Source organism: Talpa occidentalis, unplaced genomic scaffold (assembly GCF_014898055.3).
Source record: "Talpa occidentalis isolate TD23 unplaced genomic scaffold, MPIMG_talOcc4v2.1 talOcc4.5, whole genome shotgun sequence".
NCBI classification, from domain to species: domain Eukaryota; kingdom Metazoa; phylum Chordata; class Mammalia; order Eulipotyphla; family Talpidae; genus Talpa; species Talpa occidentalis.
Genome location: NW_023604861.1, coordinates 123,014,788 through 123,086,182, shown reverse-complemented (window position 1 = coordinate 123,086,182; position 71,395 = coordinate 123,014,788). Strand labels below are relative to the sequence as shown.

The 71,395-nt window shown below is 46.7% G+C and overlaps 1 protein-coding gene across 2 annotated transcripts; it reads left to right on the top strand.

The window, feature by feature from the left end:
- The first annotated feature begins 24,696 nt into the window (after positions 1-24,696).
- On the top strand, positions 24,697-51,365 carry LBH (LBH regulator of WNT signaling pathway). Of its 2 annotated transcripts, none has more exons than XM_037528277.2 (3): positions 24,697-24,759; positions 31,783-31,885; positions 50,575-51,365. In XM_037528277.2, the coding sequence occupies exons 2-3, from the start codon at positions 31,808-31,810 to the stop codon at positions 50,758-50,760; spliced, it is 264 nt and encodes an 87-aa protein (XP_037384174.1). In that variant the 5' UTR covers positions 24,697-24,759; positions 31,783-31,807; the 3' UTR covers positions 50,761-51,365. The 2 variants fall into 2 exon arrangements, with proteins under 2 accessions (XP_037384174.1, XP_037384173.1); XM_037528276.2 differs by lacking the exon at positions 24,697-24,759 and adding an exon at positions 28,899-29,135.
- The last annotated feature ends 20,030 nt before the right edge of the window (positions 51,366-71,395 follow it).

Here is a 71,395-nt window from a genome sequence, read left to right as displayed (position 1 = left end):
CAAGAATGAACCCTGCTGTAAACTATGGACTCTGGTGATAATATATCAGTACAGGTTCGTGGGTTCTAACAAATGTACTAGTCTGGGGCTGGGTGTTAATATGGGGAAAGTGTGCTTGTGTGGCCATAAAGGACCTGTGGAAACTCTTTGTACTTCATGTTCAATTACGCTACGAACCTAAAACTTCTCTTGATAAACTGAAAAATACCTCCCCCTTGTCTCTCTGGTCACCAACCTGTTTTCCTGTTAGCAGTGGCCATGGGGTGGGATTGTACTAAATGCTAGGTGTAGGGAGGGAGGTACCCAACGGAAAAAGGAGAAATGTTTTTAGCTGGAAAACACAGAAGATGCCTTCCCAGTACCTCGTTTGACGAGGAGTCAGCAGGGGGAGCTGGTCAGCATGAGCACGTGCCTCTGGATGCTTCCTCTGAAATAGGGGTGCAAACCTATTTTTAGTCATCTGCGTATCAAGGTCACCCTGAAATGAAACTATCTGGATACTGGCAGGACATGAGGGTAAAGGGCTGTGGACTGGATGGCAAAAGTGACCCAGAGTTGCAGGAGGGACGATGTCACAGTGGCCCAGTCTTGGGCCAAAACCCCGTGTCTTGCGGGGAGGCAGCTGTGACAGAGCAGAGGTGGCCTCCTCTGTACCCCACCCCATTCCCTTAATGTTTATGGAAATGTGCTAAGGGTGCATTTCATAATTTCCACTCTTAGGAGCTGTGGAACCCTAAATTTCGGTGCCCGCATGTGAAATGCCCTGGATACTGAGCTTGTGGGTAGAAGGAGACAACTCTCACTTTTTGTGATGCAGGCCACCAGGTTTAGCCCTGATGTGCCACTGGCCAAGTCCCTTCCTGTCCTCGCGCTGGCAGACAGAGCTGCTCAGACTTCTGAGCATGGGGGAGAATTTGGGGCAGGATTTACAGGACTAATGGAAAGCAATCATCTGCTGTATATACCAGCCATTATGCCAGTGCCCTAACACACACCAGCCCTTTAACACACACCCCAGTGACTGCATGTGAGAGCTTAAACCATCCATTTCACTGAGGAGCAAAGCAAGGAGCTTGAAAATTAGGTCCCAGAACTGGGACTAAAAGCCACGCCTGGGGGTGTCCATGGTGAAGCAGGCATTGGGGAGCCCCTTCCCTGTCCCCTTAAGCTGACAGGCGATGTAAAATCAAGTGACTGGGCAATTTTAAAGAACAAAATAAAAAAAGTGTTTGTAAATATAGGCTTTTTTTTTTAAAAAGGACTTTCATTTTTTTTCTAATTGACATTTACAACTAAGAAAACAATCCAGTTTTAAATCCTTGCACATTGTCTTTTCAACCAAGATTACAAAAAGTGTTCAGCAACAGGAAATATTTTTACAGCCTCCCCAAACTGTTTACTTACAAGCATCCACAGATTCATTTTTATAGTACTGATGTTGTTTTGAATGTCAAGTGATAGTCTGCAGGGACAGAACATCAAAATAGAGCTTTTGTTAAAAGAAATCATAGGATATCATTTAGCCCTTGTGGAACATTTTCAATAATGATTTAAAAAAAAAAATCCACATGTTTTTTCCCCCTGGTGGCTCTTGAGTATATTCATTCTCTCTCTCTCCTTCTCTCTCTCTCCTTCCCTCTCCACACTCCTCACCTCCCCCGTCTATAAGTCATCATCTAGGTTCACCAATGATCGAAACTCTTCCATATTTTCTTTGTGAAACTCTTCCCCTTTTTTGAGGGGATGAAATATTTTGACACAAATCTCTGGCATCGCGCCATTTCTGTATGCATCTCCAAAATGAGATGCTCACTGTCACACCTCCCCAAATCAGCTGTAATTCCTTGATTATCCAAACCTAGTCTCCAAACTGGTTTCCCAGTTATCTCAGAATGTTTCTTCAGAAATGGTTTATTTGAATCGGGATGTAGACCAGGTCCACACATCACACTGAATATTCTGTCTCTCAGTGCTCTTATAGTCTGTAGTCTACCTCCCTTATCTCCTCCATGCTATCGACTTGCTGTGGAAACTGGGCCTGTTGTCCTGTGGAATAGATGTTCCTGAGTATCAAAGATTAAAAGAGGGTGGACATGCTGTCATGGAGGAAGCCTGGGCTGGGTGGTGTGTCATGGGACCAAATTTAAATTTTAAATCCTTGTGCATAGTCTTTTCAACTATGGATCTGTGTGTGGATCTGTGTGTCTCTGGCCCTTCACTCCATCCCCTGGGATTTGATCCAAGAGGCAGAACCCCTGAGAATTGTATAAAGTCCTTTGGAGGAGAGCCATTGAAACTCATGCAATTGTGGAAGCTGGTTAAGCAGCGTACATAAAGTGGTTTTATTCTGTATTCAGTGTTGGGTCTGTCTTCCTCAGGACCAGTAGCTAGGAAGGACAGATAGACATCAGGTGGGGGAGAAAAGAACAAACTAGAAATACAAGGACAAACTGGATCCTCAAGGGTAAATTGCAGTTATCTCAAATAATGCATGTTTTCAATGATCTTTATTAAATTATTTATTTTTTTATTGAGGTAACATTAGTTTACAGCACTGTACAGGTTGCAAATGTGCATACCACAGCCACCTCCAAATGTCCAGTCACCACCTACCACCAACCTCCACCTGCCCCCTTTCTCTCTTATGAATACTTCCATTGTCAAAGTCTAAGGGTTTGTTTTTATTTGTTCCTTTTCTTTTTTTAATATTCCACAAATGAATGAAATCATACGGTGTTTGCCTTTCTCCTTCTGACTTATTTCACTTATAATCTCAAGTTCCATTCATGTTGTCACAAATGGTGAGATCTCATCTTTTTTATGGCTGAGTAGCATTCCATTGTGTACACATAACACATCTTCTTTATCTAGTTATTCATAGTCCAACAGTTGGGCTGTTCCCATATCTTGGCTGTTATAAAATGCTGCAATGTATAAAGGGGTGAAATATCTTTTTAATTAGTGTTTTCATATTCTTTGAGTAAAAAATACCCTGCAGTGGGATTACTGGATCATATGGCAGTCCTATTTTGAATTTTTTGAGGAACCTCTACATTGTTTTTCAAAGTGTCAGCACCAAATTACATTTCAATCAACAGCGTTTAAGGGTTCCTTTTTCTCCACATCCTTGCCTCTACTTGTTATTTCTTTACTTTTTTATAATCACATTGTAAGGTGAAATTGTAAAGTGAAATTTCATGTGATTTTGATTTGCATTTTCCTAATGACAAGTGATGTAGAACGTCTTTCCATATGTCTGTTGGACATTTGTATGTCTTTGGTGAAATGCCAATTTACATCTTCTCCCCCATTTCTTTTTTAAAGATTTATTTTATTTATACAAGAACCAGGGTACAGGCCAGATGTGCGGGAAGGTGAGAGGATTCACCAGAGACAGAGCAGGGAACAGAACAGGCAGACTGACGAAATACACTGCTGAGGGGAGCAGCGGGCAAGACAGGAGAGGTCTGCTTGCCATGTGGGTTGCTCCGAGGCCGGTGGGGATAGAACTGACACTGCAGAGGCTGTGGAGAGCTTCACAGTGCTGCATGCAACCGCTGTGCCACCAGGGAGGCCCTTCTCCCCTATTTTTAATTGGGCTTTATGTATCAATGGTCCTTTCAATGATGCAGGAGGTCAGATGGTTGATTGGTGGCCGTCAGAGCTATGCACATGGCTGTCCCAGCACTTAGACACAGAAGACTGTGTGGGAGCAGGAGAGGCCTTGGACTCTGCTCTCTTACTTTAAGGAGTTGAGCCAGAAGCCCAGCACAACCTGCATGATGGGATTTAAGGAGTGTTCTTTACACAAATAAAAATCCTCCGAAAAAGTATTTTGCAAGGAATCATGGAAGATACAGGGAAAAAAATAAAAACATAATTAAATAATCCACAGATTGGATACTATTGATTTTAACATGTAGGTTTTTTTCTTTTATGTATTTCCTATTATATGTTATTATATGTACACACACATCTATAAACATACTATATGTAGTTTCATAATTACAGATTTGTTTATACAATTTTGAATCCCACTTTTTCCTCTTAAATGATCCTTGTATATTCCCACTTTAAATCCACCAACATTTTTGGAAAATATCACTTTTCATGTGTTTTATTGTTCATCATAAAGCTATATCATAATTTACTTAACATTTCCCTATTGTTGAACATATATGTTATTTCCTTTTTTTTTACCATGCCAAGTGCCATTATCGTGGACATGTGTCTGTTTTGGTTGTTCATATCCCTGATTATGTCTTCATGAAGGTGGATTTACTGAGTTAAAGTACTGACATTTAAAGTTTTATCCCACAAAGAAACCATAACCCAAAAATATAGAAAAAATCTCTCCTCCCCCCCAACAGGAAGTGTTTACACTCTCAATACTCAAGCCAGTAACGCACCTATTTTGATTGTTTGGCAGGCGCTGAGTCGGAGGTGAAGAGTTGCCCCATAACCCCCGGCTCCGCTTCTTCAGCAATTAAGACCCAAGCCCGGCTATGGATCTGCTGGTCCAGGACACCAGGCCACTCGGGACCTTTCAGCACTGAGGCCCCCCCTCCCTGCCAAGTGCTTGACAAATGGCAAGGGGAAGACATGCAGACCTCTGGAGGGTTCTAGACTTCACTTCCCAGCACCCTCCTCTTCGAAACCTTCCAGGTCGGGAGTGCTGCCAGCGAGCCGAGGAATTGATGTTCCCGAGGCCAGTGCGTCTTGCTCATGGCTGGAATTCAGGGCACAGGAAAGGAAACTGCATCTGGGCCAAGGTGAGCCTGTCACATTGGAGGTCCCGGGCTGCCTGGAGGAGAAGGACACGCAGAGTGAGCCAAGAGCAGTAGTGAAGAATTGGATTCTGCTGTGGAGAGCAAAAATAAGTGGGCTCTGACTCATGCGGGCACGCTGCCTGAGGTGCCCTTCACTTCTGGCATGATGGTTCTGGTCTGAGGTTGGGCAGTCGGCTGGAGGGCCAGTCTCGAACCTCCATGACTTACATCTCAGGGTTAACTCCATCCCTTCCTTTTCAAGGAAAGAAAACTGATATCATTGGGGGATTTACTAAGTGCCGGGCAGTTTACAATGCAAGGGAGTCTTATTAATATTCCCATTTTTTCAAACAAGCAAAGCAAGGCCAAGAAAAACAAAAGGTCTTGCTTAAGGTTACAGGGCCAATTAATTAAGGAGCTGGTTCTAGAGTTGGGTGCTTTCCAGTCCCTGGGTACACAGGCAGGTGCAGAGAGCAAGAGCTCACAGACCTTGGGTTCTCAGCCAAGCTCTGCCTCGTATTCATTCTTTGAACCTCGGGATGGTACACATGCCCTTGGAGCGTCAGTCGTTCTCTTCTGTAAAGTGGGGGACCCCTGACCTTATAGAGCTCCTGGTCAGAGAAACAGGGGTAATGCTTATCAAGGACCCAGCATCCTGTGTGACCCATGGGGAGCTCATTATAGCTAATTATATCACCCCCTCTTCTGCAGCGCTGGCAGGGCAGCCCGTGCAGGCACACTTCATCGACTCTGATCTCTGGAGTCAACCCCCTCTGCCCTCCCTTCTCCCACCCCTGCACTGGCTGCTGGTTTGCTCTGAAGCACCCTGGCTTGTCTCACAGAGAAGCAACTTTCCAGGAGCACCAGAAAGAAATCTCGGAACTGGACGTCACTTTCCTGCTTCCAGACAAACCTGGTCCCCACTTGGAGGAAGGACAGGCACCGACTCAGCACTTCAGGGAGCGGAAGGTAACTGGAGGGTTCCCTGTACGAAGTGTCCTATGCCCAGATGATACTTCATCCTGCTCCTTCCTTAAGGTTTCCAGGGAGCAGAGGGCTCTTGGTGCCCACTCTACGGGTGCCTCTGCCTTTGCACACCCACCTCTGCTTTCCCCAGGGAGTTTGGCTGAGCACCCCCCTCTTGTGATGGTCATTCTTGGGTGCTCTTTAAAGCAACTGCGTTGAGCACAGCCACTTTGAATGGGACCGTGGAGGTCCAGCGGGCACCCAAGAGCCACATCCCAGCTTGCCTGGCAAACATTTCATTTTCTATTTGCAGAATCACAGATGTTGACTTTTGATCTCTTCCTTGGTCCCTCTGGGCCTCAAATCAGCAATGACAGTTATTTCATGTATTTTTTATTTATTTTTTTCTTCTTTTCCCTATAAAGAGAGAAGTCAGGAGGGCTCAGAAAGGTTGTTAAAATATTGAAGAATTGTTACGTACCAGCCACTGGGATGAGAAGGGAAAGCCCCCGCCCTCTCCCCGTGAAGCCATTGGCGACCTGCAGAGGGAGGCTGAGCCAGGGACCCTTTAAGGCCGTATTTCTTAACTTTCTGTGTGCTTCTAAGTCACCCAGGGATCTTGTAGCAATCTAGATTTGGACTGAGTAGGTCTAACGAGCTCCTGGATGAGGTCCACACTGCTGGTGTGAGCCACTTGTCAAGGTTTTTCCAGCCTCTTCCTGCTCCAGCCCTGAAGAGCCAAGATCTTCATCTTCATGTCATTCAGCTGGGTCTATGCAGGAACCACGTGGGCCGTGCAAGCATTTCTCAGCAGACACTGAGTTACAAAAGCTTGCCATCAGATTCTGATTTAATTGGTCTGAGGAGTGACTTCAGCACTATTTTTTTTTTATTTATGCACACAAGAACTGGAGTGTAGGCCAGTGGTACGGGGAATGGGGTGTGTGAGAGGATATACCGTAGACAGAGTGGGGAGTAGAACAGGCGGATTGACTGGAATACACTGCTGAGGGGAGCAGCGGGCGAGACAGGAGAGTTCTGCCGCACCATGTGGTAGCTCCCTGGCTGGGGATTGAACTCAGGCTGCTGATAGCTTCATAGCGCTGAGACTTTAACCCCTGTGCCACCAGGGAGGCCCCATTCAGCAGTAATTTTTCAAAAACACCTGAGATCATTCTAATGTCCATCCAGTTTGAGAAGTGACGAAATGATATCAAGTTTCCAACTTGAGATTATTCCAACAACACGCTCTTCATTTAAATTCAACACATGTTTTTATACCTATGTCATGTGCCAGGCACCGCACCAGGTTCCAGCAATGTGAATACTTTAGTCCTGGTCCCTACCTTCAGGACACCCGCAGTCTCTAGGGCAGATAAGACAAAAAGAATTAATTTCATCTAGGGACTGCACCAACAGGGAAAGAGAGGACTGCTGCCTGTAACGGACAAATAGGAGAGAGGCGGAATAAGGAACCTGTGAACCCCTCTGCATGGTCTCTCTCTCCCTTCCTCCCAGCAGGATTAGAACACGGATTAAATAGGAACACGATGAGCTGCCGGGCAGACACTTGGCTGTCAGAGTTGAGTTCTGGGGCCAATGGGCTCTGGGCGGCTGAGGCTGTAGCTGTCCAGATGGGGTGATTTCTTGACACAGGAATGCAAACCTGCCCACAGGTGCAGAGGCTGAGCGCAAGGCGGTTACTAGCAGCATTTCTGTCCAAACTGTCAAGTAGTTAAATCATCTTCTCCATCCGCCTCCCTCATCTTTTTCTGATCACTTCTTCCACCTCTGGCTTTTGGGGTCCTTCTCAGATGGGCTCTGCTGGTTCCCCCGCTACTGTGCATGTCTTACCCATCCAGTCTTACCCATCCACTTACCTGTCCCCAATTACCTCTCACAGGTCGCAGTTCCAACTCCTGTGCTGTGGGTGTCGTGAGCGGGGCTGGACTTCACCACCAAACACCCACTGGAGAACACTTGGGGTGAAAGGTAGGAGTCTGCTCTTCCAAAGTCACACTGCTATGTGGGAATTCATGAAAAAGATGGTTTAACAACTACACAAATGGGCAGCCCTGAACCTAAATTCACCAGCTGAGTAACACGAATGGATTAGGACGTAGCAGCGCATGGGCCAAGCCTCCCCTGGAGCTTACGACTGGATCTCAGCGAATGTGGCCAAGTCGGGTCACTCCCACAGGGGAGGGCTGGCTCCCAGGCAGAGCTGACCAGAGAGGAAATGAATTACAGCTTGATAGGGTGAGTTTCTATACTGAAAACCTTTTGTGAGATTGTGGGATGAGGTTTGGGGACAGGATTATTTGAATGATGGCTGGGGTGTTAGCTGCGTTTAATGTATCTTGTAGAGAACCTCTAAACTGCTTTGTGGCCTGCCGTTAGCTACCTCCCAATTCTGTGACCCTTTGAATTGAATTTGGGAGCAGAGCAGTGATGACCTAAGAGATGATGTGTTTGAACAAATATTAACTGGAACTCTCCTTGAACCCCCCTTTGTGACACTGCAATATGTCATATTGCTCAACCCCTGTGTTATACCCAATTTACAAGAGCTCAAAGCAGCAGAAAGATTTGCCCCCAATCCCACAAAAGACAAGTGGTTCAAACCAGCTTTCCTGACTTTTAACCTGATGCTTATATTCCGTTCCAACACAGTAAGAACTGAAAAAATCCACAGAGTATTTATCTTCCAGAAAGAAAATGATCTCAGAGGAAAAGGATTGTGCAGAATTGGATGGATGTGAGTTGTGAGCACAATGCTCACAAATTACCAGGAGGGGGCAGAAGCCTGACATCCTTGAAGGCCCCTGTAGATCTGGGAGGACACACAGCAAGGCCCTTTCACTGAGCTCAAACCAAAAGAAAGCGCTGGAAAGTGCCAGAGTGGATTGCTGTGGAGGCTGGTTTTAGGCAGGGTGCAGCTGAGAGCTGGAGGCATAAAAAGAAAAGTCCTTCCCTCTATGGCCGGCACACAGAGGCGGGAGGGCCCCCCAGAGGGCCTCCGGCAGCCCGGCATTTAAAGACAAACAATCCAAGCTTTGGCTCCTCAGCTGTTGTTATGGAGCTTTTGATCACCTTTCCACCTGCATCTGATGCTGCACCCACGAGAGAAGAGAACAATTGCCTTGTGTAAGTCCTGGCCCCATTGGGTAAAGCTCTGTGCAAACTGTACAATGTGTGTGCAGGTTGCACTAGAGCTAGCAGTGATCTCACATTCCCCCCCCCCCCCCCCCCCCCCAGTAGCCTGTGACCTGGTGACCAGGCTCAGTTGTGCCTGTAGGCTGGGGGTATGGGAAGGGAAACTTGTGGCCCTCAGGTGGTAGGCAGAGGGAGAAGGGTCTCCTTCTCTGGGCAGGTCATCCTAGCATGAAGACTTCCCATCCCAGTGTGGCTTTCTTCAAATGGTTATCTGTCCCCTGGGGTCCTGTGCCCTCAGAGGAGAGCCCCAGCCTCGCTGGGTAGCAGCTGAGAGGCCCAAGCTGAGAGGCTCATGTGACCCAGGTACCCTGGCCCCAGGATAAGAGGGCAGATCCCCTGGTGGTCAGAGGGCCCAGTACTGAAATGCAGCTGATGAGGCTGAGCACCAGAAGCCCCTGCCCCATACCTGCCCACCCCCGCACCCAGCACCTCCCAGGGTGACAGCGGTTGATGTTTCTGCATCTTACTGTCAGTACCCCGATTCTGTTCATAGGGCCCACAATCCTGAGATATAGGTAGGATGGACAAGACTTTAACCCCCTACTTTTTAAAGATGAAAAAACTCTCAGCAAGTTTCATTGCTTTGTCCACAGACGTTAAAAAGAAAACAAAACAGCAGCAAAAGTCAGAATCCGGTTTTTGTCCCTGAATACACCACCACACATCATCGTCTCCATCAGCAGAACTTTCATCATCTCCATCTGCTCTCTTTCCTGTAACTTCTGGAGTGCAAATATAAGATCATCGTTCTCAGCACATGATACTCCATCATTCTCAAGCTTGCAAGACCCTCTTGTGTTTTGCTTGCTTTCGTTTTATTTCATCTTCCCTTTCTGTGCCGTTTTATCCCCACTTCTCCACATGCCATCTTGTTCCCCAATGGACGCTCCCTCCATTGTGTTGCTTATTTTTTTAAAAGATTTATTTATTTATGCATACAAGAACTGGGGTACAGGCCAGAGGTGTGGGGGTGAGAGGATTCACCAGACACAGAGTGGGAAACAGAACAGGCAGACTGACTGAAACACACTACTGAGGGGAGCAGTGGGCGAGACAGGAGAGGTCTGCCGCACCATGTGGGTAGCTCCCTGACCAGGGATCAAACTCGAGCTGCAGTGGCTGCAGACAGTTTCATAGGTTGTGTTTTAACCCCTTGCGCCACCAGGGAGGCCCTGTGTTGCTTATTTTGATAGAAGGTTAAGCCAGATATAGTTCTGACCAATTCTGTGTTTCTGATGCTTTCAACAAGCTTTTATCCTAACTGTTGTTCACAACTCATGAACCGAAACCGCTGATCCTTTTTTCTGTATGTTCTTATACTCACCCCCACTCCCGCCCTCCCTAAGTGTATAACTTATTACTTTGACTGTTTCATTCATTTTGTTCTTATTGGCTCCTTGTTTGTTTTGTTTTATTCTGGACTTTAATTCTCACCTTGGAGATGTTTCCCTGTTCGTTTTATATTTTTTGCTAATTAGCTGTGCATGCTTTTGAGTCCTTCATTTAACATGGTGACTGTGTTGTCTGCAATCAACCACCTTAGGTCAACTTAGGTCAGTGCAACCCATCCAAAAGTCAGGTAAACTCCTTACGTGGTTGATGGTAAATCACTGATACTCTTGCTTGGATCCTAATCCTCTTTAATAGTTGAATAATAGAGTAGTGGTGTCCAATAGAACTTTCCATGATAATGGACGTGTTCTATATCTTCATGTTGTCCAGTATGATAGCCACTGCAGAATATGACTACTGAGTAGTTGCAATGGGGCTAGTGTGACTGAGGAGCTAAATTTGAATTTAAATTAACTAAAATTTAAATTTAAATAGCTTCATGTGGGTAGTGGCTACCTATTGCACAGGCAGACACACTGCTTCCCAAGATGTGGTGTCCAGACCATTACCTGGGAGCTTGTTAGCAATGCAGACTCTCAGGGACACCTAGTTCTACTGAATTAGGTTCCATTTGGACAAGATCCCTAGGCAACTTCCATACAGGCTGAAGACACCTCCAGCTTTACTGAGATATCATTGACATAAGTTTAAGGTGTACAACATGTTAATTTGGCGCACTTATATACTACGGAATGATTACCACCATTGTGTTAGCTAATACCTCCATCATCTCATGTAATTACCATCTCTCTTTTGTCATGAGAACATTTAAGTTCTATTATCTTATCATTAACTATATAGTGAATAAACCATTTGACATTAGTCTTGGCAATTTTTTTTTTTTTTTGGATTTGATACTAAAAGCAAAGGCAACAAATGCAAAAATAAGCAAGTGGAACTATAGCAATCTAAAAGGTTTCTGCACAGCTAAGAAAGCCATCAGCAAAATTGAAAACCAACCTACAGAATGGAAGAAAATATTTGCAAATTATATATCTGATAATGGGATCATACAACTCAATAGGTAAAAGCCCAGACATCCATGTATATTAACTATAATCACCATGCTGTACAGTTGATCTCCAGACTTAATAATTCTGTAACTGGAAGCAATACTCTCGGACCAACGTGTCACCACTTTTCTACCCCCTCTACAGTGCCTGGTAATCATCATTTCAGCTTCTATTTATGTGAATATGGCTTACAAAGATTCAAAATATAAGTGATATCATATGGTATTCCTTTCTCTGTTGACTCATTTCACTTAGCATAATGCCCTTGAGATTTATTCATATCATCACATATAATAGGTTTCCCTTCTTCATGACTGCATAATATTCCATTGTTTATGTCTTCTTCATTCATCCATTGATGGACACCTTGATAGTTCCCATGGATTGGCTATTGTGAATAATGCTGCAATGAACTTGGGAGTATAGGTTCTGTTTTCATTTCTTTTGGATATATAGCCAGAAGTAGGTTGGCCAGATCATATATTTCTATTTTTACTTTTGGGGGATCCTGTGTACTTTTTTCCTTAGAGGTTGCAACAATTTACATTACCACCAACAATGCAAAAGGGTTCCTTTTTTTCCCACATCCTTGCCAACACTTGTTATCTCATCTTTTAGACCATAGCCATTCTAACAAGTATGAGGTGATAATCTCACTATAGTTTTGATTTATATTTCCCTGATGATTAGTGATGTTGAGCATCTTTTCACATATCTGTTGGCTGTGGTATGTTTTTTTCTTTTTAGAAAATTGTGTATCCAGTTGCTCTATCCATTTTTAAATTGGATTGTTTGGGTTTTTTCCTATTGATTTGTATGATCCCATTCTCAGGTACATAATTTGCAAATATTTCCTTCCATTCTGTAGGTTGACTTTTCAATTTTGTTGATGGCTTTCTTTGCTGTGCAGAAGCTTTTAGACTGATATAGTTCCACTTGCTTATTTTTGCTTTTGTTGCCTTTGCTCTTGGTATCAAATCCAAAAAAAATCATTGCCAAGACCAATGTCAAGTGGTTTATTACCTATAGTTCCTTCCAGTTTCAGGTCTTATATTCAAATCTTTAATCCATTTTAAGTTTATTTTTGTGTGTGGTGTAAGATAGAAGGCTTCCCCAAGACCCTCTTTTTTTTTTAATTTGATGTCATTATTTCATTTTCTCAACATCTCCATTTTTTTTTTGCTCCTACTCCTCTATGCCCTTTCTTGCCCCCCACATGGTACCCTTTCTAACTTGTTCTAGAGACCTGTACAACAATATGCCTATAGTTCACAATGCTGTGATATACACTTAAAAATGGTTGAGGGAAAATTTATCTTTTGAGTCCTTTTACAGTTCTATGCATAAGTTTCTTTGTGGCATCTACTCAGGTGTGGGATTTCTGGGTCTTAGGGTACACACGTAAAGGATTACCAGCATACTTACTAAAATGGAAATACAACGCTCCATTCCTAGCAGTAGTACGTTGGTTTTTGTTTCCCTATACACTGGCCAACATTTTTGTTAGCTGACTTTCTTTTTTGACAATTGAATGGGAATACAGAGGTGTCTGATTTTGCTGATCATTGATGAGGTTGAATAACTCTTCATTCACTTATTAGCCATTAGGTTTCCTCTGGCTAATTCATTTAATTTACTTAATAGATCGTCTTTTTTAAAAATTGATTTGCAAGAGATCCTTGTGTAAACTATGTGTATATCTCCTGTTGGTTGCAAATGTAGGCTTCCAAACTATTATTCCTCTGTCTTCTAATTTTATTATATGGGAAAAACATAGTTTTGATGCATTTAAATCCATCCAATCTCTGCCATGTCTTGGTGCTTTCCTACACTAAGGTCAAGGAGATGTTCCACATTCTCATCCAGAATTTACCTTTGATTATGATGTAAGGTAGAGATATGACTTTATTTTTTCCAGGGAATAAAACCCAATGGGGGAACCAGTGGTGGAAATGTCAGGTCCCTCACAGCCCAGTAGTGAGAAGAGGGGAAGGAGATGTTCCAAGACCCTAAAACAGCCCCTTTAGGCAGTAGAGAACATTAAAAAACACTCAGTTTCCAAAGCATGGCCATTCTGTGTAGGAGACTCTCTCCTGCACCCAGGTTATCAGCTTTCCACAAATACCCCTCACTTTCAGCCCCTCCCAGCAACCTTTGAGTCATGCTATTTTTTACCACCTCCGAGTTATTTTTTTAGGTTGGTCTGATGTCCTTTCAACATTCTTGTCTTCCTGGCTTTTATTTGTAAAAGTCTTTTCTATAGCTTTATTTTTGAGAGGTTTTTAGCATGAGGTGAGACGTTAGATTGGATTATCTTGGGCACCATCCAACTCTGTACTCATTGATTCTAAGAAATTTACAACATGGTTAACACTGAACTAGCACCACTGAGGATCACTAATGATTAAACTGTGGACTCTGGATAGCACCCTTCTGCTTAATGAGAACATGTAATGTTAACCAGCAAGTTCTTTGGTGTTAAGATGAGTGAGCTACTCTGACATTATCTGGTTGAAACATTCAAACTAGCCACATTCCTAGTGTGCTATGGAAATTTTATCTTAGTAATGACAATAATAGGTGACACAAGTTAGAACAAACCCTGCTCCAAGTACTTTACATACATTGACTTATTTGTTTCTCATAATAATGCTATCAGATAATTCATATTTTCAAGAAAAACTTGAGCTATGGAGAGGTTAAGTAATCTGCTCAAGATGTACGCCAGTAAATGATGGAGCTAAAGTTCAAACTCATCCCACCTCCTGAAGCTCAGAAAAGATTAGTGTCTTCCATATGTAATTAATGTTGTCATAGCTCCTCACAGGAGACTCAGAATGTTCTCCCTTACCACCTTATCATCCTAATGTGTGTCTGCATTTTACCATTTGCACATTGGAGAGAGAAGAATCAGACCTTTGCAAAAGATAAGTACTATAAGTAAAGACACTGGAGCTACAATAAGAAATAGGAAATAAGCAAAGCAAGATGTGGTGGAGAGGGGAGCAGAGGAAGGAGTGAGGGGCCTATGGAGGTCTTGGAAATCATAAGCACATGCCATACAAAAGAAAATGAATAAATAAACAGTCAAACTCATAAAGATATGAAATTCATCTACAGAATCTCCATTGAAGTCCAACAGGATTTTTTTGTTTTGTTCTGTTCTGTTTTGTTTGGAACTAGACAATCTGATCCAAAATTGATTAGGAAGAGCAGAAAGCCAAGAATTACTGAGAAGCAAATTTGAAAAAGTACAAGGTGGAAGAACCTGTTCTACCAGACATCAAGATTTCTTTTGAAAATATTCAGTAATGAAGCCCATAGGGTTTGGGGCACAATGTTCAGCCAATGGAGCAGAATACAGAGCCCAGCCACTGGCCCACCCAAATTTGGAGACAAAGCAAGGCAGAGATGGTGTGTTGAAGGGTGGTATATTTAATCAAGGAGTCCTAGCAACAGCTTGTATCTACAGGGAAAATAGATTACTACCTTAGATCAAGCGCAAGTGGGTTAAAGAACAACAACAACTAAAGCAAAACCTTAAAACACAAGATGAAAATATGGAAATATTCTTCATGACTTTAAGATAAAGGACTTCTCTTTAAAAAACACAAAAAAGAAACCACAAAATTTGTTATTTTTGACTACGTTAAAATTTACTTCTGCACAACAAATGGCCAGCATCATGAAATGAAAAACAAGTCATAGCCTGGGAGAAGGTATTTACAACGATGATCGCTTATAAGGAAATCTCTCAAATTACTTAGAAAAAGGTAAACACCACATGGAGGGAAATGGCGAAGAATAGAAACTATCAATTCATAGAAGAGAAACCTCAGAAGATCATCACAAATACAAAAAGATGCTTCCTCTCCCCGTTAGACAAAAGTAAAGATCAATAATGAAATACCATTCACACCTACAAGAGCACGAAAATTTCACAGCAGCCAGTGTCAAGCATTGGCAAAGAGCTGTCAAATCCCAGAGCTTCATTCACTGCTGGTGGGTTGGTAAGTTGATGCAAGTACTCAGGAAAGCAATTGGGCAATAACTAGTAAAGCGGAAGGTGAACATGTCCAGAAGTTCCACTTCTAGGCTTATAGTCCGGGATGCGCACAAGGAGACAGTTGCTGCAGCACAGAAACAACCTAAATGCCCATCACTAAGAGAATGGAAGACTGCATTGCATTGTAGTTATATAATGTGATACCAAAAGGCATGTGTCAGTATAGAAAAAAATCTGACAACTATAGTGCTAAGGGAGAAATGTACATTGCGTTTTACATCTATATGTAAAAGCCTGCATGGCATAATACGACTTTTGTTTGTGGACACATAAAATGCAATAGAAATAGTAAAAAATATAAAAAACGTGCATGAGGATGATTAACACTGAATTCAAAACAGTGCTTAGCTCTGGGAAATGAGGGAGGAGAAAGGAATGGGAAGGAATCCAGAGGGGAACTCAGTTCTATCTCTAATATTTACTTTCTTTGAAGTAAAAAGACCTGAAGCAAATAAGGCAATATGCTAATATTTGCTAAAGCTGATGTGGCCACTGTTAATGCTGCCCACCAAATATTTCTGGCTCTCTGCCTTCCAGTCCCGCGGGAAGATTGCATGCTCCACTCATTTTGAGTTTAGGTGTGGTCTGGAAACTTTGTTTGGCCGGTGAACTAGAATGGGAGTGACCTGTGTTTCTGGCCTTGTGAGCCAGGGCTCAAAAGTTTTGGCCAACATGGCGGCTCAGAGGTGATACTTCTCCCGCCCCTGGCCCCTGGCCAGGCCTGAGGTCCTAAGCCCGCAGTGGAGGGTTGGTGGGGAGAGAGAAAGGAAGCTTGGCTGCTTTCTGCCTCTGAATTTGGGGAAGTTTGTTGCCACAGAACAATCAAGTGTGTTCCCACTGATGTGAGTGGAAAAGGATCTGCAGGGGTTCAGTGCATTTGTCTCTGATTTTTACTTAAAGGTGAAATCTTACAAGTAAAATTTTACAAGAGTTTTTAAGTTGGCCTGGATTAATCATGCTTCTCAAGCTAGGACATGGTATCTTTCCTGACCTGTGCAAGGCCGGTCTTTATCTTCGCAACACTTGTTTTCTTAATAAGTACCTCAGACTTGGGATGGAAGCAATGCTGAGCTGCAGGAGATCTTGATAAGGGGAATGAATCATGGGCTCACAGTCCTAGCGCGAATCCAGGTTCATGTAGCCCACAGCATCTCCCAGCAGCTTGTGGGAGCCAAAAACCCAATTAGAAAGTCTGAGCTCTTCTCCAGAGAAACAAACAAGAATAGCAATAGTCCTGGACTGTTCTGACTCCTGCATGGCTTTTAGAGAAATTGCTTCGCCCTTTGTTCCCAATTCTCTGAAGTGTCTTAAAGAAGTGGCCTGGAGAAAGTTCCTTCCCTACCTCCTGAGAACCAGCATCCCCAGCGGCCCCACCAAACAGCAACTATTTCCCCCCCTGTGCAGGTCACCTCTGTGAGAAATGCTAAGAAAACTTTCCCACACCTCTTGGCTCCCAGGTTCCTTTTCAGGGCTGCCTGCAAAGCCCTCATCAGGGAGTAAAAACCCCAGAAAGAGGTGGGGGGAGGGGCAGGGTGCTGGAAGAAGGAAGAGAAACTGCTGTGCAGCGAAACACAAGCAGTGCCTGGAAGTCACCGTGAAATGCAATGCCTTTGAGAAGTTCCGTGGAAAGAATGACATCATGACCTACTCCTCCCCCCACCCCCCACTTTTTTTCCAGTGGGAGTGAGAAATAAATAGACTGACACATTTTCCAGTCAGGGAGCGATTCTGGAGAGCAAGTTTACCTTGGCACAGGTGCTCAGGTGGGGCTGTGAGAAACCTTATCTGTGCTTGCCCAGTAAACAAGGAGCCCTCCATCTCCCTGGAGTCTTGGCCACTGGGCAGGTGACTGCAGGACGCAGGTGAGCAAGGTGAGCCCACAGGCTGGCCAGAGGCCCCGCAGAGCCAGCCCGGCCAGGGAGCAAGCTGCGTTAGGTAAATATTGCCTGCATTTGATTGACAGACTCATTTACTGACTGTGTTAGTTACAAGGGAAATGCCATCAAATCCATCCAAGTCAAAGGTAAAAATTATGTCTCTTAATTCAGTGATTCTCAAACTGTAATGTGCATATGGTCATCTGGGGACCTTGTTAAAATGCAAGCTCAGATTCAGTAGGTTGGGACAGGCCTGAGAAATTGCATTACCAGCGAGCTGAGCTGAGTGGTGCTGGTGCAGGAACCACATTGTGAGCTAGCAAAGTCTTGTGGCAGAGAGCTAGCAAAGTCTTGTGGGCAGAGGGCTGTCCATTTGCATGGTTGAAATGGTCACCATTTAAGGAGCTCTGTCCAGGTGTTTTCTGTCATCTAACACTTTTACTCCTCACCTGCTCTGCAAGGTGGGTGTTACTGTCCCTGCCCCCTTCTCAGCAGACAAGGATATTGAAGCTCAGAGAGGTTAATTTGGAATATATACGTGTCACTTCCCAACAATCTGAAATAACCTACCAACAAAGGCTAATAAACACTCTATGGCAGGCCTGGGTGTTACCCGTTGGTGGCAATGGACCCTCTTGACACTCAAGAATGAGTAATTCCTCTTGTACAGAATCCTCAGGACCAAGCACAGGATTTCCGGGATCCCAGAATCAATGGTTCGTCCATTAGCCTCAAGAGAGACAGTTGCTAAGAAAGGAGAACATGCCTGGTTTTCAAATCCCTCTGGTGCTGCTCTGTTCACCCTGGGACATGCCATCTTAATGCCAGGAGCACAAGCACTGATGTGTCAGTTTGGAAAGAATGTCTCTTAAGGGCCATTCAGGACCGCAGGAAGAAAAAAAAATTCTCCTACTGTGGAAACTGGGCTGATCCAGCTGGGGATATTTAAATACCTCGAAGAACTGCGATGCGCCCTTGCAAAACCAGGTAGCTTCAGGTATGAATTGCATCATGTCTGGATCTCAGGGAGCAAGGTGGCCCGACTGAGTGGGCCTGCCAGGCACTATACACAGGGAAAAGTTGGGGGGAAAAACATGAGACTCTCCCTCCAGATTCTTGGAAGACCTGCATTTTGGCGACCACTGCACAGGTCAGGCTGCCCTTGGACTCCATTAGCATTCCAGCCTCATTCCCAGATTCTGCAATAGCACCACAATTTGCACGGTGCGTGGAGAAGGTCAGGGTCCTCCTGGAAGTCCATTGCAGCCCCAGCCCTAAGAAGCTGGTACGCAAATAAAATAGTCAGAAATACAAGTCCCAAGACAAATTGAAGGTTCCCCCAATAAGTCATAGTTAATTCCGTTGTTTGCATATTGCATCATTCTAGCAAGTATTTGAGGAAGTTTACAGATGCCACATAAAATATCACTCTAAAAAATAAAAAGAGAGAATGAAGGGGGAAGGGAAAACAAATTGTAAAGGAGATCAAAGCCCTATGTGGTCAATATGCTGTCCAGTTCCGCTACGTTCTGGAAACTTGACTCAGGAAACCGCAACTCAAACTCTGAATTTCCAAACTAAAAAGCAAAGGTGTGAGAAAAGCATGCACAGCACTCCCTGCATCCATGATGTAGGGAAGAAGCAGCCGCTTCCGGAAGCATGTCTATCCCGATCCTGGAGGCTCCCCATGGGGAATGGGACTCAGAGACAGTGGGTTGCCCTGAAGAGTGCTCTCAACCCCGGTGCTGGGGAACCTCCCAGTGGCTTCATAGGGTTGTTCCCTATAACCCCCACCCACCACCCATGCAGGCTGATGTCTGTGCAATGCCCAGTTCATCAACTGAAATGTCCCCAGCTCAGTTGGCTTAATCCCAGGATCACCATTGGAGGCAAGGACCTGCTTTGGCCATCTGATGAACCAATTTCTAAGCACACCTGTGCCCTGAGCCTGCCTGTCTGGGCATCTAGGAATCTTCACTAGATGTCTTGTATTCTCTTCACTCAGTGGGGTGTGAGTCTCCAGTGCTCCCAGCAAAACGCAGATATTGAAGGGCAAAATGTGGTCTTCCCTTTATGAACTACAGGTCACAAAGCAGTCACCTCTCCTGGTGCAGGCACAAACCAAGGAGCCAGGGCACCCTGTGCTGGTCCAGATTCACCCTAAGGAAAGGTGACTCCTTCCTGTGGACCTTCATTCTGTCACCTGCAAACGGAAATAATGGACAAGCATCTGACTGTCCCTTCCCTGAGGAATCACCCTGTTGCAGTGAGAGCGTGGCAAGCCAAAGAGAAGCGATCCAGTGGGGTTGTGAACTCTGGGGTTGGTGTTAGAAATGGAAATGTGCCACCAGCGTCAGGGAGGGCCCGCTGCCTAGACACCATGAATGGGGCCATGGCCCTCCGCTCTCAGCTCCTCCAAGGTCAGTCTCCGCTGACGAGGGCCATCTCTCCCCAGATCATGTCCTTCCCCAGAGCTGCCCACTCCGTAGAGTGACTGAGGCAGTGGGAATAAAGGCCCAGACAAGCTGTCCCGCTGCAGGGCCCTCCAACAGGTAACATTTGCCCAAAGCTCTCTGTTGGGTGGGCCAAAATTCGTGGCTCCTGCCTCTCGGTTAGATTTCTTTCTTCGTCAAACCTACTTTTCCTCCTTCCTTTCATCAGTGCTGGTCCCAACCCTACTTTTGGTATTTGCCCCCCACATCCCACCAGACACAGACTTGCTCGCACATGACCTGCCAAACAAGCACTGACCACCATGGACCAAGAGCTCTACAAACAGCAGCAGGGATGGGGGACACACTCCTGGCCACAGCTGTGGTTCTCCAGGCATTGTAGCTTGGAAGCTCCACCCTCTTCTCCCCAAATCAGCCCCATCTGGACTTCACTTTCCCAGGGGATGGTGCCAGTTTTCCAGTCGCCCAAGATCAAGAAATCTAAGCTTTTCCAATTCCCTCTCCCTCCTGCTCCCACCCCCGAGCAGCCACCAGGTTCTGAAGCCTCCGTCTCTGACCACCAGCTCCAGGAGCACAGCCTCCCTCTGGGGACACCGCAGCAGCCCTTTGCTGACCCCCCTCTCTCCAGCTTGCCCCCACCCTTCTTACCATTAGATGGTTGTCCCTGCGCAGGCTTCTGTCACAGAGATGGCCCCTCCCTGCTCCCCATCACTGGTCTCAGGAGAAGGAGAATGTTGAATCACACCTGCCCCTCACACCTGTTTCCCCTGAAGTCACCGGGAGGTGTTCATTGCTGCCTGTGACAGCGACCCAAACACAAACAAAGGTGGTAAAAACAATGCAAAGTGGATGAGAAATTTCTGTTTCTATTTGGATTGAGGTCAGTGTTCTTTCCTTAGCTTAGATCCAGAAAACAGAGCACTTGTTCAATTGCTTAGATGCCCCTGGCACGCCAGTGTGTGTGCGTGTGTGGACATGTGGAGGTCCCGAGAACAAAAGAGGAGCTGGGTGACTTGCTGGCACTTGATACCAAGGTGTTTCTTAATGTTCCTTGTTGAACAAATAGCTTGAGAGGCTGGTATCCCCATGTGTCTCGGGCGGGCTGTGAAGGCCCACCAGGGCTGGTCTGACACCCCGAAGCACCCCTGAAGGTGGCCCCTCACATCCCCACATACTTCTGGCCAGGCAGGTGTTGGCCAGTGTGAGACTGAGAGCAAAGAGGGCAAGAAGAGCGCTGGAAAGATCGAGCACTGGGCTATCAACCATTATATTTGCTATTGTTCTCTTCACGAGAACTGGCTTGTCCTCTCTCTCAGAAACCAGGAAAGGACTGCTTCTCGGCTGTGCTTTTCAGTTAGCAAGCAACAAAATGAAGTAGTTGATGGGGTTTCATGTGCCCTTCTTTTTGCTGTTCATCTTCAAGCAGATCCAATAGAGCATAATTTAATTCTGTACTTTGTGGGAAGGAAGTTGAAGCTTGCTGCTCTCCCACCCTTGCTGTGCGGTGAGCTGAGGGAAGGAAACACCTGGGCCATCTTACAGATGAGTAAACTGAGGCCAGACAGGTGAAGAGACCTTCCTAGTTTCCCTACTAGGAACCTCAGACAATGTCAGATCTGGTGTGTAAATTAGTAGTCTTTATATTTTCTTTTTAAATGGAGACAACAGTAAGCATTGAGCAAAATTAGGGTCTTAGAAATAATGGCAATAAAGTGAGAATAACCCTGGGAGTGTGTGCAAAGGGGGGTGAAAGCAGAGCAAGTTGGGGCTCTGAGCACCCCTAAATTGAAAAGAATGTGGCAAGAAGTGGGGGATGCCCCCCAACCTCCAGAAAGACTCAAACACATAATGCTCCAGCTTTTTCCATAGGAACATCAGGGACATTGAAGACTGAAGTTCTAACATGGCCCCCAGAGAAATACCTTTCCTTTTTTTGGTGTTTTTTGTTTGTTTGTTTGTTTGTTTTTTCATTTTTTGCCCAAGGGGAGTTCTGATTGGGTAGGAGCAAGTGCACCAGGCACTGGTTCAGAGGACCACTGGGGAGCATAAGGGGCTCCTGCTGTGGTGCAGGTTTCAGTTGTCAGGCAGGAGGTGTGGGTGGCGAGGGACCCTGCTGTGCTCAGTAGCTGGCAAGCTGAGCTCTGGCTCTGCCGAAGCGCAGCGCATGCCACACTGACTGTTCACTGGGCCTAGAAAATCCCCTGGGCAGTCTCTGCCTCTCTGTGTGAAGGCCTTTGGCCTTTCTGACCTCCTGACTCATCATGGGCTTTGCTGGGCCATGTAGAACCCAGCAGCGGTGTAGGACCTCTGCAGTGAGGTCAGGCCCCTCTCCAGGTGCATGCCCGGCACCCACTTAGAAGAGTCCCCTGTGATCCCCTGTCTCTTCTTAGTAAAAAGGGAGAAAATAGTCTGCTCAGACCTCTTTTAACCCCTCCCATTGATCACTGGAGTGAATCCCTAAGAGAGGTGTCCTGAGGTTAGAGCTGGGAACAAGGATTCCAATCAGATCCCTCCTGAAGGGCTGTGATAATTGAGGAAAGTCACATTTCGCGTATGCACCCTGGTAGCGCCCACCCCAGCACTTGTGGGGGGTGGGCAGTTAGCTCACTTCCTTCTCTGTCATATCCTGGCTTGGCTGAGCTCAGCCTTCCACCTGAACTCTCACCAGCCTGCCTGGACAGAACTTCCCCTCTTGCTCACTTACCCAGCCTGCAAAGCCACTATGAGCCAGAGGCCCTGGAGGGATGGCGAGCATGTCATTCTCACAATAGTGTGAATTTATTTGTGGGATCAAGTTCACTTGCCTGGCAGCTGCTGAGGTTAGGGTACCAAAGGATAGACGTTTCAATGGAAAAGAAAAGGATGGTTTGGGAGCTCCCCGGGAGGCTGCTATGAAGGGAGGCTTGGGTTTCTTAAGATCAGTGGGTGCCTGGGTGGGTCGAGGAGAGGAATGAAACAGGAGGGAATGGAAAGGGGAAGTCTCAGAAGACACACTTGACGTAAACTGCATTTGACCTACTTAACACTTCTGCTTGGGCCCCACCTAAAGAGAAGAGAAATGCTGGTCTTAGCTCGCATAACACAGAGGTGAGGGAAATTGGATTTATTTGGCCAGTAGAAGTGACAGACTATTTCCCTGGTAGAAATTCTGTGCACAGCCAAAGGGCTGCAGAGTACAATGCCCTTTACTAACACGTTAGCATCCCTCATAACACTCAGCTTCGATTCATAGGGGCACTCCAGCATCCCTGATTCTTCTGCTTACTCCTGCTTCTCAGCACCCCCCGGCACATTCTCAGCCTGAGCCTTTGCTCATGCTGTTCTTCTTGCCAGGATGGTACCCCCAGGACATGTACTAGCCCTCGAACCTCCTTTCTCTTCAACTTCTCCTGACACCATCCATTCATTCATTCATCAAATATTTCTTGAGTCTCTATTATGTACCAGCACTCTTGCAGGTGGTGGAGGTACAGCAATAAACAAAACACACATGACCCTTAACCTTACAGAACTTATGTGCTGTGGTCACCACTCCCTTCCCCCCACGATAGCCACATGTCTCTGTTGCTGCGTCTGGTCCTCTCAGTCTCCCCAGCCATGATCCCATGCCAAACACCAGAGGCAGCCCCTGATTTGCTTATAAAAGGAACTCGCATGTCTGGTGGGAAAGGTAGAGGCAGCGTCTTACATGCAAACTGTGCTGGCATAGCATGCATGCCATTTTGATTCAGCTTCATGATTACTTGGGGGTGGTCACTAGAGCAATTTAGGGACTTTATCTTAAAGCTGTGCTGGCCTGGCAGACATGCTGTTGTCCCTTAGAGTGTGTGTTTATTTGGGATGGTTCTGGGATTGATGAAGACAGGAGAGCTGAAGTTCTCCCAAAGGGATCCCTTTGAGCTACCACTGCTTGGCACACAGTAGGTACTTAATCCCCACTGGTAGAATCATTGGAAGGACAGGAAGTTGCAATATGGACCCAGCTACCTGATCCCAATGCTGGGGACCATGTGGGTGTGAAGTACACCAGGGGCTCCAGCAAGCTGGCGTCTGCTCAGGTTACGGAGTTGGCAGAGGCCGTGGTTCCCGGGTGCATAATTCGCTGCTTGCCCCTCCACGGAGGAGCAGTGGGTGTGAAATCAGCAGGGACGCAGTTGCCCCTGGAGGAAGCTGGCTGACATCCTGTAATACTTGAAAAGAAAACCGAAAGTGCTTTTCTCCACAAGAAACGTCTGTGTTTTCCTCTTTTTTCATAACCCTGCAGGTACGGCGTTTCTCTGGCCCAAGTTGCGGGTGAAACCGGGAGGCTGGGGGACAGAGTGGTCTGAAGGGAATTTGGGTTGCTCTGTGGTCTGTGCTCTTTGTCTAGTGTGGGGGAGGCGTGGCCTGGAGCCCACCCCAGGAGCACTCTGCTATGTGATATGTGTCTCCTGGTGATAGTAACCACTTTTTCTGGCTGCTAAAGTGCATTCCTGGGTAGAAGCAGAAAGAGAGAAAGCACGCAAGAGCCGGAGCTAGGAGAGGAATGTGAGTCTTTCCTTAATTGGACACAAGAGCCTTGAACTGGTTCCAACTTTAGTGTTTTCTTTTAAGAGCCTGGACCCTAAAGATTCCGTAGAGTTTTCTTTCTCTGAAAAATCCCTTTGGTTCAAAGGCCCCTTGATAGAAATAAAGAAAAAGCCAGGCTGAAGCTCTTTGATATTTGGGGAGGCAAGAGTTCATGGGCTAACAGATCTCAGGCTTCTTTGGGGGCTAAGAGGGTTCTGGGAAGAAAGGAGGCCCTGCCTGAGGGCACATGGCCAGAGTATCAGCTGGCTTTCCATTGGGCCAGCTGATAGTAGGATGCAAAGTACTTTCCTCTGAGTATGTATAGAAGCGATTTCTCCCGGCCCTATTAATGCGCTGAGAGCTAAAAAGAGACTTATTGTCTGCTTTATTGCTTTAGGAGTCTGAGACACAGAGAGATCAAGCAACTTGCCTGAGGACTCCCAGCAAAGTCAGTGAAAGGTAGAGGATTTTGCCTGGTGGGTTTTGGGTTGCTCCTTATTGTAGACTGCTATTTCCCTGCCAGCTGAGGTGAGCAGCGATGCCCACACTCTCAGCCTTGCTCATTGACCTTGTGTCCAGAACCCAGCTGGCTCCTTGCTGGGAGGCCCTGAAGACCAGAGGAGAGCAAGGGCTTGAGCTGCTGGGACATGGGCAGAGCTTTACCCCTGGCTTCTGACGGCTGTACCCCCAAATTTGGAAACTTCAAGGGGCTTCAGGGGAAAATGGAGGGGTCTGTGGTTGAAATAAGTGAAAAATTGAAGTAGATACAATCAACTCTGCTGAACCCCTGTTCCCCAAACACCTTAAAAACAAGCCAGGCGTCTGCTCAGTGCTTTCCAACTTACCAAGTGTTTTCATAACATTATCTCATTTTATCCTCACATCAACCCACGCACATTCTTGCCTTTCAGATTTCTTATGTACTCAAATTAGTTTCATCGAAAAATTGGCTAGGAACTCTCATTTTTCTATTCACTTTTTTTTTGGACCCCCAGCCTTTGATTGATATCTTTAAGAAGCACCCAGATTCCCAGGAGGGGGGTGGGCTTTGCTCATCGGCCAGCCTTATCCCACTGGATGGACACCAGTAGTTCTGGTCTTTGTTACTGAAAACAACATTTTTGATTCAGTTTATAGTTTAGCTGTTAAAACAAACAAGCAAAACCACAGAGGCCAGGATGAGTGTAATATGTGAGGGAAACATAGGATTTGGAACCAGCAAGTCTCAGACTCAAATTCTGGTTCAGTCCTGGGGGAGCCATGTGGCCATTGCCAAGTTTCTCAACCTCTCTGAACCTCTTTCTCTCCATCTGTAAAATGGTACAACAGTACCCGTGTCTTACAGTTGGTATGAGGCATATATAAGCTAACAGATCTGAATCTACCTCTGCCCACAGCTACTTCATGAGGCCCCTTACAGCTCATCAGAGGACCAGCTTCACCACTTCTAGGCAAATTAAATGTAATACTGACTTTTTGCAAGCCACAGAGGAGATAAAGTGTGGGGACGTGTTGCTAAATGGATTTAAATGGGGACTTTCTTACTTGATGAATAATGAGTTACATGTCCCACATACATGGCACAGAGGTGCCAGAGGAGGTGACTCTAATAACTTATAAAGCTTAGTGATTCTTTTTTAAAATCCTTACTTTAGGTGAAGGAAAGAAGTTGTAGAAAGCAGGATTTATGAAATGTTGGAAAGCAAGGCAATTATGATTTTACTTGGAAATTGTACTGAAGCTGAATTGTAATTCAACCCTTTAGTTCCTGGGGACACCGGTGGGAAAAGGGAGGGTGTGCAGAGGGCTCTGACTGGGTGTTTAGTTCATGATGTGTACACAGTAGATGCTCAATAAATGTTGGTGATGGACTGAGGCAGTTTAAAATCCATATCTTGTGTTGACTTCTGCTGCTGACTTCTTGGCAAATGCAGTGCAAAGCATAGGGTTGTTGTGGAAAGGACATTTGACCGGTGGTGTGGAGGCCTTCAGGTTCCAGGTACACCACTTAATAGCCTGGCAACCTCGGACGTGCCATTTAATCCCTCAGGTGTCTTCTCACCTGTAAAATGAGGAGATTGGATGAGGCGGTTTGGAAGGCCTCTTTCATCTCTGAGGTGCAGGGCCTCTAACTCACTTCCTTTGCTTGTGTTTCTCTTTCATTTATTCAAAGGCAGTGGGAATAGAAACGTATCTCATAAGAAATTAGGAGGAAATATTCGGTTTTCATGTTAAGGTATCCCATGTCTTTAGGGAAGTGAAGGAAACTCAGAGCAAGGTAGGAACGGAGCTGTGCAATCTTGGACCAGCATCCTAATACAGCACAGCCTCAGTCTGCACATTTGTAAGCTGGTCCCTAAATTATGCTATGTTAATCTACATGCTTTTTGAAAACCACGGTCATGAAAATGCTTGGAAAAACTGTAAGGCACTGACTATAAAAGTATTATTATTGAGAAGTGGCATACTGGTTAGAATTGTATCAAAGTTTAGCCCCAGGCATCATATCTTCAAAGGAATAGAAGTGTCACTCTGGTTCCAGAGGGAAAACACAACGCATAGATTTAGTGTCTCAACCCAAGGCTTGTTTACTCAGTCTAATTTACTGACCCAAGTGATATTTAGTTAAAATGGGCATGAATGTAAACGTTTTTAAAGGGTAGGCAACGTTCTCCAATGTAGGGGATTTTTCTGGAGGCCATATATATACTGGTGGAGACCTTACTGCCCGTCCTCTTCTCAAAAGTCCATTTTGACATGCAAGAGTCTGTGGTGCCCCCTCCTGGCTTTGCTCTCTCTTACCTCCTCTTCCTCCAGTACCCTCAGTTCTATGCTCAGATTTCTAGGGTCTGCTATTGTTTGGCTTTATCAGGCCCTTTGTTTGGTTTCTGTAGAGTCCACATCTAAGTGACACCATCTGCCTTCTGTCTTTTTCCTTCTGGCTTATTTCCTTTAGTGTAATCCCTGACAGTTCTATCCATGTTGTTGCAAAATGGCAAGAGTTCACCGTTTTTGTAATAGCTGAGTAGTACTGCATGGTATACGTATTGTCATGTCTCCCTCATCCACTCCTCTGTTTGGGGCACTTAGGTTGTTTCCATGGCTTGACTTGTGTAAACAGTGCTGCCATGAGCATGGCAACTCAAGTTTCTAGAAGCTCCTGAATTTTTGCAGTTGAAAGGAACTGTTAGGGGGCTTGCCTCGATGCTGTGCTTCCACAAGATACACTGGTTTTACTCAGATTTTGTGTGTGAATGACTGAAAACTAGCAAAGTGTTAAATTTCACTATTCTTATTCATTCTTATTGTTTCATTTGGGTTGGCTTGGAAGGGCTGATGAAAATGGCTTTGCCATTCTTAAACCCTCACCATTAATCCTATCATCCTTTTTAATCTAAGGTTAGTTTATGTCTTTTTCAGTTCTAAGCCCTCATACGTGGTTGCAATATTTACTACCTTTCAAAAAACTCATTGATTTCAAAGCACATTTAATTGTGCCTACTTTTTTTATTATGCCCCCCCTCATTTCCAGTACACACACAGGTCAAGGTTATAAAGCCATTTTACAAGAGTTTTTGCAGCAGAGGTGTGAAGCAACGCGCTCCAGCCACAGAGGGGCAGCGCTGGGCGCCCAAGCGGACTCTGGTCCCTGCTGGGCTGGCTGCGCAACGCAGCCTGGACAGACCCCGGGAGCTGCGATTCCTGGGCAGTGTGGGAGGGGTTCCGCGGAAGCTCTTTGTCTCCTGTGCTTGAAGCAGATCTGGAAGCCAAGGCTGGTGGGGTGTGCTTGCTCGGCTTCCACGCGGACCCCTGTGCGGCGCCGCGGGCTTGTGTGTATGTGTCCAATGGAAAAAACCCTACAGTGACACCACATCCTTTCTCTCAAACACACAAAAACCCTCCACAGATCTCGGGGCTGCAGACCAGCTCCTCGCAGGTTAACGCGACCCCCGCGGGCCCTCGGGCCCTCCCACGTCCCACCGCTTTTTTGGCTGTGCTCTCGTTTCCACGCAGCTGGCAGGGCATAGAGGAGAAGCGCCTTGGCGCAGAGCTTGAACACCCAGGGAGGGGGTGCCGGGGAGAGGCCTAGTTTGGGAGACGAATGTCGAGGAGGGGTCCCGAGACGTGGGCTGGGGACCACGAGTGGGTGTAAAAGATGGAGCTGGCGTCAGGCAACCAGGGCCGGGGACGCTGCACGGCCGCGGGCTTTGGAGCCCATCTCAGCCCACGGCCCTGTGCCCTCAGTCCCCCAGGGCGTGTGCGGGGATGTCCAAGCCCACCTGGGAGGCTTTGTAGGCTCGGAGCGGCTTTGACATTGAACTCCTGCCCGATGCGGGCTCGCGCGCCTGTCCGCGCGCCTCTCTGCGCGTGTGACTGGGGCGGGGGCCGGGTTTGAAGCTGCAGCAAACCTCGTGTCCCTCCGGGAGCCGAGCCGAGCGCGCCCCCGAGCCGCCGCCCGCAGGAGCTGCGAGCGCTGAAGCCATTCATGATTTTGGTGACGTTATTCCAGGAGTGGGCGAGGGCGGGCGGGGCCTCTGGGCCCGAGCCCCGCCCCCGCCCCTATAAAGACGGCTGCCCGGCTCTTTGTGGGGCCGCGAGCTCGGTGGAGAACCGAGAGCTCCGTCCGCTCCGCCGACGCCGCTGGCCGTGGGGCCGTCTCCGGAAGGCGCACCGGCGCGCGCCCAGTGCCCGCACCCGGCCGCCCGCGCCAGCCCTGCCCGCGCGCCTGCTGCGCCCGTGACATCCTTGCTCGGACGCAGTGACCCTCTTTAAGTCACAAGGGCGTGGGTCAGCCTCCCCTAGGACTTCATGTCTGTATATTTCCCCATTCACTGGTGAGTATCTTGCGCCCTCGGCGCGCATCCGTCTCGCGGTGCTGCCACCGGAGCCCCGGCGCCTGCCTGCTCTTGCCGGCCCCCTGCGAGGGCAGCCGGGGCGCCCCACACTAACCCGCCTCCCAAGCCCATGCAGGAGTCAACGTCAAGGTTGCAAAGGTGGGGGGTGGGTAGGCGGTGATGCTGAAAGCATCCAGACAAAGGAAGTGAACTCGGAGCCCTCGCTCAAGTGACGGCTAGGAGAGATGTGTGTGTGTGTGTGTGTGTGTGTGTGTGTGTTGGGGGAGGTGGTGGTGAGGGGAGAGCCCGGGTTCACCCCTGAGACTGCTCATAAGCCCCCACGTGAGGAGGGCTGCAGGAGGCGCGCGCCCAGCCCGGCGCTGGGGGGTCCTGCGCTCCCCGGCCCCTCGGCCCCTCCCCTCTTTCTTTTTGTTTGCATGCAAGTCTCGGCGTCGAGGCCGGCGGCCGCCGGGCTGAGCTGGTGCAGCGGCTGCGTTTGCAGAGCTCCGAGGGGTGGGGGAAATACGCGCTCCCCACACGCTACCCGACTGAAACCACTAACCACGCTGCACCTTCTCGACCCCTTACCTCTCCGTAGCCCTTAAAAACCGACGGGCCTTTGTGGAGGCTCGGCCTGGGGAGGAGCCACCTTCGCCGGGTCGGGTGGTAGAGCCTGGGTGGGGTGGGGTGGGGGGCGCAGGGGTTTGCGCCCCGCGGGCAGCAGGAGTGGGGAGCTGTGCCGGGGGCGCCAAGCTCGTGAGGGAGCCAGGCCCCAGCCGTTGGGACCTGAGCCCTGGCAGCTTCTTTCCTCCTTTGCCGGGCTAGAGGAGGAGCTGCGTGAGAGGGCTGGTGGGGGGGTGGGGGGTGAGGGGTTGGTGGTGGGGTGGGGGGAGCAGCGCCCGAGGGAGGCCCCGGAGCGCCCTTCCCGGTGTGGGCGCAGAGAGCTCGGCCCCGCAAGCTCTAGCTCCGCGCGGTCCTGTTCAGCCCTGGAACTGCAAAGTTCAAGTTGTCGCTTCAACTTTTCGGGCAGGCGCCACGGCCCCAAATAAGGGGTAGGGCAGCCCTCCACCAGGCACCGTGGGTGCTCTTCTGGCCCCTATCTCTGGGCGCGCTGCAGCCTTTCCGGGACCCGCGAGCAAACTGCCTTTCAGTCCCGCGCCTAACCCTAAACTTGCCCGGAAGCCCAACATCTTTGCGAGTGTCCCCTCCCCCAGCCCAGCCTTACTGTTTATAGAGAGGAGAATGAACTGTAAAAACAAAATAAAAATTTCCCCACCCCCTGAGGCTTGTGTGCTGTCTCCTGGGCGCACTTTCCTCCCACCTCTATGGTGTGAGACCCGCCAGACACCATATGGCTGGGACTTTGATGGCTAGTGGAGGCTTTGTGCCCCGGTTATTAAAAACTTGCCACGGTGGGTGGTAGGGCCCATCAGGGTTATTATCCCCTGAGAAATTAGCGTCTCGGGTTTTTCTAAAAAAAAAATGGTTACTAACAGTTGATTAGCACTTGGTAGTTTGCAGTGTTCCCTCCGACACCCCCTCCCCCAACATTAGTCCTTCAGCATAACAGATATGCTTTGTAAGCATCATGGTAATAGACAAAACAGGCCACCTGTGGCTCAGAGAGGTTATATAACTTGTTCAAGATCACACAGCTCCTAAGCGGCAAAGCTTGGTCAGAGTCTTGCTTCTGTTTCCAAATGCAATGCCATTTCGCGTCTATATAGTAACCATAAAATGAAGAAGAGTTTGGTACCCCTTTCTTATATATAGTACCTGTAAAGAAAGGTTACTTCACTTTTCTTTTTACCCCTGTGTCAGAACCATGATGGTGAAAATATTGGGGGTTGTGCAGCCCGTATACTGACTTTGGTCTGCACTACTAGGCCTTATGCATTCAGGACCCCGTGTGTGTCCATGACTTGTGTGAGGATAATGGAATGTTTGTATCCTGCTTTCAGAGTACAAAGCACTTTCACATGTCTGCCATTGGTGGGCCAGCTTGGCCCCTCTGGAAATTTCCTTTGCAATCAGAGTCTGGGCATCCTTAAGGCTTTTAATCCAGGGGATGTTTTTCAGGCTGTGAGTTGCAGCTGCTGTAACTGGGGCTAGAGAAGGGGTTTGGACGGCAGATGTGAAGCTTGCAGAAAGCTGACCCCTTGGGGCTTTAAGTGGGACATTTTGCAAAAAGGAACAGCAGAGGACAGAGAGAATTTAGGAAAGCAGCATTATTGGACTGTTTCCTTGAGGCTGACCTGTTATTATTATGTAATAATAATGTGTGGTTCCCTTGGAGAAGGATTGAATTGAATTTAATATAGACAGACGGAGTCAGCTGCTGACTTTTTTTTTTTTTTTTTTTTTTGATCACTTAGAAGAAAGTCCAGAGACTCTCTGTGCCACTGGGACTAGTACAGGAGACAAGGAAGAGGATGTTTGCAGAGAGGTTTTCAGAAAATGGGCTTTATTGATGGAGGTCGAGAGCTCTGACACTCTGGGCTTGTGAGGTGCTGTTTCTCTGTGGGCTCTGCTTTGAGCACCGCTCATCCTCCCCCCAGACAGTCGCCGGGTCTGACAGCAGGACGCACGGGGAGTCGGAGTGTGAAGTGCATGTCTATGTTGACTTTTGGTCTGGGTTTCTTGGCAGCCCTGACTATCTGAGATCAGCCAAGATGACTGAGGTGATGATGAACGCCCCACCTATGGAGGAGATCGGTCTCAACCCCCGAAAAGATGGCCTTTCCTATCAGGTGAGTTCAGGGCTGGGGTCCTTCTGGCTCTTTAGAGCTGACAGCTTTTGCTGGGTCTGGAGGCCCGCTGGGTTCTGTGTCTTCATCTGCAAAATGGGACCATCATAGCTTTTACCTCATAGTTACTGTGAAGGTTCATTTGCGATGATTTGTGGGCATTCATCTTGCCTAAGACACAGTGAGGGCTCAGCAAGCAAAAGTCGATGCTATTAATGCATCAGCCTCGCTGCCGGCGACTCTCCCACTCAGGGTGGCAAAGGCGATAAGGATTTGTGCGTCAGGTTCAGACCAGAGCTTCCCTTTCCAGCCACGCCTTGAGCAGAGCAAACGTCGCAGTGAGGGGCAGCTTATAGGGAAAGTGGCTGGTGGAGGGATAGCTGTGTCCAGTGTAGCTTTCTTTGTCAGGCTGATGGTTGACCCACAGAGTTAATGTTCAAACTGCTTTGAGTTGAGGAGACCTTTTCCTCAAAGGGAAGGTGTCTCAGGGATATGACGGCTTGGAGCTCATCTTTTGTGACTTATTCCAAATACTGACAGGCCTCAAAGTTACCTAAGTCACACCCTAGATCCTGAGCCCAGTGCTCTGTCTGGGCAGCCATGAGCTCTACCAGTGCTCTCAAGTGCCTGCTGTGACCTCCAGGGAAGCAACTCTTTCAGCTTTCCAGAGGAATCCCTAGGTAATTATATTTGTGGGGGAAAGGAATCTATAAGCGAAGACATTGGGCCTAGGGAAATCATGTAGGGCATCTGGCTGGGGAAGACGAGTCGGGGTATGATGGGCCCATTCCACAGATGTTGACACAGTCACCCTGGGACTCCGAGGCAGGACTCCGTGTTCTGTATCACAGGTGAGGAAGTGGACTCAGACTAGTAGATGACTTGGGTCTCGAACTCCAAGCCTTGCTGCTCTTGGGATGTATTGTGTATCTGGACCTTGGGTTTGGGTCTTGGCTGGATTCTGGACTTACCGTGGCTAGTCATTGTTTAGGCCTGATCCAGGGACATTTATTTTGTAAAGGAACAAATAAATAGAAAGCCCAAGTGGGTACAATGGAGAGAGGGCCATCAAAAAGACGCAAGGTGAGGCTGGGCAAGATAACTTGGCAGTGAAAACAGCGTCCCCCTCAGACTTACCTGGGAGCTTCAAGAAGGCCCCTTTGTTTTGTGCCATTATTATGATCAAGGCCCTTTTGCTGACTGGAAATAAGTATGTGGGTAGCCTAAGGGGGAAAAGGGGAATAGTTTTCCCTCGTGGCTTTAGACCCTCTTCCCCTAGTGTGGGCCTCAAGAAGATGATTGGAGGCCCCACAGCCTGTGGGAGGGTGGAAGTTTCCTGGCCCCCTGGCTGGGGTGTTTTTGGATACCAGTTCCCAAGCCGCTGAATCAGACTGAATCTCTTTGTGGTTATAGGTAAGGTTGTCTTTCAGCTCTGGGTTTTAGATTTCTGTCACAGGACGCTTCCGAACAGTCACTGGTATGTCTTATGTGCCCCTTTTGTATTCTCCGTTTAAACATGTTCCAGGGGAAAGGGTGGGTCCTATAGTCCTGTGCTCCCGTGCTTTCAGTCTTTCAGGCCTTTCTGCCAGATCTGAGCATGAGGGCAGGTGACAGTTGGGGAAGGGGCCACAATGCCGGGTGCAGAAGGCTAAGTGGTGGTGGGGGGGCAGGGGCTACAGTGTCAGCAGGAAATTAAAATCACCTCTGGGCTCCTAAGATGTCTCTGGTGTTACTCGAGGTCTCCCCTTGTGGTGCTGGACTGAGGGTCTAGTTCTCACAGCCTTAGGAAATCTGTCCCTGTTAGCTGGGTCACAGGGAGGGCAACAGCCCAGCTCTAAGATAACTTACCTGGACTTCAAAGCGTTCTTTAACCAAGCAACACGCATGGGGCACTTGCTGTACGCAGTGTGTTGCACAGAGGGTCTAGGACATGTGTGGAAAACCAGCATGCACAAAACAGCTGGAACCTAGACACTGCCTGGTGTAGCAACGCAAACACTGTGGTCAACCCAGAGCCGGGGGCAAGAAGGCAATCTGATCGAAAGAATCCAAGAAGACTTGGAAGACAAAGGTCAGACCGGGACTGGACTTGGAAAAATATTAGTATTTTGAGAGAGCACCCCCAGCTCTAATCTAATTTTGTTGCACCTTCATGTACCCCCTGTTTATGCCAGGTGCAGGGCTCTGCAGTGAACTGGACTGACAATTGGCATATGACTGATAGTGTCTGGCCCACTCCAAGCTAGTGCCATCCAATTGAACACATTCCCACCGGAGCTCTGGGGATTGGCTGGCACTGTACTTGGCCGGAGGGAGCCCGTCTGCTCTGCGTGCTCAGGCTCGGTTCAGATCTGGGGGCGGGAGACCTCAGAGCTCTGTTCTTGGCATGCCTCCTGAGGGTAATAATAGTACGTGCTTTTTACTGAGACCTGCTTTTCCAAGGCACTGAAAGTGGGAAGGAGACATCAATCCCTACTTGGCAGATGAAATAGAATATCAGACCGGTGATTTGACCTTGAAACAAGGTCGTAAAATAAATAGGCACTTTGGGTTTTGTCAGTCACTCCTCCACCTTCCAGACCTACCAAGAACGAAGCTTGCCTGATTTCTCTGCCCCAGATGTGACCCCTTGTTTTTAGCACCTGTGGCATTTTGCATTTTGAAAGGTTGCCACCCTGGATTTTGAGGATACCCAGACTGCCTGGTCTTCTCCCTGCCCAGCTGTCTGAGGGCAGGAGGTGACTTATGACCGGCCTTGTGCCCATCAGCTGTCAAGCCTCCTGCCCCCTCCTTGACCCAGGGCACTCACAGAGCAGGTGCTAAGTGGATGGTGATTGTTTCAGCGAGGTCAAGTCTCCTGATTCCCAGCTTGGCCATCTTTACTTCTGGTTTAGGGGTTTCCAGGCGCTTCTCCAGCTTCATCAAGGCTTCAGATAGATGGCTTTTTAATTCCTTGAACGAGTCAGGTAGGCTCACTCTATCGTGCTTAAAAAAGTTAGAGTGTATATTCAAGCATGTCTAAAAATCGACACAGCTGGTACCTTGTCTGGTTTTAACATTTATTTAGAGACTCAATTTGATACGTGAGATCCAAGTGTGCACACTCACTTGGCATGAATTATGACACCCACCGAGTGGGCGAGTTACTAGAAAGTCTGAGCCCATTAGGGTGGGTTGTGGGTGGCTGCCAGCTCACGTGCTGAGTGGGTAGGCCTCTGGGAGGACATTTCTGTCCCTGGTGGCTGCACTCTTTCCCAACACTGTCTGTGGGCTTCCTGTTTCCCAGCCTGCGAGGGAGAATACCTGCCACTTAGCCTTCTTCCTTTCCCTAGTCCACAGAAGCAAGTCGGGCTTGCCATGCAGGGCCCTGCCTTGGCTCCAGGGTGCTAAGAACGTGGCCTTTGAGATGCACTTTCTGACTGGCTCCCCCTCTGTGCTGCATGGGCCTGGGTCCTGCAAGGGCGACAGACCTGGGTGTTTGGTCACTGACTGTGCCCCAAGCCAAGGGCTCTGGGCATTCTGACCTTTGTCCTAACTCCCTTCCCTCTCCCCAAGGATGGCATGCAAGTTTCTGCAGCATTATCACTGAGTTCTAGACAGAGATATGGCCCCTTGGTTTTCATTTAAAACTGGCCCTTCTAAAGCATCTGGGCCCAGATCTGATAACTTTATCCTTCCTTAGGCTCTTTAAATTTCTCTTTGATCAGCACCGCACGTGCCCCTTAGCTTGTTGCCCTTGTACTCCTTCCGTTCTTGCTTTTTTACTTGGTCACGTACTCCTGCCTTTCAACATTCATCCATGTCAGACAGACTTTGGGCTTCCCTCCAGCAGAGCGAGGAAGGATGCCCTAGGAACCAGAGGAGCTGGCACTTCACGTGCCACAGAGCCCCACGCCCTGTGCTTTTCCTTTGATCCACTGAGCTAAGAGCTTCCTTGCATCTCCCCCTGCTTTTCCCAATACCGGAGGGCAGGATCGCCAGGCACTTTATACGGCAGGGAGAAGGGGAGTGGTGGGTACGCTCTCTTGGCCACAGCCTTGGCATTGCTTCTTGCAGACCCGAAAGCTTTGGTTTTGGCTTCACATCAAGGGCAGCTAGAGCACTGTGCCGCCTGGGAAGTAGCCTCTCCCTGGGCAGGACCGCTCAGCCTCTTCTATCTCCGAGGCTCAACAATAGCTGACTCTCTTCTCCCCACCTTCTGACTATCAGAAGCAGCAACTCCTCTCTCAAAGAATCAGCTTGGTTTTATCACTACATACCTACAGTTCTTCTTCGCACCTGATTCTTTCTCCAGGGCCCCCTGAGCCTGACTTCGCCTGTGCCAGCCCCCTTTGCTAAGTGCTTGTGCTGAAATGAGTGATGGCTTGAGCTTCTCCTTGGGTTAAACCCTCAAGGAAGCGGTGTCCTTGCTTTTGTCTCCCACAACCCTCCTCAGCGTGCCATCTGGCATAACTTATAACTACATGTGTCCTACCCCTCCCCCTAGTCTCAGTGGGTATCACCAGCCCCGATACCCACCTGCCCAACCCCCAATGTTCTCAACAGTTTTCAAGGCCCTGCTGAGTGGCTGCACAGAAGTCCCGTGGTCGCCAGGAAATGATCTTTCACAGCAGACTTAAAAAGCCTCAGTTGTCCCTGGAGAGACATAAAGCTAAAATCCCACAGCACTTGGCAGGAGATGTCCAGCCATGGACATGACATGTTACCGGAATGGCCGCGAGTTTTCTTTCTCCCATCCCTGTCCCTCTACCCGGCTCCCCGCCTGGTAAAACAATCATCATGTGATGCCATATGGCAGATGCTACACGGTACGGAGCCCAGGATCCACTTCTCTGGGTGGTTTGGGGCCACACACACAGCCTCCTTCTGAGTCAGTGCCCACTTTGTTCAGATCAAGCCTCCTTTGCATGAGGGATGTAGCACCTTCCTGCCCATGCTCTGAGCGTTACAAACACCGCGTTCACTGCTTTGGAATGCCCCTGGTTTAGGGCCCGCAGAGGACTGGAATTATTCCCTTGGGGGATTTCCCCCAACACACACACACCGTGGTCACAACAGTGAGTCTGTAGCCTGGTCCTGGAGAGAACAAACTTTCTCCACTCTCCCAGCCCGAGTGCTGCACACTGGGCCCATACAGCCCTGGCTTCTCTCAAAGGGCCTGTGTTAAGCCTGACGCCTCTTGAGTGGGGTGGTGTGTTCAGGGCTCCCCAGAGTCGGGGTCCATGTCTTAGACTGCTCTTTGTTCCCACAATGCTGGGCATAGTGTGCTGCAAATAGTTGCCTAATGAGTGCTGAGTGATTGATGGGACGCTCCTCCCTCTGCCTCTGGGGCTGAGAATTACCCCTCTACCTCGGCCATCCCCTGGGCTAGATTTTTATAGGATCTGCATCGTTCTCTGTTGGCCCAGTCTCCCTCATTGGACAGGAAGGAGGATTGTAGCGTTAGGGAAAGGGATGAGTTTGGGTGGCGAATCTTGTGACTGTAGCCAAGAGCTATTCCTGGGTGTCTAGTGCCTGTCCTGAAGTGATCTTCCAGCCTGAGTCCCGAAATAATCCTCAGAGCTTAGCACAGGGCTCCGTGCTGCTGGGGCTTCACTCCTTCCCAGTCTGGGGGCCCCTGTGCTGCTTCTGCTGCCTCTCGCCTGCCTAGTCCCGGCCTCCTCAGGAAGGTTCCTTATCAATCAATCAAGCCCTGTGTGTCTGCTGCTTCACACGCGGCGTGGGGGAGGGCAGAGGAGGAGTCCCTTAGGGACACAGCTTCTGGAGAAAAAAAATTAAAAATTGCCCAAAGATTTTCCAGATTGTTGTCAAGCTAGCATTTTGACCTTGCAAAAGTTTGGGGAGTCCCTCACCCCTTCCCTAGGGACATAGTTGCCTTGCCTGTCAGAAACTCCTTTTGGGGAGAGTGTATAGAAGGGGCACCCAGCCATTTAGCTGAGGTAGACTGACCACTTGCTTGTCTCTTCTCAGCCAGGAATGTTTTTTTTTAAAGATTTATTTATTTATGCATTCAAGAGGTGGGGGATAGCCAGAGGGGTGTGTGTGCGCGCATGTGTGTGTAGGGGGTGCTTAGAGGATTCACCAGAGACAGGGTGGGGAGCAGAACAGGCAGAGTGAAATACACTGCTGATGGGAGCAGCGGGTGAGATAGGAGAGCTCTGCTGCACCATGTGGGTCACATCCTTGGCTGGCCAGGGAATGCAACTTATGCTGCAGTGGCTGGCAACAGCTTGATAGTGCTGTCTTTAACCCCTGCACCACCAGGGAGGCCTTCTGCTAGGAATTTTATTGCAGACAATGGGAAGGAAGGTTCTGGATCTCTCACTAAGGTAGAAATGGCCTGAGCAGGCTTGACTTTGATTTAGTGGTTCCCACAGAGAATATATAGTATACCTTGAACTCACCTTCTGCCTTTACTTTGGAACCCTTGAAATACTTGGTCCACCTTGGATCTGAGAGCTATCCTTATCCTTTGCTTTCCCAAATTCCTAAGTGTTTCTCCAGACACAGCCCTGGATATAAACTCTACTTTAGCAGGTGGCCGTTGGCGCAAGAGGTGTGGGTAGTGTGAGCTGGTGATCTGTCTGGACAAGCCCGAGATGCCTGCACTCATACGCTCACAAGTGTGTGCTTGTCCACTTGTACACATTCACACACCCACATTCACTCACATGTGTGCATGCACACTCCCCCATGACCCCCCATTCGCAGGCGCGCACACACACACACACACACACACACACATGTTCAGACTCACACTCACTCACAACTCAGGCATACTCATGTGACTGGAAGGGCTGAATGTTAATAATGGTTGTTGTAGATGAGATTGTTGTAATTATAGGAAAATTTTCTTATCCTTTCCCCCTTTTCCAATAATTTCATTGGTAAAGTATGTACTTTATTATTCTTGTGCTTACTGTTCAAATTTTAAAAGTAACACATGTCCATTGTACAATTTTTATTTTCTTCACTAAGCTTTTGTTTTCCATTTACCATAATCTTGCCAAGCATAAAGCATAGCTATTAAAATTTTGGCATCCTTTGCCTTCTTTTCAATGCACTTGTATTTTTATATAGTTAAAAAAACAGGATTATTCTGCTTTTTTCTTTAATAATATGTAAGTCACCAGCATCACATTGCAACTTATCCTAAAAATGCTTCAGCACCAGCATTTTTAATAACTGCACAGTATTACATCACAAAGTTAAAATGTAATTCAGTTCCCTGTTTTCCAATTGTTGAAATTTTTCTCATGTAAATACACATTTTTTCTTCATGAATAATGTGATGATTTCTTTATGACTTGTATATAAACACCTTTGTCCTAGCTTCTACTATTTCTTTAGAGTCTTAGGAAATATAATCTCTGGGTCAAAAGGTATGTGTGCATGTGTTAGGAAGGTAATATTTAATCCTTATAGGTATTTAGGGAAATACAAAAATATACAAAAACCCCATATTCCTATACTTCTATTAACAAAACATTTTGATATGTTTACTTCCTGTATTTTTCTATATATTTATATTTACAATAATGAAATTAAAGTAATACTGTATATGCCATAGTGAATCTTTTTTTCCACTTAATATATTATGACTATTTTCTTGTCACTTATTTTTCTTTATAAAATAGCATTTCATTTTGTTAGATACCACTACGTATTTTGACTATTTAGATTGTAGCATATTTGGTTCAAGCTCCCAGCATAGAAGGTTCTAGAAGCTCAAACTCCAGGGGTGCAAAATCTGTAGACATGGGTAGGAGAGGTTCTTTGTGGATAGTCAGCAAGCTAGTTGGTTATTTTAAAGTGTTTAGAAGAGGTTGTACATCTTCCTCTAGTTTAATTGCTTTCTCAAGCAGAGATGATAACCATTGATGTTTTGGAGATGTTTAGCCAGCACTGCAAAATAGTTGATGATCGTATTCTTGTCTCATATACGGTATGTTGACACATGTCTGCATTATGAATGTACATGGGTCAGCGACTGCCCTACATGTCTCCTTTGCTCTACTAATGACATTGAGGATGACCTAAGAAGGTTAAGCAGATGCGCATTCAGTCTCCTTAGCCATCTTGGTTTTCCTGGGATTCCAGGTCTGGCTCATGCGATGGTGGTGGTGTAGAAGTATTGCTTCCCTGGAATGAAGGATGCACTGGCTGGGACACTAGGGAAGTCTTGGGCACAGGGCTCAAGGGGCTTCAGCCCAGCAACTCTGCAAGGTGCCAAGTGCTCTGCAACAGCAGACAGTCTGGCCCATGTCCCAATAGGGTTTACTTGCGTGTGGCGGTTTATAGCCTTGATTTAGATATTACACAGACACATTTTAAAATCTTAGTGTATTTTTGTGATTGCTACCTATGACAGGTAATAAATAATTTTCCATATATAAAAATAGAAATAAATTTCCATTTATAGACTCTCATAAAAAAATTCAATAAGTAAGTATAGAAAAATATAATTGAAGATAATGTGGATGTGTGGAAATGAAGGAATAACGAGGATAGTATCCAGCTTCCTGAGGCCTGTGTCACTGTTGTTACCACAAATGATTTTTTTCTTGTAGAGTTGGACGTATCCTCTTAGACTAAATTATGATTTCTGTCTTTATTTGGCCATTTGCCACCTTAGATATAGCCGGTGAAGCCTCAAGATTCTTCCTAGGTGTTTTCCTAGGCACTTTAATTTTCACACCAAATTATTTCTTAATGCTTCTATGTATACACCACTTCACATTTTAACAAAGTGTTAGAACTGGAGGACAGCTGCCCCCCGCTGCCCTGGGGTTCACAGAAACTTTCCAAGGGATATGACAAAGAGAGCATTTTCGGGAAATCAATTTCCACATCTTCAGCTTCCTTCTCTTGCTTTTCTAAATTTGCACTTCCTGAGACAGGCTACAACAGTTTTCTTTTCCTACCTTTCCTGTCATGATGGGCCTCCTCCCCCTTTACATGAGAAGGATCTGCCTCTCGCCTTTTCTGAGCCTTATGCATTGCCTTTCCCTCAGATGTAGAAACCGCGGGGGGCCTCAAACAACTGGACCATCAAAATGTTCCATCCAGGAAGCCCCATTAATCCCACCCAACTATCACATTAAGAAACCAAGCCAGCAAGTTTGCCTTTGTGTTTAATAATTATCTGCAACGTGTTTATCAGTCATATGCTGGTAGCTGCAATAAGCCAATCCAGAATTTAATCAGAAGCCTTAGGATCCTGGGACATAAATACATTCAGTGACAAATTATATACATGAGCACATCTTTTCATTGCAGAGATGTGTGGGGTAAAAAAAAAGAATGGCCAAAAACTTTTAAACATGAAAACATATTAAGATCAAATTCCAGAAGTAGACTGGAAATGTTTCAGTAAAAAAAAAAAAGAAAAAGAAAAGGAATAAAATTGGATTGGGAGCTTATTTATGAGTTTTTTAATAGGTGATGGTTGATGTCAAATTGCTAATTATTAGCCATTGCATTCATGTTAAAAATGTGGTATAAACATTTCATTTTAAGATGAAGTATTTTATTATTATAATGTCATGTTAATATTTATAACAGCAGAAAATTTAGATGTCAGCTTAAAAATGGAGACAATTTCTAAAAATTCCTTTAGGGAATACACAAACAAAAAGTTTGGCGACCATGGACATGTATACTCCTTAGAAGGACAACTGCAGTTCTCTAGCACCCAGAGGAGACTGGTCCAGTCTCCCTACAGTGGAGCAGACTTGGGTCACCTTGGTGCTCTTTGGTCTCAGCTGTTGACAGAGCTCAGACCCGCATGGTGCAGAAGGAGTATAGGCTACAGATCTGGATAATAGGTTTCTGACCTTGGTTTTGCTACCATCTGTGCCATTTGAGACAACTCCCATCACCTCTTTGGACCTTTGTTTCCCCATGTCTAAGGGAGAGAGTTGATCTGTCATTTCTGTTAGACAGTTAGAGAATGAGATAAAATCCTCCATCCTGATCCTAGGGTGGCCCCCTCTTTTTTTCATGTCAGATTTTTGGTATTTGAAGGCACCTCTTATGTTCCCCTCAAATCTTTTCCAGTCTTAAAGTATATTGCTCCTTAACTGATTTAGTACTACTCAAAGAGTCATCTTCCTCTGGGTGTTTTATTCCTCTAAGCTAGTGGTTCTCAAAGTTTTCACTCTCAGTTCTTTTTACACTCAAAAAACTGTACACATACACCCCCTCCCCGGGATATTTGTTTATATGAATTTTATCTTTTGATATTATGACAGATTTTAAAATGTTTACTATTAATTTCTTTACAATAAAGCCATTACATGTTAATATGAATAGGAGTTTTTAATAAAAATATATTTTCCAAAACAAAAGAGTTTAGTGAGGAGAAAGGCATTGTTTTACATTTTTTGCAAATCTGTTTAATATCTGGTTTAATGGAAGACAGCTAGTTTCTCATATCTGCTTCTGCATTCAATTGGTTGCCGTATGTGTTGGTTGAAATAAATGAAGAAGATCTGGCCTGTGCACATATGTAGTTAGAAAGGAAAGAAATATTCTAACAAACGTTTTAGGTACTTTTCTTTGCTGTTTCACCAAAACTTGACATGTGGTTGTTTCTTAAAGGTTAGTGTCAATGTGGAATCTGAATGAACATTTTGTACACTTACATTAAAATCCATCAGTTTATCTAGTACTTTGAATGAATCTTTACCTCATACTTAGTTTCACAAATGTGGTACATTGATCATTTGGAAAATATAGGTTCACCGAGTCATGTAGCTCTTCCAAATGTTGACGCATTTCATTATATAATATCAATATAATCACATTTGTTTCTATCTCTAACGGTCTCATCAGAAACTCTTCATGTATCAGGAAGCTGTCAAGCCAAGGCTGGCTGAGACAAGTTTTCCAACTAATTTTTGCTGGAAATCTCAATTTTTATCTTTGGTAACCAATACTATCAGTCATTTTCTTTGAAGTAACAGACTCATTTTGTTCATTTCTGAAAACATGTCTACAAGATACCCAGTGGGAATGAGCGTAGTTTGTAGGTTGATCTTTCTTTCAAAAGGAAATTGTGTTCTGTGGGAGGGTGGCTAGTTCAGCTTGCAACTCCTCACACCGGTGCTTTTCCTCCAGACAGCTACTGGGCTTTGACATGTAGTAGAAGGGTTTGACTTTCCATTTTATCACATGGAGTAGTAAAGCAACAAGGATCAATATTGAATAAAAATTTTTATGGCTTCATCAAGAACATGCTGTTTTTCTTTAACGGCCAGTGTGAGCTGGTGAATAAGGACATAAGTGCATTCATTAATTCTTGCTAAGGTGACAGCTCTTCCACCCACCACTGCTTTTTATATCACTAATGCAAGTTTTCCAACATTTTCACTTGAAAGTTTTTATTATTAGTAACTAATAATATCAGTCATTTCCCTTTATGTGACAGCCTTGTTTTGTTCATTTTTGAGAACATGTCTACCAAATGCCCAATTTGAAATAACCATAGTTTTTCAGCACAGGGGAAAAAAGTAAATAACATCTTAGAATTGTTAAGAAAATATTTAACTCCCTCCCGTGGACACTCCCTCCCTGTGAGGATCTTGGGATTTGAACCTCTGCAGACCGAGCAGAAGCTTTCTGATGAGAGGACACTAGGCCAGCTCTCCCCCCTGTAGTGTGTATTGCCTCAAAGAGATGAGTGGAACTCTAGGAGTAGAGCCCCATTTGCTTCAATATTTAGCACCCACAGTGAAGTTCTGATCAATTAATATCTCTGGGCCTCTTTTATAAGACCTACCACCAAGCGAGGCTTTCTGTATGGGAGAAAAAAGTTTTTAACTTAAAGACAATTAAATTAGTTGATAGTGTCAGGTGATGGATGTCACCCCAGTGGAGATGCTTCATGGCTGTGGGAAGGTGGCAGTGCAGCTGGAGAATGGGGCATTCTCATTGTAAGAGGGACAGGTGCATCGAGGAGGCTGCCTGAGTCTGGAGAAAAGCTGGATGAGACTGAGACCAGGGAGGGAACAGAGATGAGGTCAGGCAAGAGGGGAACCTGAGCAGGCTTGTATAAGCCAGGAGGGTGGAAAGCCCGAAGCTTGCCCATTGGCAGAGGTGGTAGTGATCCAAGGCCAAGCAAAGGCCCTGGGGTAGGGCTCTAAGGAAGTCCTAGAGACTTAAAAGAGTTGTTTCCATATGGCATGGGTTTGGATGCTAGGTGACTAGACAGGATGGGAAGGTTGTGGGACCAGGCCAAATATTCAACATTTTGTCTCTGAAAATTAAGAGAATGGTTGGACATGGCAGGTTTGGCTTTCTGAGAGAAAGGAGGGAGCACCAACAGAGGAGCACAGAGAGGGAGACATCATCCCTAGGGACATGGAGATGTCCAGGAGGCTGTCTTTGTTAATGGGCGATGATATGGTTGATAGAATGTGGGTCTTTGAAATCATCTATGCCTCCTGAATACAGTCTTTTCTCACTGCCTTGGAATAATTTGAGAAACATTCTTTAACATTCCAAAGTCCATCAGCTCCCAGGGCCTAGAGTTATCAGTTGTAATTAGTGCTAATTGATTGGAATTTGGAACTCTTGACTTGCAGGATGGGTGTACATTTGAGAGATGTTTATGAAAGATGGTGTTTATCCAAAGGATTTCCTTTTCTTTTAAGTTTCAAGGCTGGAGACTTAAGCATCATTAATCCAAAGGAAGGAGAGCGAACAGTTGTTATAAAGCCTCAAATCTCTGCTCAAGTCTATAGGATTACAGACACCAGGGAAGGGCAGGAGGGGAGGTGGATATTCCACAGCCTCAGTCCAGGAGCTGGAGAACAAGGTGACTGGCAGTTGAATTGACAATGGAGAATGTTCTTTCTGTTCTTACCAGCCCTTCTGTTCTTCTGTTCTTTCTGTTCTTACCAGCCACATTTCACTTTGGAAAGTCAGTAAAATGCAGATGATGGTGATGATGATGATGATAAAATAGCAAGAGACGGGTATCTCAGAGCTTATTTCTTGCCTTCCCATAGGTTAGGGGGCAAAAACAGGGTGCACTTTCCATTTGCATTAGCTGCTGCTTATTCACTCAGCCCTGAGCTGAGCAGAATGCTGCTTGGGATCTGCCTATTGTTGTAAATTAGCCCCTCCTTGGAAGGAGTAAACACACCAGGCCAATCACTGTTATTCTCCAGGAAAAATGAGAAATGCAGCCTTTGGGAAGCTGAGGGGCAGGAGGGCCCTCACTTAGCCAGGAGGTGAGTCCCTGGAGATGGCCAAGGGGGTGATGCATGTTGGAGGAACCTGGGGCTGCAGGGGCGTCCACTGGAAAACTAGGATCTAGACAAAACAGGAATTCCATCCCAGCTGACCTAACTGGTGCCCTGGGGAAACAGAGGCCCTGGGAGGGAGACAATGAAGTCGTAACCATTTCTCTAAAGAATTTGGCCTAGAATTAGTCACACAAGCCCAGGAGTGCTGCTTCTCTGCTCCTGTCCCCAGTCAGCACAGCTATTGACTCTGTAGTCCCTCACTTTTAATACTCCTTGGGGTCCTTTCCCTGAGGAAACCAGCAGCAGGAATGTGAAGTTTGCTGGACATGTTCTCATGAACCTGTATTTGATTGTCTTCAAAACCTTTGAAGATGGGACTTAGCTTGAACCCCACTGTACAGTGAGGAGTGGCTGTGGGCCTCTGCAGCTAGGAGCATGTCAAGGGCTGTGGTGGGGCTCACCGGGCAGTATCCTGTGGTCCGCCTTATGGTCCTGCAATGTGGAAGTTCCTCCCTCAATTTATTCAGGAGGCAGCTGAGACTCAGTGAAGTTAAGATGATAATCAAGGTCATGGGGATAATAGGATAGGGGTGCATGGGGACAGCCAGGCCTGTCAGACTCCTGTTCTACCTGTGGGACTGGTGATTTTCCATAGCAGGTTTGAGGTTGATTTCCTCCCCTCTGGAGCCAGAGAGGGGAGAGGCTTAATAGGTGGTTTTGTCTGCTGAGGCAGATTCCTCTCAGCGCCTGGGAAACTAGTGGTTATTCATGTTAGGCCCTCTGCCCCACCTCTCCTCTCTACACACCCCAGCAAGAGGTGCAGGATGTCCAAGCTCCCAGGGTCTCAGCTTGCAGAGCTGGTAATTAGCCCTTTGTGTCCAGTTAACCACCTTTCATCTCCTCCGCCTGCTGGTGTCTGCTTTCCCTGTTAGCATCTCCCAGCTCTGCGGGCCCTACGCCCTCCTTGTGGCCAGCTCAGGTTGTTTGTCAGGGATGGTGGCTGAGGGATGCATGCACCCAGGCGAGGACTGCTCCAACCAGAATCACTCACATTTTCCATCCTAGGTGCCAGACTCCCCCCACCTCTCTCTCTCTGTCTCTCTCTCTTCGCCCCCCCCCACCCCCCAGAGGCAGCCAGGTTTAGGTCACCTGGCTAAGACGCAGACAGTTGATAGCTGGGTCCCCAAATTTCAGACCTTTGGACCCTGGGTGTTGCCTTTCAGTTCCTCTGCATGGGTGAAATGGGAGCTGACTGATCGGCAGCTTTCATACTTCAGCAAAAAGCCTGCTCATTCCTTATCTCCCAAGTCTACCCTCAACACAGATACTCTGCTCTGAGGCTGCCGATGCTGGGTCATCAGCCCAACCTCCTGAGTGTTCCTGCCTTCATCGTCCTTCTATTTAACCATTTAATATGTGTGCTGTCCAGTGCAGTAGCCACTAGCCACACGTAGCTCCTTGTGTTCTATTTACGTATATAAATTTGTGTTAGAAATTAAAGAAACCTAAACATTTTAGTCAAATGTGGCTATCACTACTGTTGGACAGCACAGGTGGAGAACATTTCCATTACACAGAAAGTTCTATTGGGTAGTTCTGATCTGTACAACCAGAAATTCCAGTAGATTGGCATCCAAATTATAGCTCACCAACTGTTTCTTCCTTGTAGATGGTTCTAAAGGTCAGCAATGCTGACCTTTCAGGTCACTTGAGTTCCCAACACGTCAGGGTCTGTTGGGATTGAAGGCCACCTTGAAGGAGGCTCTGAAAATGTGCCTCTTATGAAATTGAAATTCACCAACACCAGGTTTGCAAGTCTTCCTGTACCATGGGGCACGCAGGCCCCGGCATTTTTTCAGTGTCTCTGATCTTGAAGACTTTATTTGCAAAGGAAGGAACTGGTGTCCATTAGTTTCAGCCGAGCCACCCGCCCTGGCGACTGTATGTGACAGCTGTATGTGAAGTCCGTAGCTGGCTGTGGTCCCAAGCAGGGCTGCGAGAATCACAGCTCGACAGATGCTTCTAGATCTGCCCTCCCCTGGGGGGAGGGTAGAAATGCCTCTCAGACCCTCCCCATCTGCCTTGGTGGGCTTCTTGGAGATGACCTACCCTTAGAGGGAAGAGAAAAGGATTTTTTGTGCTTTTGCCTTTTCCCTAGTCCAGAGAAAAGAGGTGCTTTGCGGTAAGAGGTTTAACCAGAAGCAGTTTCTTTTTGGAACAGGGGCAGTTCTTTATTCCCTGCCAGTTCCTGCAGGCAGACAGCATGCTGGGCTGGCCTGCCACCTCAAACCTACCTGTCATGTGCTTGGCAAGTCTGACTTGAGTCCTTTTTTCCACTGCCTTCCCCACCCAGTCAAATTGCAGTTGCAACCTCTCATTTTTCTGCTGCCTAGATGATTAAAAAGCATGACTTAGTGGAAAAATCTTGACCTCCTTGGGGTCAGTCTCTTAAGCAGCTGTCGGAGATAAGATTGTGCTGGCAAAATACTCAGCAGCACTTTGCAAGGCTTTCTGTCAGTATGTAAGGAAATGAGAAACTGGTTCCGGGAGCATTTTGTTTATTTTTAGAGACAGCTATAATTTTCAGAGATTTAAATTGGTATTATCTGATCATAAAATAAGATCTCTGATGGAAGGGTTAAATAGTTATAAACTATAATCATAAATTATAAAATTTAAAGTACAATTAACAGGCTTTATTAAAAAAATCTTTTTTTTTTTTTTTTTAATTAATAGCTCCTGCTTAGAGCAATTCAAGGAGCAAAGTTCTCTGGCAACTAAGCAGTATCAGAAGTTCAATGCTCAGACTTCCCCCAAGGACTTAAAAGACTTAATTGTGCAGCGCCTGGTATGAAAGGCATTGTTTGAAGTTATTTTAATTACCGTGTTAGTATTGCTGCCTCTTGTTTGGAGATTGAATACTTATCGTAGTTCTGTTGAAACTGCTCCAAAGGGGACATTCCAATTTGAATTTAGCATCTGTCCTCAAAGCATCTTTATTTTTGCCAAGAACTTGTATCCATCTAGTGAGACAAGAAGGTCGCTTTCTCAAAAGGAGTAACTGAGGTGCAGGCAGTGAGAGGACTGAATTGGGGTTCTACCAGGGATGCCTTCCAAGGACAGAGTGACACTCTGGGTTCTGTGGCTTGACAGTGTGTTATCAAATAATGCCTCACTGGAAGTCCTACATGTCTGAATGTGGGCCCACATTCAGTTATTTCCCAGCTGTGTGGCCCTGAGCATGTGATTTACCCTCTCTGTGCTTTCAGTGCCCTCATCTATAAAATAGGTATCAGTCTATTACATAAGCCATAGGGTTATTGTGAAGATTGAGGTCCTGCTCTGCATATGAGCCTGGCATAGCTTCCTATCTTCCTTGTCATTATCCCCCGCCCCCTAATTTTAGTGAAAGCCCTATTCCCAGCCCGCAATGGCATCACATGCTCTCCACCCTAATGTCCTCCTCCTGCTCTGGCCTTGGCCTGGATCTTGTCCCTTTACGCTCCCTTGATGACCATACTTAGAACCAGGTTGCCCCCTCTCAGCTGGGGAGTCACAGAGTGCATGCAGCGCTGGACTTGGGGTCAGTGGGGAGAGGCAGGCCCAGGTGTCCACCTCTTCTGGACATCCCACGGCTCTGTCTTGGGTCCTGAAGAGGGCGAACAAGTGTCTGGACTGGGACGCTCATCCTCTGGGCCTGTGCCCAACTGGTTATCTGGACGCCTTAACCCGGGCCTCTAGTAACCACCGAGGCAGTTAGAATCCAGAGTCTTGCCTACCCGCCCAGGCTAGTCTGTGAAATGGGTATGTTTCCCCAGAGGTATCCATTCATTTTCCAAAAGACACAGTTGCTGAAAGCAGCAGATCTAATTTTGAATCCTGGCTCTTCCCTATGCCCTCCAGAGTTCCAGGTATCCCAGTATCACCACTCTTCAGATGGGGGTGGAGGGCAGGCTTAAAGGATAGGATGTCTGAAAGAGCCTTGGTTCCACTTGATGGGGCTCCCCTTGCTTACTCCCAAAGCTTGCACAGAGAGGGACTCCAGCTTCACATGAGAAGTGAGAAGGGGCCCTGAAAAACCACTTGACCTTCTCAGCTCAGCACACATGAGTCTGTGTGCACAGCCCAGTCCAGAGCAGAGCTGCAGGGTCGGCTGCATGAGGAGGAGAAAGCCTCTGTGGGGGCCTGCATTTCCCATGCCTTCTTTGACCCACACTGGCCTCACCCTCCTCTGCCTCGTTTTCCTCCTGGCTGCCATTATGATACTTTTTATGAGCCTCATTAAGTCTTTAATGATGCCTGGTTGTGCAGCTGGCTTAAGGCTTAATCCCCAGCAATAGGACTTTATTGGATAAATGGTTAATAATCACTTGTCTGCAGGGATTGGGGACGTTTCCTTGAAATCCATGATTCCCAGGAGCCCCACGCAGTCTGAGATATGGACTGTCCTGTGACGGACAGCGCTGCTGGGGCTTGGGGTGCAGGGAGATTGAACAGGTTGGGAAGGCCTGAGTTTGCAGGACCGCATTTCTTCTTCCTCCCGGGAACATAAGGCACCTGTTGGCTGGGCCTGGCTCTCTCTGAGTCAGAATTTCTTCAAACATGTGTCTCCACCCACTTCTAGTTTTGCTTTCCTTTCTTTTGCCATTAACAAACTGTGACCTTGAGCAATTCTCCTTGGGAGTGATCCCTCTGGGCCTCGATTTCCTCATCAATCAGATGGAGAGGTTGGGAGAGATGACCTTGAAGGTGCTGTGTGGTTCTCCACCTCTGTGTCTGGGTGAGCCCAGCATCCAGGACAGAGGCTCCCCTCTGGCTCTCAGCTGAGTGGCAGAGGGCTGTGAATGGCAAGGGCCGGCAGCCCACTGGATTAAGTACTTAAGCTGCCAGGCGAAGAATTGGGTCAGCTGTAGTCACAGGGCAGTGTGTGCAAAGGGAATCTGCAGAGCCACGTGTGGCCGTCGGTTTTATATCCAGGTTGGGGTTTTTCCCAACTCCGGGCAGGACACAGAGCAGGTCTTAAAAAAGAAACCTCACTTGATGGGACTCTGGAAAGCGAAGTTGACTCTTGCAGGGGTGAAAGCAGCTAAGAGATGGGAGACCTTCAGAGATGAAAATCACAGGAGATGTGACTTAACTGTGGATGACATGGTTTTGCATTTTTTCATCTGAAGGTAAAATTAAAAGAAAAGGTACAGAGCGACGCCACCTCTTAGACTTGCCTGCAAACTTCCAACCATAAGCTGAGGGATGGTTTTCCTTGTTGCCCCAGAATGTGTCCCCTCTCCTGCCCCTCCCTCCAGCACCCCCAGGGTGTAGCACACACCCTGGAACACAGCGGAGGAGGCCGAGGCCCCTGCACTTGCGTGTGAAATGAGGAATGGAATTTCTCTACTCAGCTCTGCACCTGACCGAGCATTCGCTCTGCTTTCATTTCAGATCTTCCCCGACCCGTCAGACTTTGACCGCTGCTGCAAACTGAAGGACCGCCTGCCCTCCATCGTGGTGGAGCCCACAGAGGGGGAGGTGGAGAGCGGGGAGCTCCGGTGGCCCCCTGAGGAGTTCTTGGTTCAGGAGGATGAGCAGGACAACTGTGAAGAAACGAAAGAAAACAAGGAGCAGTAGAGACCCCGCGGACTCCCACGGGGTCCAGCAGCGCGCCTGTACCTGAACTGTGTTCTCTCCCGGTGGGATGGAAGAGCGCCAGCCGCAATAGTTGTGAAAATGTCGAACGGTGGCTTCTGCTCTGCACCTGCAAATCACTGAGTTGGTGTTCTTTCTTTTCTTTTCTTTTTTTGAAACGTCGGGCAGCGGAGCCCTCTGCGACACTTTGCAAGGCCTTCTGAGAAAGGAAGCTGCTGAGAGCAGGGGTGGGGGGTGCTGCAAACTGCATCTTTGCGAGATCATTATCTGAAACCAGGCGGGCTAGAGGTGGTGGTGGGATTCCAGTGGGCTCTGGGGGGCGGGGATGTGCAAAGCAAGCAAGGAGCACTTGGGGTAAGAAAGCAAACAAGCTGAAAGAGAAAAACACAGGCTGAGACCTTTGAGCAGCCAAAGGCAGCCAGGAAGTACTTCTGGGTGATTATCTGCCCAGGCTTTCGGGGCATCAGACAACAAAGACTTTACATCTCCCCAGCTTGCCCACCGCCAGCTTTTTGCTTTTATTTCAGGGGTGTCGGTCTGTTATGGGGTGGCAGGTGAGGATACCAGTAGGCACTGGCTGCCTGCAAAGCCAGCCTGAGGTGGTGGGGAGGGAGACGCTCTGTTTCTGGTTGGGGCAGGTTCACACACACCTGCAGATCTGAAGCCTTTTTAATTTTTTTTTTTTTTAAGAGGGAGCCCTTTTGAGCTTCTGTCCCCTGATTAATCCTTTTTGACGCCAGCCCTTCGGGGAGCACGAAAGCATCCCCTGCCCTTGCTGGAGGAACGAGGTGGATGCTTGGAACAAAGCTCCCTCCTCACTGCTTCCCCCAGACTTGCTCCCCAAGTCTGAGGGGAGGCCCAGAATGGGACCAGGGCAGCCTCTTTCTTGCCCACCCTCCCCAGTCCCGGCCACAATCAGGCCTGGGTGCTTCCCGGCCCTGCTGTGGATTCAGCCAGCCGAATGAGCGGCCGCACCCACTGCCATGTGGTTCTTGGCCTGTTTTCCAGTGGGCACTGGGTGGAGGCACTGGAAGCCTCTTCTGTGTCTTGCTGGGAAGGTGAGCATTGCTGCAGACCCAGAGCTGTTGAAGCCTGGGAGTTATCAGATGGGGGTGACTTTGAGGCTTTCAAACCTGAGACCAAGTTTGAAGCCAAAGGATGTCATGCGATCCCCGGCTTCCGCCTGTGTTGTTTTTGGATAAGGTGGTGAGGGAGTCCCAGATGGTGGTCCTCACCCCACCCCGCCTCCCACCTGCCCCCGAAATAGCCCAGTTGCTGGAGAAAGTTCATCTTGGACTTAGAGCGTCTCATTGTGGGTCAGAACCATGGGGAGCAGTTGCTTGCAGGCCAAACTCTTCCCGCTATCTCTATCTGAGAGAAAAAACGTGCAGCCAAGAGGTGGGCTCCACTCAGCCACCCACGAGGCACCCTCTTTGTCCCCATGCACCTCAGTCAGTCCAGATGGACCCCAGTTTGGGATTTGCATGTAGAATTGTGTTTAATACCTCAAGGTTAGTGTGGCTCCGGGCGTGGTGGGGGAGCAGGAGGAGGGTGTGCCGTGGACGCATTAGGAGGTTGGATTCTGGGAAGCCAACGCTCACCCCTTACCCCCATTCCTGTCCTCTGTGTTGTCTGCTTGTGTGACACACACCGATGGCAATAACTTCTCCCAGCTCCTCTTGGGAGCGGGAGAGGGCTGCAGCTGCACTGCGAGGGTTCCTCTCTCTTGCTCCCTGTGCCGCCTGGGCTGCAGAGAGCCTTCCCTCCCGACTCTCCTTCCCTGCAGCAGCATTTCTCATCGCGCCTCTCCCTGTGGGTGGGGTCTTGCCTTTGAGAGTCCGTGTTTCTGTGTGCCCCTCTCATGCGCTCCCTTCTATCACCTGTCCTGGTCTTGCCCTTTGCTGGGAACGTGCTTGTAAACTGCATAACAAATCTACTTTGTGTATATGTGTGTTTATGGGGGTGGTTTATTATTTTTGCTGGTCGCTAGACGCCTTCGTATGACCATTTGGAGTCTGAGCAGGCCAGGGGCCGACAGCTAAGTCAGGACCCTCAGCGGTGAGCCTGTCAGGGGGACCCAGCTGCTCTTGAACAAGTGGCTGAGCTCCTGTCTGGCCTCTTTTTTTTTTTTTTTTAAAGTAACTCGTGTGTATTTCTAACTGATCGTATTGAAAAAAGAAAAAACAACCCTAGTATTTCAGTAAAAATGCCTGTTGTAAGATGAACCTCTTGTAACTTCTATCTGTTCTTTTTTGAGGCTCAGGGAGAAACTAGCATTTTTTTTTTCCGAACTACTTTTTGTCACTGTGACAGTTGTAAATAAAGTTTGAAAATGCTTTCCACTCTGGTCTGGCTTCCTTCTTTTTCCCCCTGCTACCTTGGAACAGAGAGAGCACGGGGTCAAGGTATGACTGGCAGGAGGCTGAGCTGGGGGGCGTCCATGTGAGGTGCCTCACCTACCTCACCTGTTGGCCCATCCATGGTTTATCATCAGTTGGCTGAAGAACTGAAGCTGTTCCTTCAATCTAGAGGTTCTCGGTTCTGGATGCACTTCTGAATGCTCAGGAGAGCTACAAAAAAACACATGTACCTGGCCCTCTCCCTAGAGACTTGGACTTCAGAGGGGTAATGGGAGGTCTGAGCATTAGGATTATTTTGGAATCACCTGGGGAAGTTTGAATACACAGCTAACAGTTTTAATCCACCTTTTTAAGGGAAGAGAGACAACTAAGCTATATTGTAAGGTCGTTCACTGAGACTGCGGGGGAGTGGATGGACATGTGATGTAAGTAAAGAGAGTTCCAACAGTTACTCAAACTCTATTGAGTGCCTACCATTTGCCAGGCATTTCTAAGAGGTTGGGGTAAACAAAATAGCCATTATCCTAGTTTTCATTGCACATCTTTAGTGTAAAATTCAATGACAAACCGGTGGGTGCAAAGCAGGACAACTAGAGTGCTCTGAGTGAGCATCTGTTACAGTCAGTGACCAAGAGCTGGAGAGGAGGGGTCGAGGCTCATGGGGAGTGAGCTTCCAGCAGAGAGAGGGGTAGAGTGGGGAATGGTGAGGAAGTAGTACCCGGAGGGCTGAGAGGGCTAGGCCTGAGAGGAATTTGGATTACAGTCTGAGTAGGGCCTGGAAAAGTATCGTTTACATTTTTACAATCTGGCTCTATGGAGGGGATGAGACAAAAGGACCAGGGGGGAGGTTTCACAGATGGAGGTTGGACTAAGTACAGGTGGTACTTGGTGAAAAGGATTTTTGGACATTTTTCTAACCCAAGACTGCATATTTTACCTTCACTTAGCCACATCTGGGTTCAACTATGGTGAATGAAGATAATCAAGTAATCTATGAGGAGAGTCCACCAGTATTAATTGACTTATCCATCTTAACATCAGCATCAATAAAAACCATTCGAACAGTGGATTTGCAGCCCAGAGGATAATTTGAGACCTAGACCATCCTCATCTTGAATTGGCCTTCATTCCTTAAACAATTAGAGGGTGGAGCTTATTAGAACAAAGCCTCCTTGCCCCTCAGAAAGTTGTCTTTACTCACAGATAATATCTATGAGAATGAAAATCCTATAATGTGGACCAAAAAAATTACCTAATTTAATTCTCCTTCAGGATGTGGCAGTGCCTCAGGTCCATCAATGCTGACTGCCACTTGCCACCAGTCAGACAACTTTGAATGGGCTGATGTCAGTTCAGCACCATTACAGGATCTAAGATCAATATACAAATATCAACTATATTTCTATATACTAGCAATAAACTGTTAATTTAAATTTAAAATAGACTTACATTGGGATTGAGACATATTAAGCTATCTAGGGATAAATCTCATACAAAAGATGTGCAAACTGGTTCAATGAAAACTTCAAAACACTGCTGAGAGAGATTAAATAAGATGCATCTAAACAGATAGGTATACCATGTTTGTGAATCCAAGGACTTGTCAATGCTCCGCAAATTGATCTATAGGTTCAAATCAATCAAAATCCCAGCAAGCTTTTTCATAGGAACTGACAATCTAATTCTGAAATCCATATGGAAATGGAAAAGACTTACAAAGCCTAAACAACTTTGAAAAATAATGTTGAAAGACCCAAATCTCAATCTCAAACCTAATTACAAATAGTAATGAAAACAATATAGTATTGACAAGATACACTAATAGATTCATGGCACAGAACAGACTCCAGAAATAGATCCACACATATGGTCATCGATTGATTTTTGACAAAGGTGCCAGGGCAACCCAGTTGATATAGAATAGTTTTTTCAACAAATGGTGCTGGAACAATTGGATAAACATGTGCAGATATCCCTGGGGGATGGGAAGCATGAGGCTTCACTTCTCTGTTCCATGATTTCCATGTGATTTTCTAGATAGTAAACACTTCTATTTAGAAAAAAAATTCCCCTTTTCAACAGTATGAAGCTTTCTCAAAATATTAAAGATAGATCTACATGATCCAGCAATTCCACTCCAAAGAATACAAAAACACTGATTTGAAGAGATATCTGCACTCCTGTTTTCATTGCAGCACTATTTACAATAGCCAAGTTATGGAAACAACCTAAGTGCCCATCAACACATGAGTGGATTAAGAAGACTGGTAGATACACACAATGGAATCCTACTCAGTTATCAAAAAAAAAAAAAAAAAAAAAAAAAGAACCCTTGCCATTTGTGGCAACATGGATGGAATTGGAGAGGATTATGTTAAGTGAAATGTCAGAAGGAAAATGCAAATACCAGATGATTTCACTCACATGTAGAGTAGAAAGAAACAAAACAAGGAAATGGACAAAACTCAATCAAAACAAACCCTAGAAATCTAGCTGTAGAATTGAGGTTATAGAGGGGGTGGATAGTGTGTGAGTGGGGATAAGTTACAATGGACTGTGGTAGGGGTTATGGGTGCTGCGGGGGTGGTGTGGTATGGTAACATATATGTGAAGGGTGCACCTCTACCCCTAAATCACACACAGTGTTGTCACCCAACGGGACTCCATCAGTCAGAAACAATACAATGAAAAAAGCAATTTCCTTTTTTAGGTTTGACGATGGCTTCAACACTGCCTCCTCTCCACGGTGGGTTGCCTCCTTTCTGCTTAAAGGAACATTGGGTGGCAACGTGTGAATATGTTGTAATTCAGGCTGATTTGCATTGAAGTCCTCCTTAATCTCTTCATATCTGGTTTGGGGTCAGTTTCTTAATGTCCAGACTCTTCGGTGTTCTTGCCTGTGAAATGGGGCTAAGACTAGTACCTCCAGCATAAGAAGGTACAGACTGAGCACTCAGTGGGTCCTCCATACGTCAGGGTATTTTCTTTCCTTTGAAGATCTGGTGGCTAAGAAACTGGCCCCTGCCCTCTCTGCTCAGTCTTTTGCTCTGGGCTCTTTGCATACCAGAATCAAGGGATTATCAAGGTAAAATCACTCCCTCCTTTCAAGTGCAATCTCCTCAACCTGCTCCTTGTGTTAATCACCATGGGGGCAGGGGACGGTAGGGAGAAGGCAACTACAACTTGAATTTTTCTTCCCCCTAAAATTTTGGAGCAGGAAGAGGGAGTTGTCATCCATGTCCATCGAGGTGGGTGTGAAGTTCCACTTGGATCCTTTTAAAGAGGTGATCCTGTTTGAAGTGATTCTTGAGCTTTGTGTAGCAGGGAGAGGGATTCCAGGAAGGGAAACAGCAAATGCATGGGCCCTGCGGTAGAAAATGACTTGATTTTTTTTTTTTTTTTTTTTTAGTATATGTGCTGCCAAAGCGAGCACCTTGATTTTTTTTGAGGAGCATCTGTGAAGCTAGCAGGACTGGAGTAGAGGAAAGAAGATTTAGCTGAGATTGGTTGGCAGAGGGTGGAGTTGAGAATCACTGTTGGCTGTTACGAGACGATCACTGGGGAAGGAAGTTGCTCCCCAGACATCTTAGCCCCTGGAAATCCACTGGCCAGCCTATCCAAACTGTCTGACTGGTGGCAGATGATAGTCAGTATTGATAGACATGAGGCATTGTCGCATCCTGAAGAAGAATTAAATTAGGTAGAATTAATTCAGTTTTTTAAAAAGATTTATGTATTTGTACAAGCACTGGGGTACAGGCCAGAGGCGTGGGAGGGTGAAAGGATTCACCAGAGACAGAGTGGGGAATAGAACAGGCAGACTGACAAAATACACTGCTGAGGGGAGCAGGGGATGAGACAGGAGAGGTCTGCCTCGCCATGTGGGAATCTCCCCTGGCCTACGGGGATTGAACTGGCGCTACAAAGGCTGCACACAGCTTCACAGCACTGCGCTCAACCCACTGCACCACTGGGGAGGTCCAGAATTGATTCAGTTTGAACAACTATTCTCCAATTACTGAAAGGCAGTTGTGACTTAGAGAAGGGTTTTAGGGACCAGACTCATGCACCTGTAGCTCAGCTTTGCCTCTGACTAGCTGTGTGACCCCAGCCAAGTTCCTTTTGTTCTCTGACTCATTTTCCTCATCTGAAAAATGGGGCCCCACCTCATAGACTTGTAGTGGGGTTTAAGTGTATTCCATGCTTAGAACTGTACTGGGCACATGAGTCCTCAATATATGGTAGCCACTACGGCAGGCAAACCCCCAACACACACTTTAAAGATGTTTGTATCCTAATGTTAAACAAGTGGGAATTAACGTCGCAGGTAGAATTGATGACTTGGAAGAGCCTACATTATCCAGGTGAACTCTGTGTAATGATTGATGATGGAGGGAAGGAAGAAATGTGTCAGAGTCTAGAGAGGTTTGAAGATAAGACACTGCTGACTTTGAAGATGGAAGAGGGGGTTACCAGCCCAGGACAGCACTGCTAAAAGAGGGAAAAGGGAAGGAAATTCTCCCTTGAGCCCCCAAAGGCCACAGCTCTGCCAACACCTTGATTTTAGTAATGAAACCCGTTTTGGACTTCTGACTTCTAGAACGGTAAGATAATAAATTTGTGTTGTATTAAGTCACTAACTATGGATAGGAATTTGTTACAGTAATTAAGAAAGTAATACAGTCATCACTGTAATGATGATGGTGGTGGTGGTGGTGCTGATGATGACCTAGATGTTCCTTTAGAAACTAGGGTGGCAATGAACGGGAGAAGGCCCCAGGCAGACCCAGACCACTGCCCAGCAGTAGAAGCCCACATCTCCCAAAGTCTCAGTGTTTTTTCTGGGTGTCACTAGGCAGAGGCATCTGTTAGATGGAAAGGTACCACTGCCCCGGGACTGGAAAATTTCTACATTTGAGGCTATAAAGACCTTATTCTAGAATTTGAAAATTGGTGGTTAATGTGTAATGTGTTCATCAATCTATGAATCAAAATATTCATTAAAAAATTCCTGCCCTCCATTAACCTGGATAGAAGATTCTGCCCTGAAATGAAGTATTTCCTTTGCTCCTTCTAGCCAGAAAAACAATAATTCACTTTTTTCTACTCCTGGCTACCATTTACAGAGCACTGGGTGACAGGTTTGCCTTCATTTCTTCTAATTCTCGACAACGGTTCTGCAAAGTATAGATTTTCATACACAGAATTAATTTTTCTGTATAAACTACATTTAGCACTGATGGGGACTTTATCTTTCAAATCCCATCACAAAGGCAAATCAATTATTTGCATTTTAATTTCCTTCCTTCCAGTCTTTGGTCCTCATATTTACCAGAATGTACTCAATGAGTGTAATTTTCCCCATGAAGTTGGTAATTTTAGTATTATTTCACAGATGAGGAAGCTGAGGTCAGAGGGTTTCAAAATAGACTGAATTTGGAACCAGAAAGAGAGGGGTTGGGATTGAGGATGGGCTGCTTGATGTTTAAGGACGGGTTCTCCCAGGTGGCAGCCCTGATTTGTAGCTTTTACCTACTTCCCTGATGTAAATGCTCCCACCTGGCTGGCTTTGTGGCATGGGGTGAGGCGGGCAGTTGAGTCTGCTTTGCACCTATAGACTCCCTGCTCCTCCACTTCTAAGCTATATGTATGTGCACAAGCTATGCAGCCTGTCTGAGCCTCAGCTTCCTGTTCTGTGAAATGGATCTAACTCCAAACCACAGCAGTGCCTAATTCAGCGTCCGTCTAATCAACTCTGGTGCCCTTCCTTCATTTGGGAAAGAGAAAAATCTCCAGAAAGAGTGATCTGAGATGGTATTTTTCAAATGGAATCATGAGTCCTTATTGGGTTGTGAAATCTGTTTGTGTGTGGATTGCAACGAGAATTTGAAAAAGAAAGGAAAGAAATACAGAAGACGAGAATAGCACAGGAAAAACTCAGAGTGCAGCAGACATGAGAAGATTGAGTTATTCCCCGAAGCGTTTGTTTCATTTCTGAACGTGTAAGAATGTATGTGCTGGGTGATGAAAAAACATTTTTCGGGCTCCTGGTTGCAGTCAAAACAATTTGAGAGCCCCTGACTTAGTGAAGCTGGCTTTCTAGAAAGCGGTGCTTTCACCTTACTGAGTTGTCGGGCAGGAGAGAATATAAGACAGAAAATTCCTATCGCTCAGCAGAGGAAATGGGCCTGCGGCAGCCAAAGCAGAGGTCTGGGGAGTGGTAGGGTGGAAAGGGACAAGCCAGGGAAGGCCACAATGCCCTTGGCCTCCTCCAAGGCCAGGGTTAAGCTCAAGGCAGCCCTTGGGGTGCTCTGGAGCCTGGAGCTGGAGGGAACCTTGCATGCGGGAGGAGGAGGAAGCTGCACAGGAAATCCTCCCTGCGAACTCACTGTTGCTGGAACCCACCACAGCAGCTACCAGACAACCAACAGCAGTGCCTGGAGATAAAAATAACCCCATGGGGTCTGTGGCCCTGCCATGCAGGCGCAGGGGCATGCTATCTAGAGGGCTGAACTATCACCAGGTTACAGAGTGGGGTCATGCTGCTTGGCACCTTGCTCTGCCTTGATTTCCTGATTGTTAAACAGAGGGTAGTTTTCCAGGTCATTTGGGTTGGTTCCAGGAATGGGGCCCCTCCCCCATCTCTGCTCCCCTGATCTCTTGCTCTGTCACACTGGGTGACATAAAAAATCATTCATGCTAAGACCTGAAAGTGAATGCACCACCTCCCCCAGGTGGACTTCTTTCTTAAAAGAGGGTCCCAGGGGGGCTCACTCCAAGGCATTTGTCATGCAGGGGGCATTGAGGACCAAGGCTTTGCCAGCAGCTTTCAAAGCCTCTCCCTCACCTACATTGGGGCTGACCCTGGGCTGACCCCAAAGCTCCTCTCCCTGTTCCCTAGGGGCTTCTCTCAGGGCTGAGACAGGCTGCGCCTTCCCCTCAGTGAGCTCTGCTAGTCATGTGTCCTCCCATGTCCTAGGAAATGGAGGGAGGGGGCAGAGTCCTGCCAAGTGTTATTTTACTACAACAAAGGGTGGAGGATCAGCAGGCAGCTCTGAGCTACAGAGACAGGTTCCCATGTTTGCTTCTGACCTCACAGTTTGCTGGCTAGTAATTCAGTTTCAGCGTGCTTACCGCCCATCCCCTCCAGTCCAGAAACACCCGTATCCCTCAAGGATAACAACATTCACAAAGCACTGCACTTTAGTTTACAGTACACTCTAGTGAACTGTTGTTTATTTAAATAGCTTTTTTTTTTTTAACATGGGCACATGAGTAGAATTCAGGGATCCATGTGAACTTGGATGGAACAAAAATTATATATTGTCATTAACTGGTCGGTGCAATTTTGCATTTCTTGCTACTACAAACATGAACAACACATCACAGTGGCGTCAACGGCACTTGCGGCTGTCACCAATAGAAATCACGGGTCTTTTCATTTTTCCTGGAACACTGACTGCAGGTTTGCTGAATTCCCACTTAAAGCCCCACTCAAAATCCCATCCATTAGGTGAAGTATGAGGAAAGAAAGACATTCATGACTTTATCACAAATGTGGTTTTTAAAAATCTTTTGATAGTTGTACTCAGCATAATCGATTTTCTTTACAATCTTCTACTTCATACTTTATGTCTTTAAAGCACTATCCTCAGAATATTAAAACTACAAGCTGCCAAAAGGATTTGTGCATGAAAAGATGAAGAAACCCCTGAGCAGGGTGCAGGGGCCTGAGCAGTGCTGGGGCAGAGTGTGCAAAGGCAGGATGCCTTGCACAGGTCCCAGAGGCTCAAGGTCAAAAGAAATGCCCAGAAGCAGAGGCTCAATTGCAAACTAAGCTGGTTGATGCCCGGAAGGTGGGCATGTAGGATGAAGGCAGAGTTGGGAAAAGCTGGGAGGAACACGGAACAGGTGGCTGCCCCCTCATTTCAGATTCTTAGTGGATTCCTGGCCACCTCTGGCTGAAGAGGACAAAGCCCTTCTCCCTAACCCCCTTGAGCTTCTCCTGAATAGCGTAGGGGTCCTGATGGTGGCGTCTAAATGAGACTGGGCAGGGAAATGAACCACCCCATTGCCTTAGCCTTATTTCCTGGGATCAGACTCACAGCTAAGGCCGGGAGTCCTGGGACTCATCAGGCTGGGAGTCCTGGGCAAACCAGTACAGCTGGTCACCTCACGTGGACAGCAAACCCCACCCTAGGACTCATTCAACTGCCTGGAATTTGGGTCAACTTATTGCCATGAGTATTTTCTCTGTTTGTCCATCTCGGTTTGTACCTGTCACTCTGGGTCTCTCTCTGGCTCACCTCCCATCTACCCTAAGCTGACTGATAGCCCCAGCTCCTGGTGCCAAATGATTTGAACTTTTCATTCCTCTGGGGCCTGCTGTGCACTACTTGTTCTTTGTTTTTAATTGAGCCATAATTTACATAAAGTGCTCAATTCCCAGGTGAATGGCTCAGCAAAGGTTTATACACCCATAAAACCATCACCCAGGTCTAGAAATAGAATGCTTCCTAGTGCCCTTCACTGTTGATGGCCTCTAAAGGGTTCTACTCTTCTGACCCTGTCACCCTCACATAAATGGAATGGGTGCCCCAAACCTCTCAGGAACACATCTGCCCTGAGGGAAGCTGCTGGGAGGGGGAAGCAGCACAAGGGGTGACAGAATTCTAATGCAAAGCAGGAGGACACAGAGGAGGTGGGGGAAGCATTAGATATTATGGCTCATGGAATAAATAACCACTTTTACAAGTGACTATATCAGGACTCAGGACAGTTACTTGGTCTTTCACTCAACCAATAGTAGCTGGGCTCAGAAACACAATCTGTTGGGAGAGGCAGAATCAGGGTTGAAACCCAGAATCCCAGACAACCTCTTTTCAAGACCTGCAGCATGTTTTGGGTAGAAACCAGAGCTGACTCTTACTGACCAGGAGGTTTTTGCCTGGGAAAGGCTGAGGGGACAGCCTCAGTTTCCTCTGCCTCTCCCCCTACCCAGATGCCCCTCATGCCAGAGACTGTCAAGTTGTAGTTCTCAACTTCAAAAGAAATTCTGCATCTCTTTTTTTTCCATACCAAGCTTTCAGGTTCTCAAGGACACAGGGGATGATAGAATTATAATGTCCATAATCTCCTTTACTTCTTCATATATCACACACACAAACGTCTTAGGATAATATTACAAGTACTTCTACCACCAGTGTAATTACTGAGAATAGGTTAGGTTTTTTTCCCCATTCAACCTTTTTTTTTTTTTTTAAGGTTTATTTATTTATTTACACAAGCACTGGGTATAGTCAGAAGTGCGGGAGGGTGAGAGAATTCACCAGAGCCAGAGCAGGGAGCAGAACAGGCAGACTGACGCAGTACACTGCTGAGGGGAGCGGCGGGCGGCAGGAGAGGTCTGCGCGCCATGTGGGACCCTGGCCTGGTGGCCGGGAATTGAGCCGGCACTGCAGAGGCTGTGGGCAGCTTTGCAACCCAGTGCTCAACCGCTGCACCACCGGGGAGGTCCCATTCAACTATTTTTATGGTAATACCATGAAAAATCTGAGATACAGTCATTATATGGTCTACTCTTCAGCTTATAACCATTAGTTTAGACTTAGTTTTTGAAGGGCGTGTGTAATATTCACCACTAGTCTTTGTATACATTCTTTCCAGTCACGTTGTCTCTCTGAGGCATATTTTTTAGGAGATTCCTCAGGAAGGGTTTATGAGAATAATATCATCTGAGTTTTCTTTATTTTTTTCCCACCACTATCCCTTATCTCCCCTTGTGCCTTTCGCTCCTCTTCACCTCAGAGCCCTAAGGATGTTTATTGATATCTACTGGCTTTCCAAAATGTTTTCTGTTATCAATTTATCTACTAGATAAATGTCCACTATTTGTTTTTATTGATCTACCTTAACTTTGTTACACATAATTCTCTCAAACTCTCTCCATTTTGTTGACTATGGCTGTATTTCATCCTTTCTTATGGCTGTATAATACTCCATGAGGGTGGATATACTACATCCTCTTGATCCAAGGGTCTCTGTTGGTGGACATTTAGGGTGCTTCCATGTCCTGTAGCTCTCAACTTGCTGCACATTAGCACCACTGGAGTGCTTAAGAAAAAATCTCAGGGTTCAGGCCTCGATGAAATCAGTGTTGGTGGGAATGAGACCAAGGCCTCAATGTTTGTTAAAGCTCATCAGGCAATTGCAATATTCTCAAGCAAGTTTGTAAAGCAGAAGCATCTCTCAAACATTACAGTGCACGTGAATCTCCTGGAGCACTTGTTAAAATGTAGATTCTGTCTTACTAGGCCTGGGGCCTGAGATTCTGCGTTTCTCTAAGCCGCCAAACTTGTTGAGGCTGACGTTCCTGGTCCACAATTTGAATAGCATAGATACTAAGGACTATCTGCCCTCTACTTTCTGCATCTCAGTTCTTCTTCATATAAATATATTTTGTGCTAGTTCAATTTTTCAGGTTGCCTTTTAAATATAAGCTTCACCCAAATAATTATGTATTTACCCAGCTTTTCCAGGAAAGGGTACAATAATTTATCATGTAGTTACTATGCACTAGATATGATTCTCAACAATTTTGAGGACAGTGAAATAAAAAGGTTAAAATATGAAGACACCGTGCAGAGATATAGAGAAAACGAAAAGAGAGAATAATATGTATCCAGTTTGTGAAGCTTTGATGAGTGAATGAGATACACTCAGATATGGAGGTATGAAGTTGTACCTCCAAAATCGTAAATTTATAGAAATAGTGGAGAATCAATTTTTTTAAAAAAAACAAAGAGTGGATAAAAATAAGCCATGAAATAAAAATAAATATCGAGTTGAAGTTTCTGAAGGAGATGAGAAAAGAAAACGGAAGGGATGCAATATTCAACAAGAAAATGGGTGAGAAATTTTCATTTATGATTAAATACAGCATCTCACAGATTTGAGAATGTTGTTAAATCCTCGAGAAAAGATAAATACACAACTAGACACAAGACATTAAAAGACAGAACATCTAAAACCAAAGGGAAATCCTAAAGATAGCCTGAAAGAGAAAAGACAATTAATTTCAGGGGAATTAAAAGAACCCCAAGCCTCTGAGGATAATGGCCCCATTTTTATGATGAGCAGCAATAGCTCTGGGGCCCCCAGTATTAGTGGCAAGGATCTTTTGGTAAATCCCCTCCTTCTCCCCCCCCCCAACCCTTTTGTAAGTTGTGAGCACCAGCTTTTGGATCTAGCTACAAATTTACCTTGGAGTTCCCAACCTCATTTTGTACAAAGCCAACTAGTGAAAGCCATTTTTCCAATCTCAGATGTCTCTCTCCCTTCCAGTTCCCACTTCCTTGCCCTATCCAGTCAAGCCTTTACCAAAATGTCCTTCTCAAGGTCCCTTCCATCTCTCAATATTGTCTCTACCTCCCCAGCCTGGCCCCACTGCATACTCAGAACAATGACAGGGCTTCTCACCAAGAGGGGCAGAGAGAGCAAGCCAGCTAGAACATTCTTTGTGCCCCAAAGAACCACCAAGTCCCGGCTTGCTTCTCCATGCTTTACCCAATGCCACCAGCTAGCCTCATGCTGTGGGGTCCTGGCCCTGAGGTGCCCCAACAGTCCTGCCATCAGAGAAAATGTCCCCACAGAGGTGAGGGCTGTGGTCTTGTCCTTGCAACGCCAATCCAAGAACCCCACCACCTGTCCGTGGGCCAAGGGGAAGACAGATGACAGCAGACACCAATGACACCAGCAGGGTTCCCAGCTAGCTTTGCCCATTGCCATCCCTGGCAGGCCTTCTAACCAGAGACCAGTTGAGGAGTAAAGCAGGTTCTCCTTGGAAGCCTATGTCTGTGTGGTTGATGAGGAGGAAACCATGAGCCAAGTCACTTGGTGAAATAGTTGGGCTTCCAGAGCCATTATGAGCCAGCAGGACCAGCTTTTTGAAGGGAGGCCACCTTGTGTGGTGACTAGAAAATGGTTTTAGAGTTAGATAGTCGTGGGTTCAAATCCTGGTTCCTCCTCCACTGACTAACTGGCCTTGTGACTTAATTCTCTATACTTGTTTCTCCCTCTGTAAATTAGAGAGAGAAAATACTAATTAATTAGAATAACTGTAAAGATCAGTTATATATAATGTCGCATTTAATATGCACTCGGGTTTAAACAGTTGTGGACTATTGTAAGGAATACACGAAATGTGTGCTTGGAGGTCTGTTAGCAAGTTCCCCACTCACAGACACTGCTCACCAAGTGTTATCTCTCTTCTGTCCCTTTCTTGATGACTGCCTCTAGGAAAAAGCTTCTTCTCTGTTCTTCCTTCATCTCAGTGCTCAGGGATTGGGGTGGGACTGGAGGTCAGGTGTGAGCACATAAGCCTCCAGCACCCCACTCTGACTGCCCTTCCTGTCCTGCCTCCTCTGACCAAGTGCAGCCTGCACGTTGGCTAAGATTTGGGGGATCAAGCACCCTCTAATTTCATGCTTGGAGTGGTTATCTTAGGTGTTGGGGGTGGGAGAGAGAAAAATGTTGGCACACAGTCTACTTCTCGATGGCCCCAGCTCACAAGCTGCCATGGATAATCACTGTTTATCAACTCGTTGGAAAAAATGACTACAATTACATTTCACACATCAACAAAAAGGAAAAATAAAAGCCCCGTTGGAATGTCTGAGTCACTTCAGAGGCTTTAAATTACCCATTCGTTATGACCCTTCTCCTTGCTGCCTCCCCTCCCCATGCAGGAAAATGCAGGGCTCCAGCAGGCTGGCAATTACCTGCTGATTGCCTGAGGCTCTCTTTGGGGGCTTAAAATAGACCACAGAATTGTCACAGGGATGGAGGGGGGTCATTCTTGCGTGGGCTCAGTGCTCAGGCTGACCTTTGACTTGAGAGTGTCATTTACACAAGCACCAATGACTGGAGGAATGAGGAGGCATCACAGTCTGCAATGAAACATGCTGTCTCTTGGTGCCAGCATTTGGGCACACTTGGAATGCTTGTGTGTTTAGAAAGGGATCGCTGCACGTGGAAGACGGTGGGGGGACTGAGGCGTGAGCCCCGCAGTCAGTGTGCAAGTCCACTTCATCATTTGAAGCATTCTATACATCAGCCCTACCACCCCAGCCAAAGCTGGGTATGAGTTAAATGCTGATCTTGAAGATCACATTTGAAATCCACAGGAACAGTGGTTTTAAAGCATTTTGGGGGCCATGCACTCCTTTGAGAATCTGATGGAAGCTAAAGATTTTCTTCCCACAAAGAACACATATTTCTTAGAAATTCGAGGGAAATTCAGAGGCAAGTGTCCCTGGGACCTAAATGGCACTGTGCAGACTTTTCTGAGGAGCTCCACGGTGGCTTTGTTAGTGACATGTCCTTCTGTCCCGGGTACCCCTCCTGCCACCTTACCCCTTTTGTGTGCTTTTAAGTACACTTCATCTTCAAAATAGGGTTTGCTTGGGGAAAGAGAGGCAGCTCAGACACTGTTTCTTGTTGGCCACTGCATCAGGTCATAATGCCCCCGGAGCTCTGATTTCAGCTCACGTATCAGAACATTCTTTCCAGAGTTCTTACCAGGAGACAACCTGGCCTCTCCTGTCATTTTTCTCCTGCCGACACCAGGACTCTTAAATCAAGCCACCAATCCCATAATCCCCGGTCCCCAAAAACAAGTGCTGTTGGAGAACAGGAACGACAGATTTCCAGGGGGAATGTGCTTGCTCTGTGCTACCTGCTGCTTCCAGAAACTTGGCCCTTGCACATTCATTCTTTGACTTGGTCTTTAAGTCTGTGGGCGGTGGACAACAGGTTCAGGCTGGAGAAGGCTGTGTTTACAGAGCAGTTTCATGCCTGCCCCTCTGTCTGTGAACTTTGGAACGCTCATCCACCACAGCAATACGGTAATTACCAATAATGATGATAATAATTTCTTACATGTGTATGACATTTTATTCTGTGTAACGTGCTTATGCAGATATTCTCCTCTTTTATTGTGGTAAAATATACATAAAATGTGCCAAATTAATCATTTTAAGTACAATCATAATATTAGGCAATCATCACCACTATCAATTTCCAGATTTTCTCATCATCCCAAACAAATTCTGAACTGTTTTGTCTCTATGACATAGGTTCTTCATAGAAATGGAATTATTGCTATTTATTCTTTTGTATATGTTTTGGTTCACTTAGCAGAATGTTTTCAGGGTCATCCCTATTGTAACATGTATCAGAATTTCATTCCTTCTCATGGCTGAATAATATTCCATTGTATGTATACCGTGGTGTGCCATATAACAACAATTCAGCAAATGATGGACCACATAGACAACAGTTGTCTCTGTATATAACCTAGGTGTGCAGTAGCTTTGTGTGGTTACAGTCTATGATGTTTGCTCAACAACAAAATTACCTAATGATGCATTTCTCAGAACTTATCTCTGTTGTTAAGCATGTGAATTGTACACGGATTTGTCTGTTTATCTGTGGATGGACATTTAAGTTGTTTCCACATTTTAGCCACTGTGAATAATGAGTGTATGAATGTACTAGTATCTATTTGAGTCCTTGCTTTCTGGATATCACCTAAGAGTGGAATTGCTGGATCACATGGTTGTTTTATTATAGTCTCCTATTTACATTGTGATAAACAACTCTTACTTGAGTATAGCCATTTTAAACATGAGGACACTGAAGCTCAGAGAAGTGAAGGAAATGGAACCACTCAAGCAAGGTTGCTAATTTAGGGACTGTACATATCCTACACCTGGGACTGAGACTGGAGGGAGGCAAGGAGGCATCTAGGAAGAATCGCTCAGTTTTGTGTGAACTCTCATCAGGGATGCAATAAACATTCAGAACAGCAAGCAGAATATCTAGGGCTTGGGGCAATTTCAGGGCCCAGGAAAATGTTTTACTCTAAAATTAGAAGGAAGAAAATGAATACAATCTGGCTGGAATTTGTATTGTCTTTACATAAAACTGGTTAAAAAATGCACTTTTCAATATACATTCCTTTATGGAGAAAAGGTTCCCCAAAGGAAAAAGCGCCTGGGGCCCCTGAATATCATCTTGGCTCCTGCCTGAAATTGAGCATCCTACTGAGAATCCAGGATTTAAGGAGGCCCTCGTTTGTAGGTCCCTGCAGGTACCAACTCTGTACTGTCATCTACCCCAGAGTGGGTGCCTCCTGAGTTTTGTACCCAAGGCACTTGGCTTGCCCAGGAGCTGGTCCTGCCTGAGTCTTGACCAGACTGGATGGTTCATCCTGCCATACTGGGTAACAAAGAATAGGGCCAAGAATTCTTCACTTGGCCTGGTGCTTCATGTTACTATAGGCAGAGGGAAGCCAGGTTTAGTCATAAAAAGCCTAGGTATTTGCCCAAGGTTGTCATTGGAGGGACATTGGGGAACCCCAGCCATGCAGCTGTTGCCAGTAATATGTACACCATTTACTCCATTTCTTAGTTTGTTGTATTTGTAATTGTTCTTATTTTACCTGGAGATCCTTTGTCTATACAAATCCCCAAACCATTAGCTAATTCTGTCAAGCCATAAGCACCAGAGAAGGGTGGATTTTAAAGGTCTACCTCTGAATTCATCTTTTTTTTCCATCCATTTTGGGGACCCTACTCGTTCCAAACTCCATGCTATCCAACCCCCGACTACTTCATGAGACACAATCCTTTCACATTCACTTGTGTAGGGAGAGGGCATTTGGGAAGACATGATATATTTTATTTATTTGTTCACTCAACAAATCTTCACTGAACACCTACTATGTTCTTAAGCCCTAGGGATACAGAAGTGAACACAACAGTCAAATATCCCTGCCTGGTGGAACTTACTTTATAGAAGGAGGAAATAATAAAACACAAATGGAGAAAATGAAGGAAGGAGTGAGGGCTGCTAAATAGCCCTGGAGAGCAGGCTTAGACTCTTCTGGATGGTCAGAAAAATATCACATTTTGTTGATAGCAAACACCTGTACATTGAGAGGGCATAAGACATGTGGCTACCTGGAAAGTGCATTTCTGAGAAAGAAGCAGCAAGTGCAAAGGCCCTGAGGTTGGAGCTTGTACTTATTGAATCATGGCCAAGTCTCTGGGGGTCGATTCCTTTGCATAACATCAGCCTCGTATATACCCTGCTGAAGACTCCAGTTCCCCGGTCCCAACCTATGGTGGTCCCCTTTTCTAAGAGTCACAGGGGAGGCAGTTGTGTTTGCTTTCCCTGGGCCAGTCTGATTCTGTCTTCCAGGAGGTTCTGGCCTATTCTTAGGCAGAGTTGCGATGTGGCCTCTAGAGCCCTGGGGTGGCCCTACTTGTGTGTGTGCACACATGCATGTACACACACATACAGAGACAGAAATACAGAAAACAGCTGTGACAAGAGTGAAGCAGATGGGCAGGGAAGAGAAGTAAGGTCTGAGACAGAGAGAGAGGCCCACACAGGTAGAGAGAGGCCAGAGAATCTGACACACAGATGGAGGGAAGATTTTGGGGGATAGAGAGAAAGATGGTCTTTCAGACTCCTAACAGCTGCAGACTCTGTGTTCCTTCTGGTCTTCCCTGGAGTGATCCCCCTGCCTGAGGAGTGATCCTCCTGCCTGCTGAGTGATCCCCCTGCCTGCTGCCCCTGGATTCCAGCAGCCATCCCTGCAGCTCTATACTTACTCCCACCTCGCCTTGTTTCTCCTAAGTGAGCTCCAGAGTCAGACTTCTGGGATTCTTCTCTCTGCTTCTTCTCCACTCTGGAAGGATTTCCCTTTTTGCCATCTTCATACATGTCCCTGGAGGAGCAGGACCTTCCTAGGACACCCTGCTGACTTTAGGCAGCACGGAGAAGGAGGGAGAGCCCTGGGCTGGACTCAGGCATGCTGCGCTCTCCCTCCATCTGGTCACATACCAGCGGCGTAACCTTGACCTTGACACCTGAGTTCCTTGAGCCTCTCCTCCTTCATCTCTGAGTTGGAGGTGCAGATCCCTGCCCTTCCTGCCTCTTCATGCTGTTGTGCAATTATAACAGTGGAGCCGGCACAGAAACGTTCTGCCAGTTTAGATGTTATATAACAAGTGGTTATGACCCAGCCCCAGACAGGGCCCCTCTCAGCCACACATCCTTGACTGAGGTCGCTTCCCTGGCTCTGGTGGCTGTCACTCAGCTCTGTGGCTGAGCCTCCCCTACCGGCCCAGGTTCCACCAAACAGCTCTCCTTCCTGTTTCCTCCTTCTCTTACCCTTTAAGTTTTCCTATTGAGTCGGTTTCTCTGAATCAGCACGCCCTTCATTGCCTTCTCGAAACTGAACTTTTTCCTAAAGCTCCTCTCACTTTATGGAAGTCCCCATGGTCCCTCAACGAATTAGCCCATCCACAACCCTGCCCACCGTCTCTCACCGGCTCTGCCATTCGCTGCGTGCTCACATCAAAAAGACAAAAACAGCTGTCACCTCACCTTGGGGAGATTCCATTCTGCCCTTCCTCCAAACATTTAAAACCCCCAAGCCCCCAGCTTGACTCCTACTGGGCCACAACAAGGAGGGATGGCTGGGAACCCTGTCATCTTGCTCAGCTGTCTCTCGAATCCATGTTCCCCCACATGATGACTCTCCACCTCCGGTGTAAGTCGCCATGCTCTGTGGAGACTACTGCCTTGGCCTCCTGGCTCTTCTATCCAAAGCTCTTTCTCTCCCTAATCAAGCCATCATCCACCCTGTTTGAAGAGTCAGCCTATTAAAAGTCACCTTAAACCTCACCCTCCTTCCCTAAAATCAGCAGGGACTCCAAATAGACTATGGGGTGAAATACAAACCCCTTTGTTTGGGATCCACAACACTGCACAAGCTGATGAGAGCCCTTCCCCAGCTTTCTCTCCCACAATGCACTCTCTATGCAACATGGCGGGCAGCCGCTGAGTGGCCCTGGTCATCCCACCTCCTGGGAGTCCTGTCCTGTGTAAGCCCTCCTTCTGGAGCACTCCAGGGTCTGGCACTTTGCTTGTATTGTGTGAGTAAGGCAGAAACGATGGGTAACAATTCTGAGCTTAGGTCAACTGGAGACTGTGGCTTTCATCTCTCACTTGCCCTGAGGGAGCCAAGCTACCACAGGAGCTGCTCTGTGGAGAAGCCCACATGCAAGGAACTGAAGGAGAATTTAGGCCAAATCCAGTGAGGAGCTGAGGCCCTCAGCCCTGTCACCTGTGAAAAACTGGATCCTACTGGCAGGTACATGCGTGAACTTGGAGGTGGATCTTCC

What these genes read in the sequence shown, in the direction of transcription:
- LBH (XM_037528276.2), top strand. Translation starts at nt 29,110, where the DNA reads ATGTCTGTATATTTCCCCATTCACTG. An exon ending in GTATATTTCCCCATTCACTG is followed by an intron (nt 29,136 to 31,782) that starts GTGAGTATCTTG and finishes GTTTCTTGGCAG; the next exon opens with CCCTGACTATCTGAGATCAG. An exon ending in AAGATGGCCTTTCCTATCAG is followed by an intron (nt 31,886 to 50,574) that starts GTGAGTTCAGGG and finishes CTTTCATTTCAG; the next exon opens with ATCTTCCCCGACCCGTCAGA.